The 72,089-nt window shown below is 36.5% G+C and overlaps 1 long non-coding RNA gene across 1 annotated transcript; it reads right to left on the reverse strand.

The window, feature by feature from the left end:
* Nucleotides 1-38,444: 38,444 nt before the first annotated feature.
* LOC132597592 (uncharacterized) lies at nt 38,445-41,747 on the reverse strand. The gene is made up of 3 exons (XR_009564548.1): nt 40,774-41,747; nt 39,335-40,402; nt 38,445-38,573 (listed from the first exon to the last, which is right to left on the reverse strand). It is a non-coding gene; the product is annotated as an uncharacterized lncRNA (long non-coding RNA).
* Nucleotides 41,748-72,089: the final 30,342 nt, after the last annotated feature.

Genomic DNA, 72,089 nt, shown 5'->3' on the forward strand with positions numbered 1-72,089 from the left:
TTCTTCCCAAGATACATAGATGTTTACACGTCTCTTAACAGAAATTCAAGCAAGAGTGTCCCTTTGCAGTTTGTTCTGTTGGTCCATCACTCCCATGAGTTAGAGCTCTCAGAAGTAATAAGTAATTGGAGCCTGTGCTTTAAGAGTAGTGTTTTGGAGAGATGCTGTTGGAGGTCAGGGTGCCTAACATGGAGAGCTAGTGGAAAAGTTATATAATTTAACTCTTCATCTACCTTCTACCTTCACTGGTCCACTGACCTGACTTGAAAAATAAATTTGAATACCTACAGATACTATCTAACTCAGCCTTGAAGAAGCTAAAGGAAGCCTCTTATTATTTTGTTCTTTCCCCCACCGTAGTCTACTTCTAATTGTATACAGTGGCCTGAGGGGTGGGTACAGGGGTGGGGGGGTAAGGGGTTCGTAGTTCTACCAGACAGATTGAACAGATGAATTGAACAAGTTAGCATCTTTCACCCTCATCTCCTTGTTTATCCTAATCTTTTCCTTCACCATAAATTAAATGTTTTACTTTTATGAGAATTTGTTCCAGAGCTCGAACAACTAGACACCTAGTTTGGAAGGTTTGGTATCAGAGGATCTAAATTTCAGGATGGATGTGAAAAGTCACATTGGAACTCTCAGGTTCAAGGAAATGTCTTGAAAGTCCTTCTTTATCGTGTCCTCACCTGTTGCTTCTCTCCACCCTGGGAAAGTGTCAACCTCAACCCAACTCCTGTCTTCTTTCACTTCCTAATCTCACCTTTAGTCTGTAGTTTCCTGAAATATGACGATGAATCTTCCACAGCCCCTGAGTTCCTGTGTCTCAAAATATTCAGCTACTAGTAGATCAGCTAAGACCAAATGGCTGCATGCAAGATCGGTGCTCCAGGTGGATTATAAACAGGCAGACCAGGCACCTGGTTAGGGGCATGGGAAAAGCTGGGTCCCTCAAACATCAGACGAAGTGTAAAAATTCCTAATAATAGCTAATGCTTATTCAAGGCTTACCATGTGCCTGGTACCACTCTAAGCACTTGATATATAGGTTAACTCTTTTAACCTTCCCAGAAGTCCTATAAACATATACTATTGTTACCCTCAGGAAACAAAGGCACCGAGAGGTTTTTTTCTTGTCCAAGTCACGGAATGAGTAAGTGGAAGCAGCAGAGCAGGAATTTAGACTCAAGCATCTGAATCCAAAGTCCAGACTCAATCTCACCTCCCAGATGAAAGAATTTGATATTTAAGGGAAAAAAATCATCTTGAAAACGTAAGATTTTTTTGAACGAACACTTATTTTATAGCCTAGAATTTTAATTTTCAGCGTATCATGGATGTGTATAGGGAAAGCACTAAAATCTGTTTTGTGTTAGGGCTCTAGAGTTTTTACTATGACTTTGGGCCACTTATAGACTGTGAGGCTTTGGGCAGTGTATGTCTCTGAGCCTCAGTTTCTTGTTTTATATAATTAAGATATAATAGGCGTGTCCTATAGTCGTATCTGGAAAGACAAATTTAAATTATAATGTACATTATAAGTACTCAACAAATGGTAACAATACCTGTCATTTAATGAGTGATTATTAGGAGACAGGCAATTCCTACCTACACATTATCTCAGATAATCAAATGGAGGGACACTAGCTACTGCAAAACACTATCAAGTTAAAAAAGTTTAAATCCCTCTAATAGGACTCAAATGTGAATGTTCCTTTCTTTTTCCTGGTTGTCTGTTTGTGGTTGGTTGTTTGGTTTGTTTTTGTGTTTATTTTTTTGGCAAGGCTTATTACAAGTACAAGACTTTTGAGTATCACAAAAGTTTATAACTTAATATCGTTCTTAGGAAGAATTATACCTACGTTGCTGACCCTTAAGAAAACAGAAGAGAATACCATCTGTATGTCAGCATTAAAGATTAAAAACTTTGTACTAGGGGCTTCCCTGGTGGCGCAGTGGTTGAGAGTCCGCCTGCCGATGCAGGGGACACGGGTTCGTGCCCCGGTCCGGGAAGATCCCACATGCTGCGGAGCGGCTGGGCCCGTGAGCCATGGCCGCTGAGCCTGCGCGTCCGGAGCCTGTGCTCCACAACGGGAGAGGCCACAACAGTGAGAGGCCCATGTACCGCAAAAAAAAAACCCAAAAAACTTTGTACTAGGCAGTACAAGTGGGTAATTTAATTCTCTCAGAATGTTTATGTCTGGTTTTCTTATTGCCCAATTTCAAAAGGATGCTGTGTTTTAAAAATGAATATATAGAAGTTTCTTGATTTCCCTTTACAGTAAGATGAACATTTGATGAAAAGAAATGGGATTTTCTGAAGTACATCTGACACAATTTGCTTCCAACTGGTAGGTATAAATTAATGTAACAAAAGGCAATAGTTTTTTAAGTCTTACCTAAAATTGAGGTATCTAACCTTGTTTCTTTTTAGAGACTGAGAGAACATCTACTGAAGGTAATGAAAACAGAGTTACTGTGTTCCCTCGCGGCATCATTCTTGGAGCCTTGACATTTGAATTCCCAAGTTAGCTTTTATTTTTAACAGTTGTTGAAAATATACATTTTTAAATGCCAACAACTTAGAAGTAGTTTCCCTTTCCCTAGCAATATACTAGTGGCATTCAGTCACATGGTTCTTCCTTCCTGTTAACCTAACATGATTGGAAATGTTGTATATTGGGAAAAAAGAATTCCATGGTTTCTAATGGGTTAGGCCACTAAATGATTCAATCAAGAATATGTGTGCGGGCTTCCCTGGTGGCGCAGTGGTTGAGAGTCTGCCTGCTGTTGCAGGGGACATGGGTTTGTGCCCCGGTCCAGGAGGATCCCACATGCCGCGGAGCGGCTGGGCCCATGAGCCATGGCCGCTGAGCCTGCGCATCCGGAGCCTGTGCTCCACAACGGGAGAGGCCACAGCAGTGAGAGGCCCGCGTACCGCAGAAAAAGAAACAAGGTACTTTAAGGACATAGGTACTTTAAGGAAACTAATTTATTGTTCAGTCTCTGAGGAGGAAGGTATAAAAGTGAAAAGCTTTCACTGTGAGCTTGCTGAGAATTCAGATGTAAATTATTTCACATGACAGAGGTTCATAAAACTGTAGATGGTATAGAACAAAAATCAGTGAAGAAAAAAATTGAATTAAATGAAGACCAGTGGCAGCACATTAAATTGTATTACGATTAACAAGAGGGTTTTCCTATGGTTTAATAAAGTACTTTCCAAGTTTCTATGACCTCCTGGTTGTACTTGTACAGTAAGTGCAGAACAGGCATGGGAATGTGACAGTCCTTCATATTTGCATTAATGCCAAAGACTCTTAGAAGTTAATGAGAAGGAAATGTTTGAAAAGATTTCAAGGTTATTCTCATATATTTATGAGAATATTTATGTATAAGGTTATTTATTTAGCATGGGACTGTATCTTAACAACCACAAGACAAGAATACAGATTACCTTGATTGATTTTTTTTCACTTGATTTTTTTTCACTTTTCAGGCTTCCATTAGTCTTTCTTTTTATTTGTACCATGTCAGAGTTTCCATGAATACAGCATCTTTTTTTACCCCATAGTTTTATTTTCTTTTAAGTTGGAAGTAAATGGAAATATATATTTTTTTCCTCTCTGAGTTTCCACTAGGTGACAAAACCTTGGATAATGAGGATAAAAATGAACAAATACTATAATTGTCCTTAAGAACAATATGAGACATGGAAAAGAATGTTCATGGCAGGACTGTTGGTAATATAAAAACTGGAAACAGCCCCAATACTCATTAATATGTGAATGAATAAATAAATAGTGGTATATTCATTTTACTATATAAAAGTGAAAACCACTTAATACACAGCAACTTTGTACATCAATCTTAGTATCATTAGGTTGAGTCCTAAAGCAAGTACCAGAAGGTTCCCTTTTTCAGAAGCCACTTTTTAAGGATTGTAAAAACTTTAAAGAGCCGAGATTCCTGATGCCATCATTTAGCTGCTACGCTAGCCCTAGATACCTAGGTAAGACCTTCTGATTGTGAGATAAATAACACCCTCCTTTTTCTATAGTCCCTATACTTACTATTATTAATTTTTGGTATTTACAAGTAAACACATTCCTATTTGATACTTTTTTTATAGTTTTCTTTCAATGTTATGAATTTTTCAATTTGATTAAATAATGATTTTTATTTATTTATTTATTTTTGGCCAATGGTCTTTGTTGCTGCACGTGGGCTTTCTGTAGTTGCAGTGAGCAGGTGCCACTCTTCATTGTGGTGCGTGGGCTTTGCATTGTTGTGGAGAACAGGCTCTAGGGGCACGGGCCACAGTAGTTGTGGCTCGCGGGCTCTAGAGCACAGGCTCAGTAGCTGTGGTGCACGGGCTTAGTTGCTCCATAGCATGTGGGATCTTCCCAGACCAGGGCTTGAGCCCGTGGCCCCCTGCATTGGCAGGCGGATTCTCAACCACTGTGCCACCAGGGAAGCCCCTAAATAATGATTTTTAAATTGTCAAAAGTAAACTATGTCCTGTCAGTATAGACCAGGGCCAGTGAGAATGGTCTGCAGGGCCAGCTAGTGTCCCTGGGGACACTCATTTGAGAAACTCAACAATAACCAAGTGTACGTACAGAGCAGAGGAGGTTCAATGAACTATAATGGATTGTTATAGTATCTCCATTGAACTGAGAGCCTCTAAAGTCATAAACTCTATTAAAGCCACCCAAAGAGGGTTTCTAAACTGTTCATCTCTCCTAAAATTCCAACACAAGTAGACCTCTTAAGTCAGTGACCATACTACTACCCTGGAGGCCTATCAGAATGAGGCCCCTCTGTGCTTTAGAATTTGATTTGTTCACTATGGTCAAACAGAATAAATTGAACTCTTTTTGTATAATTCCAAGGATGCACCTTTAGATCTTTTCCAGAGATCTTAGGGTACATATTAAAACTACTTGCTACCCAGCTCCCCTTTCCAAATTAAACATTTATTCTCAGCTGGATGCTTGGGTTTCCTTATTATATTTGATTTTGTTTAAATATCTACAAAGACAGGCATTTTTGGAATTCTTTAACATCAGTGGATTAATTGCTTGCTGTATTGTTTCCTTTGTAATTCTTTTTTTTTTTTTTTTTTTTTTTTTTGCGGTACGCGGGCCTCTCACTGCTGTGGCCTCTCCTGTTGCGGAGTACAGGGGCTCCGGATGCGCAGGCTCAGCGGCCATGGCTCACGGGCCCAGCCGCTCCGCGGTATGTGGGATCTTCCCGGACCGGGGCACGAACCCGTGTCCCCTGCATCGGCAGGCGGACTCTCAACCACTGCACCACCAGGGAAGCCCTCTTTTTTTTTTATGGTATTTAATAATGAAGTGTTTTACTTCATATTTCCTGCGTATCAGATCTCTATAGCTCCCTTCCCTCAAGTTGCAATTTAAAAAAAAAAAAAAATTCAGGGCAAAGGCTGATTCTGTGATTACAGATATCCTGGAAAGAAAAAAGAGAGGAAATTTAAAAAGGGATGATCAAAATTGATATAGAATAATAAGATGATTTCTTCCTGGAACAAGATTTTTATTAAAAAATTGAAAATATCTTGCTGTCATATAGTATCAGTCCTGATAGTTAATTTCTGGCTGGAAGAATTCTGGTTCTCATTGTGGTGCTTCCACATTGTTTCACATTGTTTTGTGTCATCTGATTACCTTATCAGTGAAAACTACCATTTAGGTAACTCAGGGAATCTGAACAAGATGAGTGATGGGAAGATTCACAAAGGCCTACTGTCTTTTATTATTTTCTTTCTTCTTTCTTCCCCTCGTTACCCCAGATCTCTTCAAGTTCAAATTTTATGATGAATTAGACACTCTGAAGCCAGAGTTTACATCTCCTTAATCATGAAAAAGTCATGAAAGTTCTTGTTTGTTGACAAAATTTAAACCATGTGTAATTTGTTGAACTGTATGAACTCCAGCTACCATTTAGTGATGCTCGTTGTGTGTCAGACACTGTGCTTAGCACGTTACCTATACTGTCTCTCATAGTTTTATATACACCTTTGTGAGGTCAATACTGTTCTCTCCATCAGTAAAGATAGGACACTGGTGCTTAAGAATGTTATGTAACTCGATCAAAATCAAACAGCTGGCAGTGGATAGACTGCCTAAGATTTGGATCCAGGTTACCTTAACCTAATTCCTTTGCTTAAAATAATTAAACACTTAACTCCTTTTACTCCATTTGTAGAATTAGAATCTTCAAATGGGAAGAAACCTTAAAGACTTTCTTATTTAACCTAATGCATAACTTCTCTGCATATCTCTTAGCTCTTCTTGAACCCACTAAATGATGGGAACCTCATTCCATCCTGAGGCAGCTTCTTCCATTTTCAGAAAGTTCTACAGAGAATTACAGTTATTTAAAACTTGCCTCTTTCTGTACTGCTGTGGATAGGGCCCTGGTTCTCCTCACATGTGTCGTATGTAATCACTCAGTCCCTTGTAGAGAGGTAGCGTGGTGTAGTAGCTAAGCCTCATCTGTAGAATGAGGATGACAGTCATAATAGTGCAAGTGACCTTAAAATGGTGGTGTGGGTTAAATGAAGTAATACATGTAAAATGCCTGGTAATCAGTAACTTATAAAAAGTGTTGAGTTTATTCCATCAAAGCCCAAGCATTCCTTTAAGACCTTGGGGATTTCCCTCACCACCTCTTTCTGAAACCATAAAAATCAAATTTCAGCAAAGTGATAATTGGTTCTAAATATCGAGCCGATTTTAAGCCAGGCCTCCACCTCTGTCTTAACTTTAAACTTTGACCTCATTTGAGCTCCAACATTTGTGTTCAATTTATTCTTACTTGTAGTCTATTCAGATTAACGCCTTGTTTGAATGGCCACCAGCACTGGTCCAAGCTTTGACAAGTTTTGATTTGTCTCCGTCAGCTCTAAGTGCTGCAGTCTTAAAACAAGTGTTTCCAGAATCTGAGGGCCCTAATAGTGTACTCGGACCTCACTTCCCTGGGGTACCTGTTGTGGGGCCGGAGAGGCTGGACACCTTTCAGATGATGGCCTCACAAATGTTTGAGGATAGTTATTATACCCCCTCTTTAGACTAAATGGCACTAGTCCCATCAATCAGTTCTTACATGACATAATCCGTCAACCATGTGTATTTTGTCAATGTCTGCCCAAATTTTGGAGTCCAGAACTAGGCAAAATATTCCAAGTGTGGTCTGATCTTGGTGAAGTACTGCTCTTACCATCTGTGTTTAAGCAACCTAATCTTTTGAATTAAAGTGAAAGAAAGGTTGGACTATTCACAATCATTTTTTAGTAAAACTTTAAAATAGTGTGATGTGTGAGTGTGTGTTTGCGTGGATAGTTATGTGTATGTGTGTTTGTGTTTGCACCCAAGCAGAATGTAAAATAGAGTGGTTAATTCTTTCAGGTAATTCATTTTTCTCCTGTTGTAGAACTTCAGAAAAAAAGTTGTTTTGATTCAGTAACCCTTAACTATTCTTTGATGTTGTTTGAAGAAACCATGGTTGAAGGGATTTTTTTAGTGTATTCTGTTTTGTCTGTTCTTATTTATAGATGTGCCTTTACTTGAACTAAAACGCCACAAGATAAGGCTAAGAGGAAACAGTTTGGTTTTAAAATTTATCTTTCCATTTAAATGAAAATTTAAACTAGAAGTGTGGATTAAGAAGTCATTAAACAAGTTAACTAAATTGAGGGAAGTAAATATCAGTTTACTATCATGAAGATCAATTCAACTAATTCATTTTCAGTGTCACCACAGTTCCTGATCATTTTCTCATGCTCTCCATCTGGTGTGTATGTGTGAGGAATTTTAGACCTTAACACAAATGTTGTCACTTAGTCTCTTAGGATTCCTTTTCCCAAATGCTAGTATTAAAGAATGCAGCCTCTCTGTTTTTCTTCTCTTGGCTGCTTCTAAAAACAATTCATTTGTTAAATTTTTGGCAGTGCAAGGAGCCAACACAAGTTAGCTTATGTGGAAAAAATAGGGGGACAGACTTGAGGGAGAGGAGAGGTCACAGAAAGGATAGGAACCAGGGCATCTCCTAGAATCTCAGCAGTAGAAAATTGTAGCTTTTCCTCCAGAGTTAAGTTTCCCAACCATTGATTGAACCAGTTCATGGTAAAATAAATCTCAGAAACTCTAGAATTAAAAAAAAGTTCAAATTATTTTTGCACTTTATATGATAAGCAAATGGTTTAAGTAAGAAGTATTTTATTTTGAGGTCAGTGTATTAGTTGTCATAGTCTCAGTGACTATGAAGAAATCTTTAAAATTCAGTAAGTGTATGTCTCTCATATGTGATAGTCTGAGCCAAGCATTCTAATAAGCAGCCGTGCTCTGCTCCACAGTCATTCTATTTTTACTCCTCCACCCCCTAACGCTTTATTATTTTCTATAAGTTACAACATCAAAAATAGACAAAAATAGCATTCGTGATTGATATTTTAAAATCTGAAATTTTGTTTTAGAACATAAATAGATCCTTATTTTTCTTGAGATTTGATTTTAAATAATAAAATAAAAACGGTTTTTAAATGTGGATAGCTGTTCTTCCCAATAAATAAAAGCTACACATAATCATTCTTATATTATCTCATTACATTAAGTTTCTAGAGTTCTAGAAACATTTGCATATGCTAGGTAAGAGTCTGAATCAGATAAATGTAACATAATTGAGTTGCCACTTATGTGGTTCCCACTTCCTTACCCCTCCTTCACTATTCAGCCTCTATCATTCATAAACCTTGCTCTCACAGGGGTTATCAAGGATTTCAGTGTTGCAAAAATCTAATGGACGTTAAATTTTTCGTATAACTAAATGTCTTAGCAGAGTTGACTACTCCATCCTTTTTAAATCACTGTCTGTCTTCGCATCCTTGATGTTGCACAATCCAGGATGTTGCCTCCCTACTTGGGTACTCCTCGTCAGTCTTCTTTATAAACTCCTCTTTCTTTGCCCATCCTCTAAATATTGGACTTTTTCAAGGCTCAATCTAGAGTCCTCTGCTTTTCTCATTGTGTGTGCTCACTGGCTTTAAATACCATCATTATATCTGTGACTCCCAAAACTCATACCTTGGATTCTGATCTCTTTTCTTAGCTCCAGATATATTTCTAATGGTCCACTCTGAATTCTCACAGACATATCAAACTCATTGTCTGTCAAAAAACTTCTCCAGTGTTTTTCATTTTAGTAAATAACACCTGCATTGATTTAGTTGTACAGGACAAGAACTTCATACATTCATTCAACAAATAATTTTTAAGCATTTTGTGCCAGGTATTATTCTAGGTGTTGGACATTCAACGAAAGATAAACTTTACCTCTTCATTTTTCTTATCCTCCATTTGCAAAATCCATCATTAAATCCTGTTCAGTCCACTGCCAAAACTTTCTCAAATATATCCAGTTCTCTCTATCCCCACTGACCCCACCATAGTCCAAGTCACTCTGTGGACTTGCCTATTGCACTTACCAAAGTAAATTCTTCCCTGGAATACAGCAGTAGCCTCCTATGTGTTATTCATCCTTCCATCCTTGCCACTCCATTAGCCAGTTCTACATAGAAGTTATAATAATCATTGACAATGCAAATCACATCATTCCACTGCTTAATGGTTCCAAGTATACTCAGAATAAAAGTTCATTTACTTACTAGGGACAATAAAGATCTTCTACTGCCTAACTCTCTAAGTGCAAGTTTCATCTGGATACCACACTCTAGCCCCAGTGGTATTGTTTTGTTACCCAGTTGTGCCAGCCTCTTTTCCATTTCCTTTTTCCAGAGCCTCCAAATTTCCATCATTCTCATTTCATCTTAAATATTTATTTTTTTCAGAGATATCTTACTTGCAATTTATTTTTTATTTTATTATTTAATTAATTTATTTAAACATCTTTATTGGAGTATAATTGCTTTACAATGGTGTGTTAGTTTCTGCTTTATAACAAAGTGAATCAGCTATACATAGAGGAAATCAAAATATACCTAGAAACAAATGACAATGAAAACATGACGACCCAAAACCTATGGGATGCAGCAAAAGCAGTTCTAAGAGGGAAGTTTATAGCAATACAATCCTACCTCAAGAAACATCTCAGATAAACAACCTAACCTTACACCTAAAGCAATTAGAGAAAGAAGAACAAAAAATCCCCCAAAGTTAGCAAAAGGAAAGAAATCATAAAGATCAAATCAGAAACAAATGAAAAAGAAATGAAGGAAACAATAGCAAAGATCAATAAAACTAAAAGCTGGTTCTTTGAGAAGATAAACAAAATTGATAAACTATTAGCCAGACTCATCAAGAGATATCTTTTTTTTTTTTTTTGCGGTACGCGGGCCTCTCACTCTGCGGCCTCTCCCTTTGCGGAGCACAGGCTCCGGACGTGCAGACTCAGCGGCCATGGCTCACGGACCTAGCCGCTCCGCGGCATGTGGGATCTTCCTGGACTGGGGCATGAACCCGTGTCCCTTGCATCGGCAGGCGTACTCTCAACCACTGCACCACCAGGGAAGCCCTGAGACATCTTATTTGACTTCCAATTTAGGTTATGTTCTTATTGTACCTTACTCATTTTCTTCATAGTGCTTATAAGAGTTTATAATTACATATTTATTCCTTTTTTTTCTTCCTCACCAACTAAACTATAAAATCCATGAGAGTATCTTTGTTTTGTTCATTTTAGGCCCCAAATTTACCACAATACTTGATATATAGAAGTCATTCACTCTGTTGATAAATGGATGAATTATCTTAAGTAGATGGGCAAAAATACCAAATTTTCTACAACCTTCAAAAAAGAGGTTGTGTTTCAACATTCATGTTTCCTGTTTTTAATACACAATCCATCATGAATATGTTAATTAATATATGGCTAAGAATAAAAACAATTCAAAAAGCATAAAATGGTCAATATGACCATGGCAAGGAACTAATGAACTGACCAGGTGAAGATCTGTGGACATGGTATCAGACCTCCACATAAGCCACACAGGCTCACTTGACAATTATTGAACTTTTTTTCAGTTACTACAGCAGGTATGTGAGTCCTAACTCCCTTTCCGTTTTCCATCCATAGAAGTTTTTAAGTTGATTTGCTTGCATTTTTCAGTTATATAATTATGTGTTCTGAAATAATTTTTCTTTCTTTCCAATTTTTATAATTCTCCATTACCGCACCCATAATTTCCGATTCATGAGAGTATTGACTTTCTTGAACAGCTGAACTTGAAGTCTTTAGAGATTCTATGGTTAAACCAATTCCTTTAGGACATACTTCAGAACCAGTTTTTCAACTACTTAATTAGAATTTTTAATATAAAATCACATTGACCAAGTTTCCACTCTTTCTTTAGTATATGTTGACACTAGTACAGTATAAAACTAGTAGGAAAGCACAATTTCTGTTTAGAAATTATGCTTTATGTAGATTCAATTTTTGATTTTCAGATGGTCCATCTGAGTTTCATTGGCATTTTATATTTATACTTTGCTTACAAACACAAAGATAGTTTCTTGGTGGAAGGGAGAGAAGTGGCAAAGAAAACTAACTTGTGAATCTTCAGGTAAAATTTTTTTCCATTCTGGAAAAAGAAAAAAAAGAAAGTAAATGGGAGCAAACGTACAGTAACTGACTGTATGTCTTTAAATTAGAGGTTAAGAAAATCTCTCTTGGATAATGAGAACAGGAATGGAAGTATTTAAGGAAGACTGTCAATTTTTAAGAATTCTCTCTCTCTCTCTCTCTCTCTCTCTCACACACACACACACACACACACACACACACACACACACACACACACTTTGTGCTCAGGTGTCATGTTTCTTGATGTAGGTGTGGCTGAAGTGATAAGTCAACAGCTCTAGCTTCCATTACTGCTTAACTAAATGGGCAATCTTTTCAGGTATCAATCTGCTATTAGCAGAACTTTTCTTTTCATGAAGGAAACATGTGCTTGAAATGATTAACCCTGTGTTTAAGTACTGTTTGCCAATGTGATCTAAGTGCCATTGTAGTTTCCTAGCTGTTCACAGTTCTGTCATTTTAGACCTGGCCTTACACTTACTTCCACGTACCTGGCACTTCTGCAAAACCATGAACATAGTTTTCATATTTACCTTTTTATTAAACTATAAAAACTTAAGGGTAGTGATCATGTTAATCTCATTTTTTTTGTATCCTCTACAAAGGCTTCACATGATGTCTTGTATGCAGTACAAACACAATAACATTTTTTATTTGCATTTTTATGTATGTGTCTTGTCTCTGGAACTTTGTGGCAGCAAGGGCAGTGACTTATGTCTGTTAGAAATTTATCTAATTGGATTGTTCATTTTTTTTTGATATTGAGCTCCATGAGCTATTTGTATATTTTGGAGATTAATTCTTTGTCCATTGTTTCATTTGCAAATATTTTCTCCCATTCTGAGGGTTGTCTTTTTGTCTTGTTTATGGTTTCCTTTGCTGTACAAAAGATTTTAAGTTTCATTAGGTCCCATTTGTTTGTTTTTATTTTCATTACTCTAGGAGGTGGGTCAAAAAATATCTTGCTGTGGTTTATGTCAAAGAGTGTTTTTCCCATGTTTTCCTCTAAGAGTTTCATAGTGTCTGGCCTTCCATTTAGGTCTTTAATCCATTTGTAGTTTATTTTTGTATATGGTGTTAGGTAGTGTTCTAATTTCATTCTTTTACATGTAGCTGTCCAGTTTCCCCAGCACCACTTATTGAAGAGGCTCTCTTCTCTCCATTGTATGTTCTTGCCTCCTTTGTTGTAAATTATGTGATGATAGGTGCGTGGGTCTATCTCTAGGCTTTCTATCCTGTACCATTGATCTATATTTCTGTTTTTGTGCCAGTACCATACTGTCTTGATTACTGTAGCTTTGTAGTATAGTTTGAAGTTGGGGAGCCTGATTCCTCCAGCTCCATTTTTCTTTTTCAAGATTGACTTGGCTATTCACAGTCTTTTGTGTTTCTGTATGAATTGTAAAATTTTTTGTTCTAATTCTGTGAAGAATGACATTGCTAGTTTGATAGAGATTGCATTGAATCTGTAGATTGCTTTGGGTAGTGTAGTCATTTTCACAACATTGATTCTTCCAATTCAAGAACATGGTATAGTTCTCCATCTGTTTATGTCATCTTTGATTTCTTTCACCAGTGTTTTATAGTTTTCTGAGTACAGATCTTTTGCCTCCTTAGGTTGGTTTATTCCTAGGTATTTTATTCTTTTTGTTGCGATGGTGAATGGGATTGTTTCCTTAATTTCTCTTTCTGATTTTTCATTGTTACTGTAGAGAAATGCCAGAGATTTCTGTGCATTAATTTTGTATCCTGCAACCTTACCAAATTCATTGATTAGTTCTATTAGTTTTCTGGTGGCATCTTTAGGATTTTCTATGTATAGTATCATGTCATCTGCAAACAGTGACAGTTTTACTTCTTTTCCAATTTGGATTCCTTTTATTTCTTTTTCTTCTCTGATTGCCATGGCTAGGACTTCAGAAACTATGTTGAATAAGAGTGGCAAAAGTGGACATTCTTGTCTTGTTCCTGATCCTAGTGGAAATGCTTTCAGTTTTTCACCATTGAGTATGATGTTTGCTGTGGGTTTGTCATATATGGCCTTTATTATGTTTAGGTAGATTCCCTCTGTGCCCATTTTCTGAAGAGTTTTTATCTTAAATGGTGTTGGATTTTGTCAGAAGCTTTTTCTGCATCTATTGAGATGATCATATGGTTTTTATTCCTTAATATGTTAATGTGGTATATCACATTGATGGATTTGCGTATATTGAAGCATCCTTGCATTGGGCAGAAGACCTAAATAGACATTTCACCAAAGAAGACATACAGATGGCCAAGAGGCACATGAAAAGATGCTCAACATCACTAATTATTAAAGAAATGCAAATAAAAACTACAATAAGGTATCACCTCACACCAGTCAGAATGGCCATCATCAAAAAATCTAGAAACAATAAATGCTGGAAAGGGTGTGGTGAAAAGGGAACCTTCCTGCTCTGTTGGTGGGAATGTAAATTCATATAACCACTATGGAAAACAGTATGGAGGTTCCTTACAAAACTAAAAATATAACTACCATATGACCCAGCAATCCCACTACTGCACATATACCCTGAGAAAACCATAATTCAAAAAGAGTCATGTACCACAGTGTTCGTTGCAGCACTATTTACAATAGCCAGGACATGGAAGCAACCTAAATGTCCATTGACAGATGAATGGATAAAGAAGGTGTGACACATATATACATGGAATTTTACTCAGCCATAAAAAGAAACTAAATTGAGTTATTTGTAGTGAGGTGGATGGACCTAGAGTCTGTAATACAGAGTGAAGTAAGTCAGAAAGAGAAAAACAAATACCGTATGCTAACGCATAGTAGCAGCAACATATATACACTACCGAATGTGAAATAGTTAGCTAGTGGGAAGCAGCCGCATAGCACAGGGAGATCAGCTCGGTGCTTTGTGACCACCTAGAGAGGTGGGATAGGGAGGGTGGGAGGGAGGCTTAAGAGGGAGGGATATGGGGATATACGTATGCATAGGCTGATTATGTATGAATAGGCTGATTCACTTTGTTGTACAACACAAACTAACAAAGTATTGTTAAGCAATTATACTCCAATTAAGATCTATAAAAAAAATTAAAAATAAATTTAAAAAATTAAAAAGTAAATTAAAAAAATAAAAAAGGATGTTCTCTGAGCTCAAAAAAAAAAAAAAAAGAAATTTATCTTAAGGTCCCGTTCACCTTTACAAAGTGGTTCCTTTAAGACAAGGAGGGCTTCCATTGTGTATAGTTATTCCCCACTAAAAATACTGTCGTGAATGTTTCTTAACCTCAGGCCTTGCTGCAGAAACTTACTTCCTCTATTTACTGTTGCCCTGGATCTGACCCACTGCAGAAGCTCTCATTCCTTGGCCAGCTGTGCTCTCCTAATTTGCACTTTACCGTCACAGTCCACTTGACCGGGTATTTATCTTTCTCAGCCCAGGCTAGCTTGACTTGTCATGCCTGAGCTGGAACACTCTGGCACCATTTCCATGGCTTTCTCAGTCTTCCCTCCTTGTCAGGGCTTTCCAGGCTGAGAGCTAATTTAGTCTGACTCAGCCCCTGAGTCAACTGCCCCATGTATGCTGGCTGCTAGGGCGTCAATATCCTTGCCTGACTCTGCTTGGTAAAAGGTATTCTCGGTGCTCCCGTTTTCCTTCCAGCCTCACATCACCTTTTGTGATACATTCTAACAATTGTTTATATCAGTGCTATATGTGTAGGAGGCACCCAATACATTTTAGAGACAACAAATGTTTATAGTAATAGTGTAGATGGTGTTAGGGAAACACCCCCCCTTCAGTTTTCACCACCGAACTGCTTATGATTTCAGTCATTCACCTGTTCTTGAAACCCCTGCATGTTTATGAGATACTTAATCCAGGTGATTTGAGACAAAAGTTTTCTCCTTCCAAACTAACTTACTTGGGTGGAGTTCTAAGTTCAGTGCTAAATTAAACATTAGCTTAATCCTCTAGTAAATAAAATTTTCAGAGGAGTATTTATTTCACATAAGTAATATTTCCTTAACTTGGTATTCTTCTTGATTTATCATTTTCTTGGGCATATATTTTCCATTAGCTAATCTTTTGCTTTTTTTTTTTTTTTTCTTTTTTGCGGTACGCGGGCCTCTCACTGTTGTGGCCTCTCCCATTGCGGAGCACAGGCTCCGGACGTGCAGGCCCAGCAGCCATGGCTCACCGGCCCAGCCGCTCCACGGCATGTGGGATCTTCCTGGACCGGGGCACAAACCCACGTCCCCTACATCAGCAGGCGGACTCTCAACCACTGCACCACCAGGGAAGCCCAATCTTTTGCTTTTTTAATGTTCACCATATCCACTGAGATGCCACTGAGTTTGAGATATTATTTCCTTTGGTTTGGTATCTGTTTATGGCACTGTAGTAGGTATTTGTTACACGATTTTCCATTGCTTCAGTTTTCTTTACCTGAAGCTCATTTTCTGTGTTTACTTAAGGGCAGTCGTTCTTCATATGTGCAAGAGAAGTTGTTCACGTGGAGGGAGACGACACCTAATTTGATTTTGAAGATCCTTTAGGAAGTATGTCCATTGATTTTTTTGGGAACCTACTAAACCAATTAATGCTAATCATACATTGCAGTTATAAAGATGTTAAAGTTTTTCATTTTAAGGAATTTATAACCGAGGGGCAATGACTTATTTAGAGATCTATAATAGGGACTTCCCTGGTGGCGCACTGGTTAAGAATCCACCTGCCAATGCAGGGGTCATGGGTTTGAGCCCTGGTCTGGGAAGATCTCACATGCCATGGAACAACAAAGTCCATGAGCCACAGCTACTGAGCCTGCACTCTATAACCTGCGAGCCAAAACTACTGAGGCCCATGCGCTCTAGGGCCCTCATGCTGCAACTACTGAGCCTGCGTGCTGCACCTACTGAAACCAGCCATGTGCCTAGAGCCTGTGCTCTGCAACAAGAGAAGCCACTGCAGTGAGAAGCCATGCACCACAATGAAGACCTGCAGCCAAAAATAAATAAAATTATATAAAAAAAGATATCTGTAATATATACCATATTAAAATTTTCAGTTTTTTCCAGTATTTTTTTTTTTCTGTTCTTGTCCCTTGGAGACAATGCAGTCCTTTAAAAAACATCTTCCTTGACAGTTCTTTGAGGAATATTATATGGAAGTTAATTTGCATCAATGAAAGACTCTAAGCTGAATTACTATTAATGATTTTACCTGCATTTAATTTTTAATTTCCTGTAATAGACTTCACTGTTTTCCAGAATTATCAGTCATTAGTATATTCTAAAATTTATAGTAGGATACATAATCCCTATATGTTTTCTCATATGTGTCACTCTGGTAGGGAAAATTTGGGATTTAAAAACCAGCTCTTTTGACTCAAAATCAGCTCATTCCACTTCATCATGAATACTTTGCAATGCCATATTATGCCCTAAAGTAATGTTCCTTAATAATTTTTAGTAATACTTCCTTTCTTAATGCTATGCCAGTTGTGGGCTTTTCTCCCATAAAGATGTACATGTGAACATACACTTAAAACTTTGTATACAATTTTAGGCACATTTTTGGACACTCTGAAGCCCATCCACGAACTCTCCCAGGAGCTCTGCTCTGAATTCATGTAATTAGGATCTTGAGAGCATAAGGTTGAGTGTGACATTAGAAAACTCACTGAGTATTACTAGAATCACAATTCTTCCATGTCAGTGCCAAAGAAATGATGCTAAAGGATTGGAGATGGTATTAATTTGAGATTTATAAAACAGGAAAAAAGAAAGGGAATAGTCAAAAGCCACTGTTGATTTATTTGTAAAGAAATGTGACATGGGATATGTTCTAGAGATGATAAAGAACAGAGAATAAAAATTGTTTTTAAGAAGAAAGATTTATAATGCAGTTTTTACTCTGTCAGCAATTCAGTATCCAATGTAGATATTAGTAATAGAAGATTGAGTAAAGTGAAAAGAAAGGTTTTAGATCACAAAAAAGGGCACGTAAAGCCTTCTGAATCAATGAATCATTGAAACCTTTTAGAAGAGAGAGACACAATTAGCAGAGCAATAAAATTTCACTCTTATCAAAACTTCCTTTTTTTTAAACATTTAATGTTCATTATGTATTATGATTTGAAGGATCACTGGATTTAAGAAATAGGTACCACTGATTCAGAACTTACTCCACTACTATATAGATAGTAAGGACCCACAGGTTTCATCATTACACACCCAAATTTCAAATATTAATCAGGCAAAACAATTCACAAGTTACCAGTAGCTTTTAAAAGATCACAATAAGTCATAACTTCCACTGCTTTATATATTCCATATCAACCATATCACTTTTTGACTCTGTAGAATGGTAAAAATCCGCATGTTCTAAGCTGCTATCAGATTTGATTACTTTTAGTTTGGAAGTTTGAAGTGAATCTGAAGTGTAAAAATTTACAGAAATTTGTCAAATGTTCCTGATTTTAACCAAAGTATATGCAGATCTTCCATACAGAAATGACACTTAAACCGAGTTTTATAGGTTGTCATGGCAACATGAGTAGTGTTCCATGAGGAAGGATTTGAGCTTTATCATGTCTGCAGTTGTCCTAGCAACATGACAATCTGACTTCATGAATGAAGTGTCATTTTGCCAGTTAAACTGGTTTGAAAATAATTGGACTTCTACTGGAATCTGTATCTATATATATATCGTAGAAAATTGAACACTGTTTCAAAAACAGAAACAAAAGAAATAATATTAGAGACTGAGAAAGGGGACAAATATCAATACATATCAGAGTAGGAAAGAGATATGTGAGGATGAGGTCGGGACATGGAAGACACGGAAGGAGGGAAGAGTAAAAGGAAAAAAAGCCAATAAAATAAGGAAAAGGAGGATGACTAATAAATCAACAAATTTCACAGTATCATTAGTGGGTGGGGAAGGTTGAACATGGAAACAGCAGAGAAAGTTACCATGGAAACATTAGGGCACTTTGAACAAACAGGAGTGCCTTAGTGTTTTGTAACTAAGTTGTTCCTGTTGTAATTCTTATCAGGAATATCAGTTGGAGTATCAGTCTGAATCACACTAGAAGCATTTTCAGTATCTGACAAAGGAGTTTTGAAGGAAACAGCGTCAAACTAAATGGATTTGGTACAACAGAGAACAGTGCTTTATACAATATCACTTTCATACATGGACAACTACAAATGAATCTCACATCAATCAGAGCAGCTGTGAATATAAACTTTACTGTAATTGTTAATAGTTACTGCTTCCAAACTATTTAGATATACAAGTTGAACCATGAATTGAGTGGTTTTACATTTGTCAAGGGTTAATTTTGCATTACTGAAGAAGTAGAAGTTCGTGAAAATGAAAGTAACATACTGTAGATTTCTGGTGTGTGTGTGTGTGTGTGTGTGTGTGTGTGTGTAAAACTCTTTCTGTTGTCTTCATTTGTCTTTATGTATACCATGCCATACTTTTAAATCAGAACTTCTTACACTGGTTCCATGGTTCTGAGGCTTTTGAGGTTCACTGAAACCCCTGAAATCAAATGCCAAATTTTTGTGAATGTATATGAATATGTGCATTTTCAAAGGATATGACCCCAAATTTTAATCAGAGGAATAATGACCTTCAAAACGTTAAGAATCACCAACTAATGAAAAATGGTGATTTGGTAGATAAAATCATGAAGAAAAGAAAAAAGAGATAAATGGCCAAGAATTTTCACTGTGTGAAAGGCAAGCATGGGAAAGGACTTTTGACTCTGGATAATACCAGGTACCCTGAAGTTATTGGTGTGATGTGAATCATCCTTGAAACTGCCAGGAACAAGGAGACTAATAGAGAAGGCTCAGAGCAGTTATTTAAGAAATAAGTCACTAAAGCATAGAATAAAAGTATCACCAGTGATCATCGATGAACAAAACTAAGATTCCTGCTTTCCTGGAATTTACATTCTAGCAGGAAGGAAAAGAACTACAGATAAAAGCACAAAATGTGGTGAATTTTAACTATATATAAATTTTCAGGGTTTTCTCAGTTCCTGCCACAGAGTAGATACTTAACTATTTTAGAAAAAAGGAAGGAAGGAAGGGAGGGAGGAAGGGAGGAAGGAAGGAAGGGATGAAGGAGGGAGAGGGGAAGGAGCAAATAGAGCTTAGACAATTAAACAGTGTTCTTGTTTTGCACATTCTAATATACGTCATACGTTCTTGTAGTGCATATCTGTGGGATACGTTTTTACAGATGTAATATTTGGATAGAACTGAGTAGGAAGTTAATCTGACAGACTAACATAGATTTTGTAGATCTGGTCACATTATATCAAATACATTTTCAACAGGAAGTTGAGCATGATAATTTTCCAAAATGAAAACTAAAGTAAACTGTAGGCAGCATAGAATGAAAGAAACCCTCAAATCTGCTATTTAACTCCTTCCTTTTATGGAGGAGAATACTGAGTCCCAAATATCTGAAATATTTTCCCAAAGTCATAGAGCCAACTAGCAGCAGAACTGAAATGAAAAACCGAATTTCTAACTCCGAGCTTAATTTCATTCATGCTTGAATCTTCTAGGGAATATAACTGGTAGTCAGGAGATGCCAGTTTTATTGACTTCAAATAAGACAAAAGCCTCATCAATTCATTCATTTTGTTCAATATTTAGCGGGATGTAGAAGTTTGTGTTTGAATTATGAAAATGACCATTTCCCCAAAACTCCTAGCAAATTATTTCCATGCTGACTGGAAACATGTTGAGAGGTTAGACCACTTCTAGTATTTTCTATAACATGTTTTTAAAAATTGGGGAATCAAACATCATACAAAGGGCCGCCCTCAAATGTACAATGTAATTGCAAAACTCTCATCTTTATGTTTTTAGGATTCAAATGATCAGCATAACACAATTGTAAGATCATAGATTTCTTCTGTGTAATTCTGATGCCTTAGTATTGAGTAACTGTGTATTGGTAAAAATTTGCAACAGTTGTGTAGTTATAATACAATATATGTAAGTAAAATATAACCAAAGTTTAAAATTTATTTGATTCAAAAACTCAGGCAAAGCATAAGACTTATGTTTGGCTCTCAGACCTGTATGATCTTGAGCAAGTTCTGTGATATTTCTGGGTCTCATTTTCTTCCTCTATAAAATACAGGGAACAGTGCCTATTTTTCAGTACTGTTTTGTGGATTAAATGAGATAAGGTAATTGAGTGTAAACATACAATACATGCTCAATAAAATTTCTCTTCCTTTCTGAATAAGAAAAACAAGTTTCTAGATTAGAGTACATTATCAATTTTCAAAATAAACTCAATAATTAGGGAAATTCTAAATCTGGAGCAGTTTACTAAAGCCACTTAAATAATTTAAGAGTACATGTAAAACAACATCTACCAAGGAGTCATTGCCAGAGAAGCCAATATAAACATATTTTGTTTTGTTATCACATTAAAGTTAAAATGTACTTCCTTTGTGATCTGTGGATGTACCAGTTGAAATGTACTTGTTTATCTTCTTAGAGGATACATAATGTGATTATAAGCACAAACTTTAGGTTCAAACTCTGATTCATCCCTTTACTTAGCTCGGGCACATAACTTAATCCCATCTGTGCCCCAGTTTTTTCATCCATAAAATGGAGATAATAGGAGTCTTTACTTCATAGGGTTTTGTGGGGATTAGGAGAGTTCATGTATCTATAGTGCTTAAAACAATACCTATTACTTGGTAATTAAATATCATATATATTAACAAATACTATTATTTATATTTACTAGTGACTATGTAAATATTGGTTTCAAATAGTTATCACCTTTAAATTAAAAGAAGGTCTATTTTAACTTTCTCACATTTTTCTGATCATGTACATTTTATTTAGCGACAAACCTAAATTTATATTTAGCAAAATTTTGGCATCTAGATGAATTACACTAAAAAAGGTAGTAGTCGAGGGGTTTACTTATTTATGTAGGTACCTGAAATACATTATCTTGATTTACTAAACAAGTGAGAATTCTGCTCAAAATCTAATCATACAGTTAGGCATTGGGAAAATCCTGCTGGAAAATAATCTTTCAGACAAAGATTATTCTTTTCATGTGATAGTGCAGAAAGTTGGGTCTTGAACAGGCTCCAACTTACTTTCTGCGGAAAGTTTTGAGCCTGTTTTGGAGGGGCTTCTTAAAGTACCCATTAATTTAGAAAACACTGATTTTTTTCTGATGGTTAATTTTAAAAAAATTTAAATTTTATATTGGAGTATAGTTGATTAACAGTGAGGTGTTAGTTACAGGTGTACAGCAAAGTGATTCAGTTATACTCATACAAGTGTCTATTCTTTTTCAAATTCTTTTTCCGTTTAGGTTATTACAGAATATTGAGCCGAGTTCCCTGGGCTAGACAGTAAGTCCTTGTTGGTTATCTATTTTCATTATAGTAGTGTGTATATGTTAATACCAAACTCCCAACATTGATTTTTTGCCTTTGCTTCCAGAATATGAGCTCTATGAGGGAACTTTACTTCATTCCCTGCTGTATCCTCAGTGCCTGGAGCAGTGCCTAGAACTTAGTACACACTTAGTAATTGTTTGATCAATGAATAAATGGATAAGATCTAAATGCCAGTATTAGGTGTTGGGTATACAACAACCAAGACACTCTTAAGGTGTAAGCAAAAATTATTCACACCAAGATCACCATCTACTTTCTTATTGTCTAAAGTAAGTAGGTCTTTAAAAAAACAAAACCCATAAAACAAAATATTTGCCTTATAGCTCCATGACATTCTAAGATAGTTATTGTCTGCCATCCAGCGCCTCCTTAATCTGTCTAGATTTGTCAATATTAGAGAGATGTCCAGTGTTCCCATTAGGATTTTCCCCTTTCTACTTAACCAAACCATCCAAAAGCTGCATTTCCAGACAATGTTACCATGGCCAGCTCTGAACTGTCTGGTTGAACCTCTGGTTAACAAAGTCTCACTGAAGGGATAGTTGGAATTTGCGCAGTCATATGTGGGAATAGGGTGTCTCTTCCTATCACTTGCATCCATGAATGTCAGGGAATCAGAGCTTAGTCGATTTCAGTTGTAGTGGCATGAATACATGTTAGGATGAATCGTTACCATCTGCTTTATTGTCTAGTATGTTTCAGGAATGTTACATGCACAAATATTACTGAATCCTTACAATACCTTTTTCTGATATGTATCATCATCTTCATTTTACAAATGAAAGAAAAACAGAAACAGAGACAAAGCTTCAGAGGAAAAGTAAGTTATCCCTGGTGACACAGAAACTAAGAGACAGACAAGGAATTCAAACACAGGCCTGCTGTCGCTGAAGTCTGTGTACAGTACGCTTTTGTAGGATACCTGTGAAAGCTCTGTGATTTCATCCAGTTATTGAGCTCGTTGGTGTATTTCTCTCTCAAAATTCTGTCATCTCATTCCACTATGCTTTATACCCACCCATGCCTTGTCTAAGACCATGCCTGTGTAGACAGCAAAATCTCAGGCTGGAGCTGAGCTGTTTTCCATGGTAACCGGCTGTATCTGAGACTGGGTTCAGTTCAGATGTCAAATCACACCAGAAACACCCTGGAGAGACTTGGGAATTATTCATAATTACCACCAATTGAAAGTGATGAGAAAATTGGTGCTGTTTCCCTATCAATCTCTAGAAAGATATTTTTAAAAATTCTTACTGTGAAAATTTGTCCCACAAGCTTCAACATTAATTCTCAATCTTTGTTTTGCAACACTCCAGTATGCCTCCAGTTATTTCAAAGATTGCATTAAAGTTCTTAATTCCCAAACAAAATTAAATGTGATTAAAGTTGGTTTTCACTTTTTCTTGTGGAAAATTTCAAACATATTCAGTAGTAAGAAAAGAGCAACGAACCTCTATGGACCCATTGATCCAGGTTCAACAGTTATCAATAAATGTCAAATCTTATTTCATTTATATCCTCCCATTTCTGCTCCATGCCCACCACAGGAGTATTTTGTAGCAAATCAGATATTGTGTCAGATCATCCTGGTCTTTTTTAAACTTTATTTTATGTTAGAATGTCATAAAAACAGTTAGACCAAAAAAAAAAAAAAAAAAAGAGGAACACAGGAATAATATGAAACAAAGCCCAGCAAAATGCAGTGAAAAGTCCTCATTTTTGTTTTACTCAAAGAAGACAAAAAACATGTCTCTTTTATTCATTTTGTACAGAAATCAATATTTAATATATCTTTACGATGATTATGTTGACGATGACTTCCCTACAATGTGTGGCAAATAATTCCTGAGTGGGCATCAGACACTGAAGGAGATAGACTAGGTTGTAGCAGTCCCCAGATGGTAAGAAATTGGGAATCATTGATGATGTTGTGATATCAAGCACTATTTTGTTTTTTTCATTACTGACCAAATACAGGGGGCATTTCCTTACAGTGCACCGTGGGAGGTGCTCTTGGCAGAACTCTTTTGTATGCTGTATATTATGTTCAAGATAATCTATGTAGTAGCCAAATAACTCCCACATTGAAACCACTTTATTGAGATTGATAAAACGGGTATTTTAGATTCATATACTTTTGTGTTTCTCATCAGTAACTACTGATAATAGAGCTGCACCTTTATTATGCCTTTAAGTGTCAAGCTATTGAAATAAAGATTCTTTTCAACATGCATTTCAATGGTAATAAAAATGTCTTATTTACTTTACAGTTCTTTTTATGTTGTAGAATGTGCCTAATTATCTTTAAAAGTGTTTTTGTTCTTAAGCATATTGATGGCATTGAAAACACATATAAATTGGTTAGTAATTTAGCATAACAAAAGGTCAAATAATAGAAGGAAATGTTCAGTATCATCATTTTTTAAAATAAATTCATTTCAATTCCAATATAAAATATCAGTGTAAAATCTGGGCAAATGTATGCCTCATTAACATCCAGAATTAATTCCAATATTGTGATCTAATGTGAAGCAACAGCTGTCAGTTCTTAAAAATGCAATAAGGAAATTAGGCTGTACATCAGTTAACACATATAGAAAAAATGTTTTTACATTTTATAAGATTTTGGAATGCCTCAAACTCAAATCATAGTAGTTATAATAGCTTTGGTTGAAAAGTAGTATCGTTGGTGTTCTATTAAATATTTTGACTTTATAATTTAAAGAAAGTGGGCGGCTCTAGATATTAACATACTCTAAAAAGAAAGTTTGTGTTCATCTTGTAGCATTTTTATTATAAAAGAATACTTTTATAAATCAAATATACACAGTTAAGTTGTGTAAAGGTAAATTGAGTAAGGACATACGGTAGCTAGTGGATTCTGACTTTTAGCTCTCATAAGAATCCCCTGGAGGGCTTTTAAAAACACAGATTGCTGGACCCCACCCCACAGTTTCAAATTCAGAAGATCTAGGGAAGACCTCAGTATTTTCATTTCTAACCAGTTTCCAGGTGATGTTGATGTGCTGGTCCAGGGTTCTCACTTTGAGAACCACTGCAGTAGCCTAATATGTTCTAAGAATGCAGGATTTAAAATTGTAATAATTATGAAAATGTCTTTTTTAAATTGGATAGTGCATGGGAAATAAATCAAGAAGGTAGATGTTGCCACTAATTCTACTTCTTTCCCTAATCACTTCACTCCCTCTCTAGGACTTCTGTTTCTCATCAACTATTACACATGTTTTCTCTTCTCAAACTTTGAAAACCTCACCTCTTCTTCTACCCCTTAGATGATGACAATACTTTAAATTTTCCTGAATGCATTAATGAAATCAGAAGAGAACATTATCCTTCTGCCACCATATTTACCTCATACATTTTAACGTTCATCGTCATACAATGGACGCACTCCCCTGTTCCAATCTATAGCCATCCCCTCCACTTATGTACTGCATCTCATTCCTACCTCCTTAAGCATTTGCTCCCACAATGATTCCTTTCCCTCTCCTGGTTTTCTTCTTATCTCACTTGCATCACCTTCATAGTTGGCTTTGCTGGATTCCCCAACGTTTATCTACCTTAAAGATAAGACTAGTTCCTAGATCCTTATAAAGTATGTGTCAAGAGAGTTCACCTGGGGAAAGAAAGAGAGAAGCATTTATCCATTGGATCCCATCCCCATTGGTCGAGCGCTGCCCCATAAATCGTCATCTCGTCTGCATTCCAAGATGCGAGTGCATGCGTAAGAAGTGGGTTCCCTCAGGTGTCCCACAACGTGGTATCAAAGAAACCCCTGGCTGGATGAAAGCTAAAGAACCCCCCCATCTAAGCCTGATGTAAGATGTGGTCGGGTTGCCCCTCTGTTACACACCTGGTTTCTGTGGCAGTGGCTAAAATAAGACGTGAAGCTAAGAAGATTTGCTTTGATGCACGAGGGGAGTCCATTCCATGTTCCTACATCATACATACTTGCTGACTTTAATGAGAAAGGAAATTCTTCAGAATTGAGCTGGAGCCCGAGGCAGGGGCTTGATGGTAACTGATATAGATCAACAGCCTAGTTTATGCCGTGCCTTGATAAACTGTAAAAGCCCATTGTCCTCTTCAGGAATCTCTAGGTAACATCAGGCTTATTGTCACCCATATGTAGCTATGAGTTAATTATTAGTCTTTGTTGTACAAGCAAGACAGCTGTAATAGTTCACTTCTGTACAACCTGGAAATTAAATGTATTAAAGACCATTCACATGGTCATGCAAGCCCTTTGAGGTTGTTAGGGGAATTGAGGTACTCTTCACAACTAAATTTTCATTCCTTTCTTCAGGTTCTCATTTAGTCAACATCCCCTAAGACTTGGAGTTCAGAGACTATGACCATCTCTCTCCTCTACCCGGAACCATTCGTAGTGCTCACATAATGAAACAACAGGAGAAGCATAATATCCTGATGTGCCATCCCATGTAACTACTCTATAGAAGTACTTAATACATTGCTTAGGTAAGTGTCGTGCTGGACTTCACTAACAGCCAAGGGAATGCAAAGTAAAACAACAATGAGATACCCTTTCATTTCCAACAGAATGGAAAATTTAATAATAATAACCATATTAGTCAAGATGGGGGGAAACAGGAACCCTTAGCTTTGCTGTTAGAGTATCAATTACAAACCCTTTTGAGAGCAATTTTAGAATACCAAGTATAAGAAGATGTTCATACACTTAAATCCAGCATTTAATGATACTTAATATAGGGGGATATTCATTTACTTCAACCCAGCAGTTTCTCTTCTGGTGTCTGTCTTCAACCAATTTATTCATGGGTTCAGGGATGTTTACTATGACATTGTTTATAAGAGTAAAAATGTGGAACTAACATTATTGTCCATAAGAAGTAGAATGCCAAACCTGGCACCCCTTCTCAAAAAGGAATGAGCGAACACAGGGTGATTTGTTCATAAGGTGGAATATTATACTACAGCAGTTAGAATGAATGAATTCGATAGAAATGTGTTCCTCTCTGTGTTAGTTCAAGCTGCTGTAACAAAATACTAGTGGTGGCTGAAACAACAACATTTATCTCTCACAGTTCTAAAGGTTGGGAAGTCTAAGATCAAGGTGCCGGCAAATTTGGGGTCTGATGAGAACTTTCCTCCTAGTTTGGAGATAGCTGCCTTCCTGCTGTATTCTCACATGATGAAGAGAGAGGACAAGCTCCCTGGTCTCTCCTTATAAATGCACTAATCCTGCAATGGGGGCTCCACTCTCATGACCTCATATAAATCCAATTAACTCTCAAAGGCTATGCCTCCAAATACTATCACACTGCGGACTATAGGACTTTGACATACAAATTTGCGGGGACATAAACATTCAGTCCATAGCACTTTTATATATTTCTATAATATGTGTACGTGTATCTCAAAAATAATATGTTAAGTTGCAAAAGGATACATACAATCTGATATAATTGATCATATTTGAAAAACACACGAAACAATAGGTCGAATTGTTTATGGAGTAATCCATAAGTAGTAAATGAACAAAAACATAACAGAGGAATAATGGATAACAACCTTGGGGTGGAGGAGACTATTTCTGAGTATGGAAAATGGAAACAGAGGGAAAGAGGATGGCCATATTTGCAAGGAGAGAGAAGAAGACTTTATTTATTTATTTTTTTTAAGATTTTTTTTTTTTATGTGGACCATTTTTAAAGTCTTTATTGAATTTGTTACAATATTCTGTTTCATGTTTTGGTTTTTTGGCCGGGAGGCATATGGGATCTTAGCTCCCCGACCAGGGATCGAATCTGCAACCCCCTGCATTGGAAGGTGAAGTCTTAACCACTGGACCACCAGGGAAGTCCCAGGATTCAATTTTAGGGAGAGGAAAAAGAGAGGAGAGAAAGGGTAGTAGGGTTCGGGGGAGAGAAAGAGAGGGAGAATGAGAGGGAGATAAAGGAGCACAAAAAGGTCACGTCAGTCCCGATAGTGGATGCCTACGTGCCTACTATATGATTTTCTATTGTTTCTATACATTGTTTTGTTTTATCATAAAAAATATTTTATAAAAACTAGCATAGGTTTACTTTTGTAAAATGGAAAAGGCTTCATTAGGACTAGCTTTGTTCTGCAGGGGTACAGAGGCTTCTCATAAAAGGTGAAGGAGACCACCACTGCAACTATGTATACAAGGTAGTTGGGGCCTTAATTCTTTTATCTTATATGTGTGTTTGCTTTTAGTGTTTGCCTTTTAAATTCAGGGTAAATTTCCACTGTTTTGCTGTCAGATATTGCAACAGGGCAGGCGGTTGGGGGGTGGTGAGAGTCACTGCTGGGGTTCCAGGGTATATCTCTCTGTTACATAGTTTTTCTTTAGGCCTGAAATAATGCACTGATTAGAGCACATCTTTTTCGGCTACAATTATATCATACTCTCTGATGAGACTTAACCCACTGTGATTGGAGTACATAGAACCCTGCACTCATATGTTTAGTTAGTCTCATCCATAATGAGCAGAACATCCGTCCAATTTTTGGAAGAACATCTAATTTCAAAGTAGCTTTCGAGGGGAGGTGTGGTGAGCTGACTCACTGTCATTACAATGTACTTACGTATCTCACTCAACTTGAGAATACTTACATAAATCTTTATATTCAGAACCGTAATTAAAGGTCGAGAAGGCATATGTAATTTTTATTCAGTAGTTTCAGAGTCACTCCCCCACTTGCTGAGAAAATCTAGACATTGCAATTATCTTTCAAAACATGAAATTTGAGAAGGGACTTAAAGTATACAAGAAGGAAAAGGAGAGAGAAAGCAAACTGCCACTGTTAGGATCGAATAATCACAGAAAAAGGTGATTTTGGTAGGTGATGTAGAACAGGCAATGAGTTTTTAGTCCGGTTAAGAAGTTCCAACCATCAGGATTAGGAAAAAAAAGAAAGTAACTCACCTAGAAAAATTATCTGTGTCAAGAATGCAGATAAATGGAATATTTTAGTTTGGTTCACTGTTGAATTTCACCTGGAAATCAATCAAAATTAAAGTTTTTGTGGTACGCGGGCCTCTCACTGTTGTGGCCTCTCCCGTTGCGGAGCACAGGCTTCAGACGCGCAGGCTCAGTGGCCATGGCTCACGGGCCCAGCCGCTCCGCGGCATGTGGGATCCTCCCGGACCGCGGGGCACGAAGCCGCGTCCCCTGCATCGGCAGGCGGACTCTCAACCACTGCGCCACCAGGGAAGCCCAAAATGTAAAGTTTTGATTTCAGTTTCTAGCAGCGTGAGGCTGTTACATATGTATTTTAAACTCACCAACACCAGTCACTAGGAGACAAAAAGCAATGATCATGGTTGGGTTTCTCTGGATAAAGCAGTTATTTTTTGGGTTTGTTTCTTTTGTTTGCTTGTTTCTCCTGAGAGCTTGACTAGGCCCTCAGGAGAAAGACTTTATTGCCATGTTTAGTTAGCATGAGTTTCTGACTTTCTCAAGGCCTTTTCTGGCACAGAATTCAAGTTATCTTTCAGCTCTCTAGGCAATACTCCAAGTTCACTTCAACCACACCAGGAGTTTTAAACCGTTGCCCAATCTCCTTTTCACTCTCCATCATACCATCCCAACCTCATTTCATTGTGTCAGGTTCTAAGATCAGTCATAGAAATCACCCTCAGCTCCCTTGCTTCTTTCTCCTGAAGTTCTTGCCCCAAACCTGATGAAATCCATCTTTCTGCCTGTTCTCCACCTGTACCTGAGCAGCTCTGTGTAGCTAGAGAATAATCCATGGCCATACTGACTGGTTACAGTTTAAAATGATCACAGATTTGAGGTGGTTCCTCAGTGTTGTTCAGTAACCTTCCTGCTTCTACCAGTTCAGTTCCCCAGGCAGTCATTTTATACCTTCTCTTTGATCCTCAAACTTCCCCCTTGTAAGGAGATCTTCCTTGGCTACCCCATCGAAAAATGTACCTTGACTCCATCATTCTATCTCTCCCCTCTTTTTTTTCTTCATAGCATTTTCAGGCATTTTGTATATTTAGAATGCAAATTCTATGAAGGCATAAACTTTGTTTTTTAATAGATCTTGAAATAATTAGTAGATATCCAGTGTTATTTATTAAATAAAGAAATGAGATGCTCTATTAAGTCCTTGGAAGATCTACTCGATTTGATTTTTAGTGACCCAGGAAGAAGGATGTAGTATGAGAATTAGGAAGGTCTCTTTTGCAATGTGCGTCAGAACTTTGCTGATCCGAGATGTTCCACTGGTTCTTTAATGAATATATTTTTCCCTTCACAGGCTAGTTTATATTCACTTTATTCCCACACTTGCCACAATATTCTGTTGTTATAGTTGATAGATAATTTCCTGTTATGTAAGAGCTGCACTCCATACACGCACATGTAATTTCACGATTGCTGAGCAAGCTTGACAGCATTTTTTGGTGTTGATTTTGTCTTTGATGATTCTATGAAGGAAGCGCATTTAAATGTTAACATAATACAGGGAACACCCTTATGTTAAGAGTCTTTTCAGGGTAATGATGACTTATACCTTGTTCATCAATGAAGTAGGATGAATATTAACCAAGGGAACTTGTTTATTTGGCTGATAAATTGATGTTTCTGATAATTGGACAAAAATATTCCAAAGAGAACATGAAATATTTCAGCCCAAGATTATTGCCCTAAAGAGGTGTTTCATCCTTAATGGAGCAAAGAAGATAGAAGATAAAAGGCACTCATGCTGCATAGACTTCCAAAAGTGTTATTTTCCCACCCATTTATTGTCTTTCTTTCCATTTTAAATCCAGTGAGGACCCAGAATTTAGTGCTAAGGAAATCATGGAGCACAGGATGAATTACTTAATATGGGTAATTACTTAAAGTCTTGAAAATGACCCTGGGGTATGAAAGCAGAATCTCATCAAACATCTAGATAGTGTACCAGATAGCCAAAAGTCAAATAGTAGTCATGTACCTCTATAGGCTACGGAGATATCAAAGGCAATATAGCATCTACAAGCAAATGCCAGAGATTGTCTCTGATTTCATGTTATTGCTACATATATATTTGGGTGTAATTAAGACTCATTTCTACAGGAAAACAAAACAAATATGTAACTTTAAAAATACTATTTTGGAAAAAAGACACCTTATTCAAGTGTTTCTGATGAAGTTTTCTTCAGAACAAATTAAGAGCTAGGCTTTAGAACTTTAGCCTGATTTGGAAGTGGTATTATTTTTTTTCAGGGTAGCTGGGATTGGCATCGTCCAGTGGATCTCAATTCAGTACATTTGGCTTCCAGTCCCTGTGCTGCCACTCAAGGCAGCAGGACAACACCTAGGCTGGCCAGAGTCTTTGGGCCAGTGACCTTTTGCTTTAAGTAGCCTGCTCCATTTACCCAAGAGTGCCATACAAAATGATCTTTTCCCATGTATTCTATAATGTGAAAAAAGTTGGGAAACAGTGGGCTAGATTGGTTGATATATTTATACAAAAATATGCTTTGAATGCCTACTATGGGAACTTGGGAATACATTCTGGGAATATAGAGATGAATAAAAATTTTACCTCAATAGTCTCTAAGTGACATATCATTTCTAAAATTCTATCATTTATTTCTATTACTTCAAAATGGCCAATTTTAAGCAGAAAGATAATTATACCAATGGAGAGAGAGAGTAGAGATGACTGAGCAGAATATTGGGGCTTATAAAATAATATATTGGAGTTCATACTGCAACTGACTATAATCTTTTATCTCTTAAGGACACATTTCTACTTCTGCTTTCCTTTCATTGGATATGTTTCAAGCTATGTTTCTTCATATTACTTTCATAAGAGTTTTAAATAAAAATGTTATCTGTACAGAAAAGAAAAATATCTGATTTTTAGTTATTAAAAATAATCAGAAATTAATTCAAATATAGATGGCTCAAAACTTAACCACTGTTCCTTAATATCAGTATTGTTAAATATTACAAATAGATTAAATATCACAAAATACTTCTTGAGGTATTCACAAATAAGTGAATGGAGTTATAACCTAAATAATAAATGGTCCTTAGCATCTCCACAAAAATAGAAAACTACTGTAATGTGGTTGCATCCTCAGAGACCCTGTTTAGCTTCTTCATTTTTCTTAGCACTGTATGGTTCTCTCTAAGAGAGTATCTGTTTATTGATATGATGCTTGGCAATCACAGCAGATACAAAAGAATAATAAAATTTGGCAACAGATTGGAAGTCTTAAATGAAAATGTGGCAGCTCTGCATGAATACAAACTCTTTCCAGACAATTAAAAGAGCACATGTGTTTGTATTTTATACACATCTATCAAAAAATATTGAAAACAGTTTAAAACATTTCTGACAAAGTAAAACTTTTTAACAATCAAAAATAGGTTTTAAATATGTATATTTGATTTAAAATAGTGATATTGTAATTCTGAGTATGAACTTCTTTTAATGACAGTTCTGGTAGATAAGTATTTTATTATACTGTGTTTAACAGCAACATTCTCAAAAATATATAGTGATAAAGGATCTGGTTTCTCTTTCTTATCATGGTTTATTATAAGATTCTTTACATATTTTGATCCCCTACTAAGTGGCAGTTATGTTGGATATATAGTCATCACCTGCTTGGTGTCAGTGACAAAATCATGAAAATCTGATACTCTGTACAATAGTACTGACTGGTAGACTATTCCCCTTTCTTTAAAAATGTGAAATATTTTAAGGTGTTTCTTTTCCACTCATAGCCCCCATTCAGTTTCTTAAAAGGTAAAGAAGACAAAGTAAACTGCCTATGTGTGAGTTACACACACCATGTTAAGAAGCAAAATAATTAAACTGTCAATTATTGATCATCAATCAATATATTGTTTCCCATACAGTTGTTTATGTGTTTGGAAGCATACTATATATTTCCTTTGTTGACACCTTGTTTTCAAAAGGTCTCAATGTGATTTTGATGGTCTAACAATTGTATTTGGAAGGTAATTAGAGATATTTCCTACACATTATTTTGTTAAAAGTGTAGTGAGTTTTGAGCATTACATTGTTTCTTTGTAAACATCAGCCAAAAGCATTATCTTGAGAAATACGTACATTCCATGAAATTTGTGTACTCTAAACCAAAAGGCATTCTACAAAGAAAGTGTTAGCTGGAAGATATTCTGGAGGATGTGCATATATTCGCTCCTATACTTTTCACGGGTTCCAGCAATTAGCCATTATTTTCCCCTTTCACAGAAAGGAAAGTTGAGATTCAGAGAGCTTAAGTGACTTGCAGAAGGTCTCTTACATGCTGAAATTGTCCATAAAAATTTTTACTGAACTTTACTTAAATTTATTTATTGAGGTAGTTTGTTTTGATAATTTCAGGAATCTAGAGCCAGCTGGATTATTCCCTTTCATAAAGAATCTTCTTTCTCCAAAGTCCCTTCTAACATTTCATTTCCTGTGAATACTGAATAAATATTTGCTGACTCCTATGGGTTCAGCTCCTGGGATTTCTTTCATTTCAAAAGGAGATAAGATGGTAACTCTGGTTTGCCCAATTAAGAGAAAGAATAGTAACTCTGCCTTCCAGATATAGTGTTGTACTTCCTGTATCTAAATTATACTATTGCATTTAAATCTATATAATTTCCATGTATTCACATTCAATTCCCTATCTTTTAAAATTATTTTCTAAAAGTACGCTATTGATATTTTACATTCAACATTTTTTTCTCTTTTTCTTGTACCTTATCATCCTTATTTTTGTACTATTATCACAAATAAATATTAACTTATATTGTGGCAAATGAATTTTTTTTTTCAATTTCTTAGCTTGGGTGCAATTCAGTAATTTCCATCAAAATGGTTACCTGGAAAGTCATTCCTGTCAACATTATCTATCTGAACGAAAGACATCATTCTATTATTCTATTTTCAGAAACTCAATTTCCTAGATTTGTGTTGAAAACCCATGATTACATAGTGGAAGGCCAACATGAGTCTTCCAATTAGTACTGCATTTCACCAGATAACCAGGGAAAAATGTCTTAGATTAGTAAATTTGATGACTTTAAACACATTTCTCTTTCTAAGTACCTGGAATACTCAAAACAAATGGTTGATTTATGCTGACCTGCTAGCAGCTAACTATATAATGTATTAAAATAGCGTTCTTGCATTCTCTAGAAATACAGGGGTTCAAGTTGGTTTTCACTTCAACCATTTTTTTTCATACATAAAGCTGAGAAGTTCCTGAAGGTATTTTCAATATGCTAATTTATGGAGAAATACAATATCTTTCCCTTTGCCAAAATTTCTGGAATTTTTACTTTTTCAGATGACTGTAAAATCTAATCCTTACTCATACAGAGAATAGTGTTTTTAGTGACTTTTTTTAGTGCTTCTCAATATCAAACTCTCACTAAGAACTGACAGTTTATTTATTAAAAAATTTTTTTGAACTATAGTTGATATGTAATATTATATGTGACTGGTATAAAATATAGTGACTCACAATTTTAAAGGTTATATTCCATTTATAGTTATTGTAAGATATTTGCTATATTCCCCATGTTGTACAATATAGCTCATTTTATACCTAATAGTTTGTGCCTCTTAATGCTTATTTTATACCTAATAGTTTGTACCTCTTGATCCCCTACCCTTGTCTTGCCCCTCCCTGCTTTCCTCTCCTGACTGGTAACCACTAGTTTGAAGAACTGACAGTTTACTTTTAAGTTCAGAAACAACTGCAGTTTAGACATACTTTTTCCTTCAGGAAATTTCACCAGTGCTTTTCTACAAATGTCCATAATATTTCTTTTTTTCTATTTACTCAAGAAATCTGTCGTTTGATTCTCTGGCTTATGTTCTGTGACTTTTGGGTCTGTGCACGTGTCTGTCCCCCTTTCAGTGTTAAATATTCTCAATGACTGCATCAGCTTTGTGGTCTGATGACCAGGTGAAATTCTTTAGAATCATTTTCCTTAGGCTTTCTAGGCATGAATCATCTTCACTCTTCTGAATGGAAAATTTCATTAAAATGCATAGGTTTACTTTAAAGAAAATTGTTTAAATTGATTAGTTAAGAATTTTGACAATCACAATGAATCAATGCATATGGACTCTGTATTAATATAATTTCCCTGTTTGCTTGGACGTTTATTTTCCTTTATTCAACTGAACAAATATTTTTCAGTGCTAATTCAAAAACTTGTGCTAGACAGTGTAGGAGACAAAAAATGAAGCATAAATCCTACCCTCTGGGAGCTCTTTGCTTAGAGGAAGATTAGGCATATATAAGGTAACTATTCTATTAAAGTGCTGTCCCAGAAGTGTAGATAAAAGTCTAGGTGGAATAATGATACTCTTTTTAAAGAGTACTTACTTTCAACAAAGTAGTTGTGTTAGCTAAGGTAATGCTAGCTGCTATAACAGATAGCTGCAGAAACCTCTGTGTCTCAACGTAGCAGATGTTTCTCACTCACAAAGAGTCCAGTCAGCATAAGGATGAGGTGGCATTTGGGGTTCTGCTCTATACATCACTCAAGGTGCCAGGCTTCTTCAGTATGTGGATTTCAAGGTCCCTAGAGCTTGATATCTAAGAGGAAGGCATGGGAAAGAGAGCATATATAATATGGGTGTTTTTATGGGCCCAACCTGGGAGTGGTATACATCACACTACATTTTGTCGTCAGTGTTATTGGTTGAATCGTGTCCCCCTAAAATTCACATGGTGAATCTTAACCTGCACTATCTCTGAATGTGACCTTATTTGGAAATAGGGTCATTGTAGACATAGTTAACTAATCCAATATGACTGACGTCCTTATGAAAAGGGGGGATTTGGAGACAGATATACAACGAGGGGGAATACTATGTCAACATGAATTCAGACATCAGAGATCAGAGTAATGCCTCTACAAGTCAAGGAATGCCAAAGATTGTCCCAATCAGCAGAAGCTAGGAGAGAGGCATGGAATAGCTTCTCCCTCCCAGCCCTCAGAAGGAACCAACCCTGTTAACACCTTGGTCTTAGACTTCTAGCCTCTAGAACTGGGAGACAATAAATTACTCTTGGTTAAGCCACCCAGTTTGAGCCAGAGCCATCATGTGACCACACCTAAAAGCAAAGTCTCTGGAAACTGTAATTTAGCTATTTACCTAGGAGGAAAGGGGAACAAGTTTGGTGAACAGCTAAATGGTCTCTGCCACAGTCTGCCCTTCTGTCCACCTAACACCCATTTCACACTTCCTGCCACATTTGAAGCTTACACACTCTCCAAGAGAGACAACAGAAAGTTCTTTCCAATCACTGCAGCAGGCTGGTAGCCCAGGGTCTCTAGATGATGCAGTGTTCTTCATTAAGTCTGGGTGGGGCATTTCATGGTCAGGTGACCTATGAACTGTAAGACAAATTGTTACCTTCCCCACTTTACTGCCTCCCCCCCACACCTGCCACAAACAGGATGCAATCAGGAGTCAGAGATCACATCAGCTATTTTAAAAGAGGATTTAATACAAAGTGTTAATAACTGGTCCTTGAAAAACGGAGTCAAAATAAGAATTCTAAGAGGTCACAGAAAGTTGTAGCTACCACCACTAGGACATAGGGAGTAAAGGGAAGAGGTTTGAATTATTAACATTTAGAAGCTTGGAGAAGAGACTCTGTGAAGCTGAAATGTAGAATTCATAAAAGAGTTGCTGATCAACCACTGCTGGTATCTCTAAATTTGGAGGAAGGTGCTCTATAGGGCTGGGACCCCAACCTCTGAGGAAGGGACATTGCTCCACTGGTGTTGATGCCTCTGAGGAGCTGCAATGAAGCTGGTTCTGTGGGGATTGGAGAAAACTGCAAAGTGGATTCAACTGCTGCTACTGAAATGAACTGCCACTTCCAGTGCGGCTGGTGTGGCACAGACACAAACAAGAACAAACGGGAAGTATAGTGTCTCTTCTTTCTTTTCCAGCCTTCTGGGCTGCCACAAGTATCCCCTTTGGGCATAGCATTGACAGGGGACAAGCTGGCAAAGCAGAAATGTGGTTTTCAGAGCCTCAGGACGACATCACAAAGAAGATACTATATAGGAGGGTGGGTTAGAGGCTGATAGACAAGACACCTATACAGTTCTCCATGGTGGAGCAGACACAAGACAACTACAGTAAAATTGCCCATTCAGAAAGGAGAAGAATGGGAGACACATAGCAGTCACTGGTCCATAACCAGGGAGGTGATTCAGTCAGCTGGGTAGGACGCATGAAGACTCTGTACCTTAGGAATGAGGGAAATTTCTTAATTAGGCCCCTGTTACACAATCTGGGAGGAACTTGATTTCCCATTTGTGTTGGCAATTTCCAAGACTCCTCAGCTTAGATGACTTACTAGGAGGATTAATGGGACTCAGGATATAGTCATACTCATGGCTATGATTTACTACAGCAAAAGGGTACAAAGCCAAATCAGGGAAGAAAAAAGGCATATGGTGTAAAGTCTGGAGGAAACCAGGTAAAGCTTCCAAGAGCCCTGTTCCAGTGGATTCACATAGGATGTGCTTAACTCCCTCAGCAAGCTGTGATAATCCATGTGAAACGTTGTCTAGCAGGGAAGCTCATTAGCAACTAATTGCCTAGGATTTTCACTGGGAACTGGTCATGTAAGCACCTTCTGCCTAGCACGTACCAAAGTTTCAGTCTCCCAGAAGGAAAGCAGGTATTTAGCATAAACCATATTGCTTCACAAATATTTTAGGCACAGCAAGCCATTCTTATGGTGAGAAGGACCCTCCTTGAAATCTAAGTTTTCAGACACCAGCCTGGGGCCAACTTTGCAAGCAGGCTTTTCTAAGGGTAGCAATCTTTGTTCTGCTGTTTTAACTCTTTTCTGCACACCATTGTTCTCTAGATTCATGGTCTTCTCTATGGAGGTGTTCAGTGGGTACACCTTCCAAATTATCTCATGTGACAGTTTACCCAAATATTTTTTCTATTGCATATCCGTATTTGCAGGCTCTCTGATAATTTCTTCACCTCCTATTACCCATCCAACAAGCAGTGCTACATATTTTTAGTTATTGTTTGGCAGTGGCCCTCTCCCTTTTTAAGCCAAATTTTGTGTCTGTTCATATCGGGTCAGGAAAACAGAAACAACTTGAAGTGTTTCAAGCAAGAACGTATATTTGTAGAGCAGTATTTATTAACAGTAAATTAGGTGCTTGCTTATAAATCCATAGGAAAGGTAGGAGGATTTAAAGTCAGAAATCCTGCTTCTAAATCTGTGTTCATTTCTCGCAGTCCAGAGATTGCAGGATCCATAGGAAATACCAGTGATGGTCACAGCTGCTCAACTTGGAGAAACAATAGTTTTGTGTTTTGTTTCTCTTTTACCTTCAGAATCCCATGCAAGAGACTCTCACTGATGGATTCTAATGGCAGGGATACTTGGAAATTTAGCTCCAATTTTTTAGCTCCTGCAGTACAGACCATAGAAGGGAGAAAATGACAAATTACCAAAGACAATTTAAACGGTAGTTTTTATTTTTAAGTATATGTGCAGTCACTATATTTTTATCAGCACACTTCATAGAATGAGACTTCTATAGTAACAAAACTAAGGAATAAACTTTGAGGAGGAATTGAAGCTGTCAGTGAGTCAAACGATACTTAACAGGTTGACAAATAAAATGGATAAAAGTCTGGTGATTATAAAGCAAATAGAAAGGTTTTATATCATACAATGTAAAATTAAAATAGATCAATGTACTTCACAAAAATGAATTTTGTGAATGGAAAACATTATAAGCAACATATTAGTGGAACTGTAATTGTGAAATTAGCCATAAAATATTCATATAATATTAATGGGAATGGTATTTTTGTAGAAGTGCAAAAATGGTAAGCAATTCATAGAAGAAAGTTTCAAAATCTATTTCCAGTATAAAATTTTTAAAAGATTTATTCATTTGACTTCCAATTGATCATATTTTACCTATTTCTATAATCTATTAACATAATAAAATATGTATTTTTTGTGTATATAAAATTTTTCTAGAGACTAAATACACAATTCCCAATGAAGTCAGTGTTCATTTGCATATGTCAAGGAAACATGATTCTAATTTGCTTTATTCATTAGTATAGGAATTGCTGTGACATCTGCTTCTTACCACATTTAGTGGAGTGAGTGATTTGTACCTGTGCTTGATGTTTTCCATTTTTCAATTCAGTTTACCTTCTTTCTTCTCCTGGCTGTCCTGTGCCCTGGGAGGTGGACCTCCATGGACTACTTCCATGGGTTCTCTTGCCCCTGGCTTCCAGTTGGATTTAGTCAGGGTATTTATATCTTCAGGCAATTTGCTGCAACTCCTGACAAGTGGCCTTCACCATAGAATTATTTTCTCCAGGTTTCAGTAACTGCTCCATCCTCAGATCCTTTAGGCCCAGGCTGGGGGTGGGGGTGTGGTGGAGGAAAGTGTGGGGATAGCTCCCCTGGGAGACTGCACTATCACTTGCTGTATCTCTTCCTGTAAACCCTATCCACACCTTCAAATTAATCCTTTTTATTAAACTCTCTTCAATTAGCAAGTTTCAATATGTTTTCTTCCAGGACTTTGATTAACATAATGCCCTTTGCAAGCTATGCTCTAGAAAGAATTGCTGTGACTAATAAAAAAAGAAAAAGATACTTATGCTCTAATAAAGCTAGTCTTCTGCAGTTTTCTAGATTAATGATTTAGGGTCTCTCTGAGCACATCTGGCCTTCAAGCCAAGTCTACAGTATAGCTGGTATTTAAACTACAAGTAATTCGTCTCTTGTTTAATCTATCAACAAATAACTTCCAAACTCTTACTATGTATGTTGCCCTGTGTTTGATGCAGATAACAGTATAGCAGTATAAAACATGGCAACTACCTTTAAGATGCTTTCACATTCCCTCTTATCTGAGTCTTTCAGACCCTTGTTTTTAATCCCTATTTGTCACTAGTCTAATGAGCCATACCATATGTATAATATATATATATATATACCCACACACATATATAATATATATGGTGTAGATATAATAAAATTTAATGTACTAATTAAATAATATACCTTATTCTAAATATCCCTATATAGTAAAATAGTAAATGAATTATTAATCTGCACAATAATCCTGCTTATCATTCCTTAGCCAACCTGTCCATTTTGGAAGAGAGAAAATTATAGAGAGGGGAGAATATATGATATTTTATTATTTAAAGATTAACTGTATTGTGCCATTTCTTCACCTCCTTCCAAGGCCAAGTGGAGCACAAACTGGGGAAAAAAAGAGTTAAATTATTTCTGCATGGTCCTTTCATAGTGATCCCCTCCAAGTTTTATTTATTTATTTTTTAAACACCTCATGGTAAATCTATCAGTCCTTTCTATTATGTAAACTTAACTGGTTTAACTATGAAATTCATGTTTTATTGGGTAATTTTTTGTTAGGCATAAATTTGACTGGTTGAGTTGTAAAATTCAACTACCCTTGAATGGATAGTTTTTCAGTAGATTTCTACACCAAGGCCTATTTTCATAAGAAAAGAGTTCCAAAAGTGCAGGCTAAGAACCTTGCAGTATCTGTTTTCCTCCCTTCGTCCCCAACCCTAAGTGCTACATCCCCTCTACCACACCCAGTCACTCACCTAAGTCTTGCAGATACTATCTTCACGATATTACACTCCTTAATCCAACAAATGTTTACTGAGTGCTGTACTCTTCTAGGTGCTCAGGATACATCCATGAATCAAATGCAGAGCTCTGCTCTCATAGAACAAACATTCCAGCAGGGAGAGATGATAAACAATGGATATAACAAATCATTATACAGGATGATAGAAGGTGAAAAGTGCCATGAAAAATGACAAAGTAGAATAAGGTGAGGGAGGATTTCTGAGGTATTGGGTGTCCACAGGAGGTCTTACGAGGTGGTGGCATTTGAACAAAGCTCTGAAGGAGGCAAGGATAATCTGTGGATAATGCCCTCCAGGCACATGGAAGAGCCTGCAATGATCCAAAAGTGAGAGTGTACTTGGCACATTCTAGGGATAGAAAGAATGGCTGAAATGTGGAAAGGTTCAGAGGTTGAACAAAGTGGAGAGGAGTGGGAAGTGAGGTCAGAGAGATAACAGGGAATAAGCTCATTTAGGGCCTTGGAGCTCATTTAAAGGGTTGTGGTCTTTACTGAGTGCAATGCAGAATCATTGAAGGGTTCTGAGCAAGGAATGATTTCATTTATGTGTTTTACAGAAAACTTGGCTGTGATATTGGGAGCAGAATTTGGTGGAGGAAAGGTAAAGTGGAGAGAGTATTTGGGAGGCTACTGCAGTAATGCAGGCAAAAGCTTTGATGGCTCAGGTGAAGGTGGTAGCAGTGGAGGTGGTAGGAAATGGTTGGGTTCTGAATATGTTTCAGAGTGACAGCGGACAGAATTTACTGGTAGGTTGGATGTGGAACTTAAGAGAGGAGATCATGTTGACTGCAGGGATTTTGCCTGAATAACTAGAAGAATGGACTAGTCATCCATTGAGATGGGGAAACTGTAAATGCAAGATGATTGGAAACAAAAGACAAGAGCTCAGTTTGACATGATTACTTTCCTGCTCCTTCTGTTGGCTTCCCAAGGATCTACAAAATGAAGTAATGAGAACCAACATTAATTGAATATTTTACATATTTTATTTCATTCCCTCTTAAAAGCAACATGATAAAGATGTTATCATCCCCATTTTGCAGGTAGAGAAACTGAGGAATGCCATCTAGCACTTTGCATCATATATCCTGTCCTCTAGCTGTAGACATCTTCAAAAACCTCAAAGCACAATTATTCCTTCTTCCATGGACTAGATTATAGTGCTATTCATTTATTTGTGGTCTCTCCCTATGGGAAGAGTACCTCCCTGTTCCATTGATATCAGGTTTGGTAAATTACTTGCTGTGGCCAAAGAAGTATGTGTGAAAGTGATATGGACCAATTATGAGCAGAAGCTTCAACGAGCTGTGCTTTTCCCCCTTCCATGAGACCTGCAGTATACTAGTCCAGGGCTACTCTTTCAGTGTGAATCCTAGAATAAAGACAATATTGAACCTAACTGAAGCTTATTCTGATGAACATGTGGTATGATCAAGTACTGACCTTTTTGGTTTGTGAGCCATTGAAAAAGTGAGGTAGTTTGTTAGGACATCATAACTTAGCCTAAACTGTCTGACACATTCTCCTAATTCCTTGCATTACTTCTATTAATGTGTATGTAATGTGTATATACATATATATATATATATATGTGTGTGTGTATATTTAGCAAGGATATAAGGTGGTTTACAAAGACATATAAAATAAATAAAGCAGCCCCAATTAAAGTCTAGGCAAATTAATGAAAACAAAGATGGGAATAATAGAGTAGGATGAAAGATGAAGCAAAAAATACATACCCACCATAGTGGGCCACATATATGGCTCTAAGTTTTCCAAAAGCTAAAAGCTAAAAGAGGGAAAATTTGATTAATTCTGAAGTTTACAATATTTTTGAGATTAAAAACTTGCCAATCACTAATGGAATGGATAAGTTTTCTGGATATTAGGACAAGACAGGATTTTTTTCTCCAGGAATTCTTTATAAGATAACAACATGTGTTCTATGGCTAATTTTAAAAGACATATAAGTTAACTGTATCATATTGAAGCACATTATTTAGGGATGAAATGAGGGTTGTATTGTGCCACTTACTTGAAACCTACCATATGTTATACCATATTATTTTCTAACTTGTAAAGCCTATTCCTTTAAAATCAGTAAGAATACTCTGGGGCAGGAAATGGGGATCTGATGCAGGATTTTCTATCTCTTACTAATTGTAACACCTTTTACAGAGCCATGGATACAGAAGTATTCAGTATTGATTTATTGATAATGAGAATATTAAAGGTAGAGAAATGAAAAAAATCTATTCACGACGCATGAATACATCTATTCATGACTACAAATTATTCTATCACGTAGATATATCTTAATTAATTCAGGAATTTGCCTTGTTTGATTTTTAGATTTTCTCTACTTTTTTTATTGTATATATTACAGTGATGAGTATCTTTGGGTGTAAATTGTCTGCATGTCTACTCTTGCAGAGTAGATTCCTGGAAGTAAAATTACTAAGTCAAAAGGTGATTATCATATGTTTCCAAACTTTCTTCTTGAAAAGATGTGACAATTTATTCCTTCTGGTAGTATTAAGGGTATCATTTTTATCATATCAATACTCTCATCTATGTATTCAATAATGTTATACCCTAGAGGCTGGAGTATCCTAGAGGTTGGGACTTTTGTCCAGTTGAAAAGAAAGAGCTTCCTTGCAGCCATTAGCAAAAATTATAGTAACAAATGAGTCAAATTGGATTATTTACTGTTGTTGATTTAGTAACTTAATGAGGGTTACTGTAGTAAAAGTAAACATCATTAGGTTTGTGGATCACTTGTTACTATAATCTCTGTAAAACTACGTATACAAGCCTTGCAGATATTAGTATGTGTAACAGTAAATATATTCTAATAATAATAATTACAGCCAGCATTTATTGAGTGCTTACTATGTTCTAGTCACTATTCTAGATGCTTTACATTTAATTCACACTCCAAATCAATGATATTGTTAATAATATTGCCCTGGAATTGATGCATAGGAAGCTCAAGTAATTTATCTAAGGTCACATAGTAAGTAACTGGTGGGACCAGGATGCTATTTTAGTAACTCAACTCTAGAGCTTGCCATCATATTGCCTATAACATTACTTAATTACATGGAAAAAAAGTCTCAAACTCAATATCCATATTCTATCATAAGATTAATTCTAAATTAATAGTTACATTGATAATTTGATGCTTACATTTTAACTTTTTCATTGTGAAGAATAACAAAGTTTTTTAGCATATCAACCATCTCAAAGTTTCCATCTAACTTCCACTTCATTTATGTATAAATAAATATTAATGTAGTTTCTTGCTGTTTTATTTTAATCATTTGGCCAAATTAATAGCTTTCATGTATTTCTTGATAAACAAAATTGTTATTCCTTGATTAACATTATCATGATGAAAACCTCAGCAGATAATTAATAAAGCTTTTGTGGTAACACTGTGAGGCTGAAAGAAACCAGCTGGGGAAACTACCACCATCTTCATTCAGCCATTCAAAATGAAATTATAATTTTAATGAGCCTTAAAATTATCCATTTGGCTATAAAAGAAATAAACCATACCTCACTTGGTATTCCTTTATGGCTGAGGAACTCAGTATTATATAGGCAAGAAAGAGTATATCATTTGTCTTTGGTATGTAGACTGAAGCATGTAGATTTCAAGGAGAATTTCAATAAATTTAAACTGTTCAAATGTATCAGTAAAACTGAAAAGAGAATCTTTTCTGATGTGTGACCTTTTTGACCTTTTGGTGATACTTCTAATCCTTCATAACACAAAATACACACACAAACACACAAACATGCACAATAAACAAAAATCAATCAAAGCAAAAACACAATTTCTGAAGATCTGAATTATTACTTTTTTTAAATAGAAGAAATTTTAGCCTTAGGGGCAATATTCTACATTGAAAATAATCTGCGTTTCAGATTTAATTAATAAACTATAATGCTTAATCTTATTCACTCCACTGACTCACTGTTTGACTTTGGGCAAGTTACACAAACTCTTTGGGCCTTAGCTTGCCCCATCTGTAAAATGAAAACATTAGATCAGATGATTTCTAAGATCCTTACTACTTTGGGGTCAGCCTACCACAACACATACTGTGGGGTTTTTTTGTGGAATAATAAAAATGGCCCAGTTTTATTATTCCACTGTGGTGTAGAGTATCTTTATTGGCATAGCTGAGATCACGCTATCAGCCGGCAATTGCTGTAGTAATGTTATCAAGTATTTTTTTATTTGTCCCTTAGTTTGTGGTCTTCTCACTGAAAATTGAAAACTAAAGTAAGCATTTTATCATAACTTTTAAAGAGTGGTACTGTGAGAACAAGATAAATATTTATAAAGTGCCTAGTGCTGTCTATGATGTAGGTTTTCACTAAATGGTACCTATTATTGCCATTAAAAAGGACTACTTTGAGGAGCTTCCCTGGTGGCGCAGTGGTTGAGAGTCCGCCTGCTGATGCACGGGACACGGGTTCGTGCCCCGGTCCGGGAAGATCCCACATGCCGCGGAGCGGCTGGGCCTGTGAGCCATGGCTGCTGAGCCTGCGCGTCTGGAGCCTGTGCTCCGCAACGGGAGAGGCCACAACAGTGAGAGGCCCGCGTACCACAAAAAAAAAAAAAAAAAAGACTACTTTGAGTGCTGAGGAAATTCTTCAGACGCTGACAAAGAAGAGGTGAGTCATTTCTTTACAAGTTAACTATTTGATATATTCAAATGGTTGAATGTGCTCCTTAGTGTGCTCTTGAAAACTTTCTTGCATGTATTTCCTTTGCCATACTTTCCTTCCTAATAACCCACTCACCAGCTGTTCATAAGCAACATTTGTTTAGGTCAGAAAAAAAAGATCGCAATATGGTATTTGAACTCCAAGTTTTTCTGGATTTGTTTGATGTGTTCCATATGTTTATGTAACATGAACATATTCATGTGGATGTTGTGGATGCACATATTGAACCATTTTGTATGTCAAATTTATGCCATAGGTTAGTGCTCTAGTGCCTGTGTAAATTAAGCCATAAGATTATAGGCAGGAAACACCAATTAGTTCTGCTTATTCTTTCCTACTGCTTAGAACAGTTGTTTAAAATGATTTCACAATTCGTTTTAAAACTTTGAAACTGCACCTCCATTTCTTGTTTTGAAAGATATAAATCTCGTCTGTCTCATTGAGTTGATCTAAATTGTATTCCTCATAGGCTACCCCACCAGATAATCCTACCTGGTCCATCAGGGATTTTCTTTTTTCTTTCTTTTTAAAATATATATATATATGTGTATATATATATATATATATTTATTTATTTATTTATCTAGGCTGTGTAAGGTATTCGTGCGGCATGCACGATCTTTGTTGCGCCATGTGGGATCTTCATTGCAGGATGCGAGATCTTTGTTGTGGCATGCAAACTCTTAGTTGCAGCATGCATGCAGGATCTAGTTCCCTGACCAGGGATCGAACCTGGGTCCCCTGCACTGGGAGCTCAGAGTCTTACCCACTGGTCCACAGGGAAGTCCCCATCAGGGACTTTCTGATGTGGTTGAATTTATACACAGATAAAGAATTTACTTATGGTGGGAAGAATGGAGTCCTATAGAGGAATGTAGTGGGTACATTCTCAAGGACCACAGAGATTTTAACTATCTTCTCCCCGAATACTCCTGGCCATTCTTTTCTGGCCTTGATATTTGCTTGTGACCAAGTGTCCTGACCCATAGCAGAGTCCCTATAATTCCAGAGATAGACAGGAGCAATTTGGGCCAAGTAAGGAGTCCAGTAAAAAGAACTCATCAGAGATCAGTGGGTTCAATAGCATTGGGTTCAATAGCATTGATTGAAAGGTGGAGAGGAAGAGTAATTGAGGAACTAAGGAACCCTATATGAGGAAATGTATATGACATAATCCCAAAATGAAACACACATTTTTAATTCCTTCTTCATACCACAATCAATGATTGATCATTGTATTTCGAATTTTCACTAGAAAGTTTTAAATATTGATTCTAAATGTAGCTTGGGCATGAGAAGGTAAGTCACCATCATGTTCCTTATCTCCCATAGAATCCATTCTAAGGCTAAACTTCATTTCCCAAGAGGTGGATTTTTTTAAACTCTTTTAACTCAATCTTTTTCTAATGATTTTGAGTTTTATGCATGAAAAGTTGTGATAAATAAATAAATAAATAAATTTCTGTCTTTTGAATAAATTGATCATAGACAAGCATCAAGGGTTTTTAGAAGCATGAACAGGAAATTGGATTTTAAGAGATTCTGTGTCATTATCTTAAAAAGATTAGAACAAAACAGTGTAAACAAGGTACCTGAGAAAACAGAACTGTTTAGTTGGCTGTATTCGTCTTGACAAAGGCACACAAATACATCAAATGCATACATCCACTGGCAGAACATATAAAAGTCTTCAGCATTACCTTATATTTAATTTTAAAAATAAGTATTGGCCTTGCCCTTTCAGGAAATTTTTATGATTTTCTTCTTTGGCTGAGAATCTATATGACCTTTGTACCACCCGTGCTAAGGAATACCATAACATTGTTAACATTGATCTTTTTCTGCAAATGTTCCATCAACTTCTCTCTAAGGCCTTATCTTCCTTGTGGGCAGAGTTAGTACAGGCTACTGTACCTGAAAATCCATACTTAGCTTTCTATCTGTAGCAATTAATAAATGATTTTCTTTATCAGCCATTAGTCCCTATGCCATTAATCAAAAAAGGCCATTTGGTCTGGTCTTCAGTATGGCAGAACAGATGATGAATACACATAAAAACAGAAAAGACAGGACTTCCCTGGTGGCGCAGTGGTTGAGAGTCCGCCTGCCGATGCAGGGGACACGGGTTCGTGCCCCGGTCCGGGAAGATCCCACATGCCGCGGAGTGGCTGGGCCCGTGAGCCATGGCCGCTGAACCTGCGCGTCCGGAGCCATTGCTCCGCAGTGGGAGCGGCCACAACAGTGAGAGGTCCGCGTACCGCAAAAAAAAAAAAAAAAAAAAAAAAAAAAAAACAGAAAAGACAAATTTCATTTGAGAGGATAAGAGAAACAGTATAGACTTAAAGACCATTTCAAAATGATTCCTGGCCCTAGACTTTAATACCTGTTTCAACACAGTTTATATGCTCTAACACACATACAACAAGTTAACATTTTTCCACTCAGGCCCTGTGTAAGAGTTAAGAACCTTAGGTACTTTATCCCATTTCATTGTCAGCTAACCCACATCGACCAGCAGGGAAAATCATAGGTAAATTATCAGATAAGTAAGTATGTGTTTTATACCCTTTGATCTTCTCTCTTTGTGTTTCCTGCCTCTTTTGGGTGTCTCCACTCCAGGACACACAGTGTTTTATCCACCTTTTTTTTTCTTTATCATAGTTTTAGAGGTCCATTTGGCACACATAGTTTGACCCGATTTCCCTTGAAGTCCTGGATGCATTTTGTTCACATAAATTTAAAGCTACTTTACAGTAAGTGACCTGAAAGCGTAGTCATACATAGTCATACAATCCCCGAATGAAGTTAAGGTTAGGGAAGTGTCCGTCAATGAAAAGCAAAATAATGGATTCATTATTTCCTTTCAGATGTGCATTTTTCAGCCTATCAGACACATTTCTTAACTAGGGAATGTGCTCTTGGAGGGCAGGAATAGTGTGTGTTTTCCCTTCGGATATATCATATTGCAGAAAATAGAGTCTCAATAAATATTGTATGTTCATTAATTGATGCATAATTAAAACAAATTAAACATTCATTTCAAAGTCATAAAAATGTTAATTTTGGAATATGGGCTGTTTGAAGTACTTCTGTTCTTCTTAATTGGTAACTATAAGTTACCAAGTTATCTTAATTAAGTTATCTTAATTGGTTGACTATATTCGCTAAGCTCCTTTTTTGCAGGCTTGTGCTTAGTATGAGAGATACACTGAGGTATTAGAGATACACCAGTGTACAAGATAGATGTGATTCCTAGCCTCTGGAATATATCCACATTTTTAAAAAGATTTGAAATAAGGCAACCCTGAACAGTACCCACTCCAATAATCAACTAGACAGTAACACTTAAAGTTTAATGCCTTTGACTTCCACTCTTTCTCTCCTTTTTTAATCTCTATATTTCTAAATTAGTATGCACATAAGATTTAAAATTATTTTTCCTTTCTGAGACCATTAATATTACTTTACTGTAGAGATTAATATCACATTTATACAGCATAGGGAGATCTCAGGGCTGCAGGGCATTATAAATTCTGTTTTGAATTCTGTTTTGAATTCTGTCTTGCAGTCTTTATTTGAACATGTATTGTAGGTATCTTTTTCCTTGAAAAAATCAATTTTCGTTGGGTAAGGACACCTTACTTTTTGATGTAAAGAACACATAGCCAGTCTTTGCACTGTGCTAGTATTTTCTTCTCCAGAATGATCCTCTTGCATAGAAAGAAGGACTTGTGTTTGTTGATGTAACTCTACCATTGTTTTCTTTTCTAAACATTATCTGCTGTCCCTTCTCCCCCAAAGACCTGTGGTCATAAAGTGTAAAAGATAATGTACCAGAAAGTACTTTTAAGCTATGAAGTCCTATAGGTTTGCTGGCTACTATTCACTTCAAATTAAGCCTTCCATAAGTCTGGACTAAGTGGAAAAATTGTGAAAGATCACATTTTTGTGAAATATTCATATATTACAGAGAGAGAAAGAGCAGGAAAAAGAGATTGTGAGGCCAAGGGAAAGCAATGATTTAACAGTTGTTATTCCTTGGTGGTCAAATTAGAAAAGACTTTTATTTTCTTCTTTATATTTTTGTATTTTCTAATATTTTTAAACCAAAACAGTATGAAAAGGAAAAGAAATGAGCCTCCAGACGCTTCTGTCTTTGCAGTCTCTTCAGACTCAAATAGCTGCACCTGTTCACATAGGCGGACACATGCCTTATGTTAATTGAGGACAGGTAGGAATGAACCCCGTGCAAAAAAAAAAAAATCACCCAAATATAATATTGTATACTTATCTCTCTGTCAGTAGTTTAAAATGCAGATTCTCTAGGCAAGTGTCATTATAGCACAAGTACCTTTCAGTGCATCAGATTTTCAGGTCGTGTTTTTCAGTAATATAAAACTATTGATTGGAAATTTTTGTGAAATAAGGCACTTATATGCTTCTAGTTATGAATTAGCTGTGGCCTTGGAAAAATCTAAAATTCTGAGCATTGGTTCCTTTCACATATGTATAAGATCAATAAGATTCTCTCAAGCTCCAAAAATTAGTAAGTCTATGACTGTCTCCAGGTGCTTAATGTGTGGGTGTTTTTCATGCTCCCTTCACTTTTAGTCATCTATTTCCAGGTATCCACATCTGAGGCCTCCAGAACAGGTTCCTTGGAGTGGGTTAGGAGTGAGGGGAGAGACAGAAAAGAGGACATGAGATTGCATTTCTACCGTACTCCTTGCAAGGAACTTTACATCTACTTCACAGCCACCCTTAGAAGCAGCATTATTTTTCTGTTTGAAAAAACAAAACTGAGAATTATACTAAATTATCAAAGTTAATACATCTAACAAATAGCTGAGTTAGGAATAGAAAACCTATAGGTAAAATCTGTGACCTTTCTACCATACCAGGTCATCTCTCAGAAAGAAATCATAACATCTAGGATTGGGGCAGGAAACTGCTTCTAAACTAATTTTCTTTCTTTGCTGCTGGGCCCTTTGTCAATTCTAAAATGCCAACCTGCATTCCTGCAGCTTCTGGGGATGCTTTGGTAACTGACTATATTGCCAGTAGTTTAAAAAATTCTAGTCTTTCAGTTACTTCATATTTCTCATGGAAATACCAACTAGGGTGTCCAAAGAGTGATGTCCAAAAACTAGAACCTTAGAGGTTGAGGATAATTAAGTACCTGAACACTTCTAGAAGAAAAGGATGCTAGAGTTCAGAATTGCAGTCTTTAGGTACATAAAATATTTCTTTTTTGAGAACCATTTCCTTTGTATTTCTCCCAGTCCTTAGAGGTTCAGTAAGCATGAATTTGACAAGACAGAGCTGGTAGTTTAATACCAGCACAATATTTGCATTGTTCTGCATGCTGTGAATTTAGGTTTTTGTTTTGTTTTGTGTGATTGCAGGCAACAGAAACTGACCCTGGCTGCCATAAAGAAAAGGATATTTATTGTAGTGTTATTATGTGTGTGGGTCTGTATGTGTTTGTATGTGTGTCTTGGGGTTGTGGTGGTATTGGGGTGGGAGTCTCATGGAGTCAACCAGAAGCTGGAGAGCCAGGCTTGGGAACACCCAGGAGTCACGGGGACACTAGAGCGATCGGCCACAGGAAGTGCAGAGACAGCCTTTAGTGGGAACAGTCAGTCTGGTCAGTATCAGGATAGCACCCCCATGGCTTCTAAAGAAATACCTCCAACAATCCCATATCCTTGCATCACTCAAGAGTCAGAAGTTCCAGTGTCCCGTTGATCAAACTTGAGTCAGCAGACAGCGAACAGATTAGTCCTTTAGGCTGTTTTTAGTGTGAGACTGACTATACTTTCATGGTAAGCCCAAAGAGGAATTTCAAAAAGGAGGTCAAATGTCCAACTGTGGGATGCTGAACAGATAAAAGAAAATTATATAGGATTCTCTATAGGTAGGTTTATAATCAAATCAAATATGGACTCATTGTGAAGAAATGATGTTAGTTTTGTTTTATTTTGTTTTTATAGAAATTAGCAAAGCCATTTTCTACTAGTAGAAAATTTCCTATTCTTCAATGGTATAAATTCTTTATTTCCCTGTTGAATTAAAAACATTTTAACAATTTTGTTGTATTTGTTCTTTACAAAAAAGGAAGACTTTAAGAAAATGTCAAAGAGAACTTCAGAGCTGGTTTTTCTTCAGACTGCAGTAGGTACTAATCCCTAGGTTTATTTTGAAATTATCTGGACCAAGTAAAGCAGACTCAGATCTACATAGAGGTAGATGTAATTATTAGGTAGATGCAATTGTGGCTTCAGAATGACTAGATTTTATTTTGCTTAGGTGGAACAGTGACATCTAGTGCCTGAAAAATTATGTCACTGGGTTGAAAGATAAGAATAGACATGGCTTTAGTTTGATTGAAGATGAATGAGGGATCATTTATTAGTTATATATGCAGAGATTCGTCTCTTACACTGCGTTTTCTCCATTCCCATGGTTACCACATTAGTGATTACACCTCCTTCCTAGCTGTTCTCCTCAATTCTGGGCTTACCACATGCCAATATATTATTCCCCTATTTACAGTTCTTCAAGGAATTCCTATATTGTTTCCCCCTTTTTCCTACCAATCTTATTTCCTATTATTTCCCAAAACATATGCTTGTTTTTTGGTCAGATTTGATTTCTTCACTTTCAATGAACAAATCAGGTTTTTTCTGCTTCCACAACTTGATTTATACCCTCTGCCTGGAAGGTTCGTCTCACTGTCTTTTGTCAAGTTTTATTTATCTTTCAGGTTTCATTTTCTTGACATGTCTTCCCTTTTTTTTGTTTTTCCAAAGCACTTATCTGAATCTCTATAGCATTTAGAGTCTATATAACTCCTGATATTTAGTTATAGTCTGTCTTGAATTAATTGCTACTTCTCTTATAGGATGGTTTGGTTTCATCAATTAGACTGCAAATTCCTTGAGTTCAGGGAATTTCTACACTTCTAAACACCCTTTTCAAATTGTTTGAGGATGTCAGTCAATGATCAATAAAAATATTTGACAGGATTTTTGAAGTTTTGGTTTTCTGTAATTTTTGATAATTTATTTTGGTAAATTTTTATAGTTTTTTGTAATTTGATTTTTGTATTTTGATAGTTTATTGAAATGTTTGTTTCTGCATTACAATAAACTGAGCATTCCATGAGGTAAAAAAAGAGCTGTATGACCTGATGTCTACTTAAAAATATCACTTAGATAAAAAGAAATTCTAATAACTTACTTAATATTTCATCTGATGTAAGTGTATCTAATATTCATATAAAACATTAGATCATAAGTTGATTGCCCACCAGAAGTTATTGAAGATAATTAACACAAGTCTACAATTCTTAAATTTACTGGTGAGGACATGCAGGCTTAGATCAATTGAATTTTATATATATATATATATATATATATATATATATATATATAATATATATATTCACACACATGTACTGAGTACACACACATGTACTGAGAGTCTATTCAAGAAAAATAAATCAGGTTGCTTATAAAACTGTATACAATACAAAATAAATTTTTTTGTTCATGAGATAATAATGAAATATTTTATATTTATGCATAATTTACAGATTTAAAAATGATTGCATTTGATTACTTTTTTGATTGCTATAATCACCTTGTAAAGTAAATGATTTTATCCCCATTTTTAAATTTATTGTTTAAATATATACTTATTAAAATCCTTTTTGTGCCTGGCACTCTGTTAGATGCTGGGGAAACAAAGGTGGGTATCGCTTGGCTTCCTGGCTTTGAAGGTTTTTCCGTTTGATCTAGTAGATGAAACTGAAGCTGAAGAACTTAAATGATCAGCCAAGATTATACAATAATAGACAGAGATCCAGCCTCAAGGAAATCTCTGGTCTCAAAGTTCAGAGTTATTTCCTCATTATTTTGCTACCTTTGCTTGAAATTATTTTGGAAAGGAGGTTATCTGATGACAACACATATAGACTTACAAAGAAAGAACAGCTTTCATTCATCAGAAAATTATTTTGCTATTCAATTCGCTGAAACAGAATAGTCACAGAAAGTAACTTAGTTTTATCATTCTTAAATTTAAACTAATATATCAATGTTTATTGGAAAATAGGTTATCATTTCCCTCCAAGAAATAGAATTTGTAGTCTAGTCAACAAATTGACTAGAGTCTAGTCAACTCTAGTTGTTGACCAGAGAGGTTTGTACTTTCTAGGGTAACTCTTTTATTCCTCTGCACCCCACTCCCCATTCCCCCATATTACCATTCCTTCCCAAGATTATTTGTCTCTTTCCCAAGATTATCTGGCTTGAAACAACAAAAAACAAGCAGTTGTTTTGGTATACGCTACTATTGTTTTTCCTTAATTATTTCCTTTTATTTCTCTTTGTTTATGTTATACCCTTTATATTGTACCACTCAATGCTACTCAGTGTTTTATGTTCTGTGTACTTGGGCACCTAAAACATCAAGCAGAGAAAAATTTGCGAAAGTAAAGATTCGAAAGGGAGCTAACTACTTTAATAACTGCAACAGTTTGAGATCCCTAAATTTTCTTCTGCTATAGATGTTAAAAAGCTGCTACTTAAAAGAGATGTGGTTTCACGGTTTAAAGGTCCAGTAACTTTCATGAAAAATAATGGATGGTTATGCAATCAAAGTTCTTTGCTATAACTAAAATGGGAAGATTTCTCTTCTAGATCACTCATTGCTACTGGATTAGAATTGTACAGCGTGAAATTTTGAAGGCACAACAGCAAATTTAACTAGCGAGGATATGAAGAGAATGCCTGACTCAGCATAAAGGCAGAAACTACAAAGTTCACGGTCATGTTGAGAGATAAGATGCACTTGAGATGAGCCAGGTTTCATAAAGGATGTCAGGTTTCTTTCAACCAGGTGTGGCTGAGGAAGCAACTGAACCTTTTGGTTGGTTTACTGGTTGGTTCTCGTCTGAGAAAATCTACAGCAACTATGTCAGAGGAAAAGTTGTGGGGTTTTGGCAGGTGTCTTAACTTTCATGTGGAAATCAACATAAGTAAAACCTCTGGATAGAGAGGGCAACAAGTTAATTATTTCACCAACTTTCAGCTACTTCTTGCAGCCATTTTATCTTCTTGACTCAGTCCAAGAGTCCTATAGGAACTATAATTCTTTATGGCTAAAATTGCTAATTATAACACTGAACATCTGTTCTTAAACTTTTCTAGAGTTGTCTTCTCTATTATATAGGACAAAATCCAGGCAATTGATTTACCCCTCTGTCTGTCCAAGTTGCCTGACTCTCTTGGATATAGAAGACACCTAAGAGATGCAAATTAAATGAAATGAAAAAACTAGTAGGATTTCCCTATTCCAAATCGAAGCTATTGAGTTGCAAATCCCCATGAGGGCATACCTGAAGGTACATAGCAAACAACCATGACGCCTTAGTCATGGCTCAGGCCACCTGAAGGGAGGAGGAAGTTAGATGCTTCAGATTTAAAAGATAATAAAAAGAGTTAGATGAGAGAATACAGCTTTTCTTGTCTCACCCTCACTTATGTTTCTGAATAAGGTCACTTTAATGGGGAGGGGTTACTTAGAATATCAGAAATTAATTGTATCATAACACACATTTATTAAGTGGTAGTAATGAAAACATGCCCTACTTGGTACTATGAAATCAACAAAATGAAAAAAAAAACTTAGATGTTAGAACAGTAGCTATAGCTTATCTATAGTATATTTATAGTGTGTGTATATAAACATATTTACTAGAGAATATGTCTGTATTTCTCTACCAATATCAGGACCAAAAGTTAGCTGTAAACAGTTACAAGGGCAATGAAGACAGAGTAACTCTCACCAAAGGGTTGTTCCAACAAATAATTGTTCCACCAAAGGTTTGGTGGAAATCCTCTCTCCTCTGCAAAATATCTCTGATACGGTGTAAACAATTGGCACTATGTAATTTGACGTCTTACTTTTCATGGAGCAGTCATGAAGAGGGAGGTGAATAGGATTGGCAAGGGAAGTCAGTGGGGGAAATTCTGTATATAAAAAATAAGTGATTATGTACTCCAATGGTTAGTATTATTTTAAATAGTTGAACGTTTATTTTAATTGCTACTGTGTACCAGGGAATATATATATATGAAGGGGCTAGCCTGCTTTTCAAAAAATGAATTTTCAAATGAAATTACATTATGTTAGGAAGAAAGAGTTAGCGTGAGCAGCATCCTGTGAACTTTGCATGTGTTTCTACATTCTAACCACCATCTCTGCCTTATTCTCCATTGTCACTTCTATCACCCTGATCACTTTCTTATTGATCCATTGCAACAGTCTCCTAATCGACTTCTTCCCTTTCAGTTCAGCCTTCCAATCCAATCTACCTACTGCTGCTAAACTTGGCTTTCTTAAGCATTGTTTTAGCCATTTCATTTCATGTCTCTTTTAATAACCCCTCAATTATCCCCATTTCCTACTCTCTTAAGGATAAAATCCTAAATGCTGCAAAGATTTCCACATTCTGATTCCAAATCCTGTTCTGCTTCTTCTAATGATATTTCTGAATATAGTGCCTCTGCTGTCTTAAAGTTGCACACTGATTTTTTAAAAATAAATTTCAACATTGTAGAAGGATATTACACATAGAAATTCAGATTTCCAGCCCTCATGTAAAATTAGATGATCAGACTTGAGGCTGGAGCCAATGTCATTCGAGGTTCATGCTGCTGCTGAATCCTGCTCTCTCCTTGCCTTCAGCAGATGCCCTTGCTTCCTCCTTTGATCTCTTACTGACTGGCAAGTTATAAGCGTCTCTCTTATGGTATTTACCATGGTCTATCTTTAGATAGTCACTTACTTATCTTACTACTGGATTGTAATCTTGTTTTTAAATGGAGGGTAGGTTATATTTTTCAGTGTTTACCTTATAGCACCATGAACACCAAGGTTTGCTCATAGAAAGTGTTAAAAAATACTTATTGAATACTATTGTCTCTGGGGTCCTGGAAGACTTGGTTTGCAATAATGGTTGTTAAATATTTAATCTCATTCCACGTCCCGTGTTCAGCAAAAGTCCAGAACATCTGAGCATTAGTGGCTCTCATTCCCTTTGCAGTTTGGTGTTATTGATCATGGACTTCAGAATATGATATATTACTCTAGTCACTGTCCTACTTCCTCTGAGCACCCGAAACATAGTTCAATGAGTGCCACCCAAGTGATGGATTATTTATGATATTATCATGGTCAAATATGGTATTGAATAAATATTTTTATGTGGAAAAATAGGGGGGAAATAGAGAAAGGTAAGGGAGAAGAAATTTTATTTATAGGAAGGACCTTCATGAGACAAATATACGGAACACTTGGGGTTTGCCAGTACTTAGTGTATTATTTGGCAAATAGTACCACAGTAACCATTTAAAATATATGAAATGATATGATAAAAGTTAGTAGCTCTAAGTTAAAAATAGATTTAGGGTCTTGGGAAAAACACCAAAGCCTTTTTTATTCAGTGGAATTTGAAGACATTAAAATGAAATATTCACACAGGGATTTTGAAATGGACAAGAAAAGAAGCTATTGCTTTAAGAGGCACAATATAACAAGAAAATATTACCCTGAACTTGCTTTCTGCTCTTGAAGCTTAAATCTATTTTATAGATTTGAGTAAGAAGAGTGAAGACAATTTACAACAATGTACAGATATAGGTAAGATAAAGAAATTGAAACAGGTCAGAAAATACTTTGGCCTTACAAGGTATGTCTCTGAAATTAAGTTAATTAATGACATTAAATCTTTCACTCCATCAATAAATCCTTCCTTCTTTCCTTCCTTCCTCACTTTCTTGCTTCCTTCCTTAATTTTCTACCTCCCTAAATTATTCCACAGTAAACTATGAGAGGAATCCTAAAAGAAAACCATGAAGCATATTAATTTAGACTGACACCATGTGCGAAATCATCAGTTTGCCATTTGTGAAAGAGCAGTGGCTTTGATCATCTGACATGTCATAGCTCATATTTTTTGTTGAATCCTTATTAAGTGTCACATAATGTTCTCCGTACTTTATATGTATTAACTGAAAACACACTCACCTAATTTGGAGATTGGATGAGCACGAACCTTTGTTTATATTCTCAACAAGCCTGCAAAAGTTGGGAGAAAGGAAATTCCCCCAAAGACAATATGGGTTGTTACCAAGTGAAGATGGAGGTGATGATGGGCAGCCAAAAATCAAGTATCCATCAAACATCCTTAATATTGAAGGATTTGGGGGTCATGCTTAAATATATTATAACAATCCCTACAATGGCATTATGTTGGAAACAATAAAGGATTATTCAGTAACATAGAAAGGTATACTATTCAGGGGACAGGGAAAAATACAGTTTGAGGGAACAGGAGCCCATTTAAGTAAATTATATCAACTATGCCAAAATGTTAACAGAGGTCATATTTGGGTGATGGAATTAGGGAGATTTTTATTTTATTTCCCTTTAAACCTGTATCTGTCATCTTTTCTGCAACTAGCATTACTTTATTTGCCCAAATAAAAAATGTAAAACAAATCCCATATGTCACTCACTCTTATTAAGCATCTTTGTCTCCACGTGGTAAATAGCATCTGAAAATTTTAAAGCCCAAAACACTGCTTTTAATCACAGCACATATTCATTTGTGGTTATAAATACTTTAAAACTTTAATTATTGCTATAAGTCCTGAGGTCTTATCACCACAGTATTCTCTGTTTCTCAGCTTCTGAGTAGAATGTTGCCCAGGTAAATTTTGGAATTTATAAGCTATAGAAAACCAAGCCTTTTTCATATCAGTGAGACTGGGTTTGTCATGGCAAAAAAGGATCCTTTTGTGATTCTATTAATGGTTAATAATTACCTGCATGTTAAAATAACAGTAATTAATCCACTGAAGAAAGGGAAGTCTTAGGTAACTTTGTACATTCAACAACGTGTTGTTGCAGAGCTCAAAGATACTTGTTGAATTAGATGGATTTCTAAAAGAAATACAGAATTTTGTAATTTTCAACTGTGGGAGAAACAGCACTCATCCAACAGGTCATGTGGTCCTCCACATTTCTCAGACTCCCTTTCAGTTATGTGGGGGCCATGTCACTAGTTCTGACTACTGAACTATGAGCAGAAGTGGCTTGTGTTGCATCTGAGCTGAAACAGTTAAAAAGCCAGTTTTTGTTTTTTTCCCCCAGCCAAAGAAAGACAATATGAACTTTAATTAAACAAGTATAAGATTTAAAACAATCACAACTACTCAGAGAATTAATACATTTACTGTCTGTACCATTTAATACCTTAAACATCTCAGGATCCTCCCTTTGCACACTTAAACTTCTGAATAAGGACCCCACGGATAGGTAATAACAGGCCTTGGTACATCAGCTTTCTCTGAAGGGATGTTCCCAGGATCCCTTCTCTGATGGGTGTTCTGGCATCCCTCTGAGGGTGTTGCAGGGATCCCTTCCTCTGGCAATATGTCCCCAGAATCTCTCTCTGACTTCATGTTACCAGCATCTCTCTCTCTCAATCTCTGATAATGTTCCCAGAATCCCTCTCTCTTACATTGTGATCCCAACATCCGTCTCTCAGACGTCATGTTCCCCCTCCACTGTTTTCTTATCTTGTAATAGCAACCTTGGAAGTAACTTGTATAAGATGGCAGAGTTATAAGATGTAACTATGTTCCTGATGTTGTAGAGTAACTGCAGCCCCTCAGCAACGTTACGTAAGTAAGAACTAAACCTTAGAGAGACCTTCAAGATGGCAGAGCAGTAAGACGTGGAGATCACCTTCCTCCCCACAAATACATCAGAAATACATCTACATGTGGAACAACTCCTACAGAAGACCTACTGAACGCTGGCAGAAGACCTCAGACCTCCCAAAAGGCAAGAAACTCCCCACGTACCTGGGTAGGGCAAAAGAAAAAAGGAAAAACAGAGGCAAAAGAATAGGGACGGGACCTGCACCAGTGGGAGGGAGCTGTGAAGGAGGAAAGGTTTCCACACACTAGGAAGCCCCTTCACTGGTGGAGACAGGGGTGGGCGGGGGGAGAAGCTTCGGAGCCACGGAAAAGAGAGCAGCAACAGTAGTGCGGAGGGCAAAGCGGAGAGATTCCTGCACAAAGGATCATTGCCAACCAGCACTCAACCAGCCTGGAGGCTTGTCTGCTCACCTGCCGGTGTGGGTGGGGTCTGGGAGCTGAGGCTCGAGCTTCAGAGGTCAGATCCCAGGGAGAGGACTGGGGTTGGCTACGTGAACACAGCCTGAAGGGGACTAGTGTGCAACAGCTAACTGGGAGGAGTCCAGGAAAAAGTCTGGACCTGCCTAAGAGACAAGAGACCATGGTTTCAGGGTGCGAGGAGAGGGGATTGAAAGCACTGCCTAAACGAGCTCCAGAGACGGGCGCGAGCTGTGACTATCAGTGTGGACACCAGAGATGGGCATGAAACGCTAAGGATGCTCCTGCAGCCACCAAGAAGCCTGTGTGCAAGCGCAGGTCACTATCCACACCTCCCCTCCCAAGACCCTCTGCAGCCCACCACTGCCAGGGTCCCATGATACAGGGACAACTTCCCCAGGAGAACGCACGGCACGCCTCAGGCTGTTGCAACGTCACACCAGCCTCTGCCGCCACAGGCTCGCCCCACATTCCATACCCCTCCCTCCCCTCGCCCTGAGTGAGCCAGAGCCCCCTAATCAGTTGCTCCTTTAACCCTGTCCTGTCTGAGTTGAGAACAGATGCTCTCAGATGATCTACAGACAGAGGTGGGGCCAAATCCGAAGCTGAACCCCAGGAGCTGTGAGAACAAAGAAGAGAAAGGGAAATCTCTCCCAGCAGCCTCAGGAGCAGCAGATTAAATCTCCACAGTCAACTTGATGTAGCCAGCATCTCTGGAATACCTGAATAGACAATGAATCATCCCCAAATTGAGGAAGTGGACATTGGGAGCAACTGTAGACTTGGGGCTTGCTTTCTGCATCTAATATGTTTCTGGTTTTATGTTTATCTTAGTTTAGTATTTAGAGTTTCTTATCATTGGTAGATTTGTTTACTGATTTGGTTGCTCTGTTCCTTTTTCTTTTTATATATATATATATATATATTTTTTTTTTTTTCCCCTTTTCTCTTTTTGTGGGTGTGTATGTGTATGCTTTTCTCTGTATAGCTTTGCTTTTACCATTTGTCCTAGGGTACTGTCTGTCCATTTTTTTTTTCTTTTTTCTTTTTTTTTTTAGTATAGTTTTTAGCACTTGTTATTATTAGTGGATTTTTTTTGTTTGGTTGCTCTCTTCTTTCTTTTTTTTTCTTTTTTTCTTTCTATTTTTTTTATTAAAATTTTAAAAAAAATTTATTTTAATAAATTTATTTTATTCTTTTCTTTTTCTTTCTTTCTTTCTTTTTTTTTTCTCCCTTATCTTCTGAGCCATGTGGCTGACAGTGTCTTTGTGCTCCATGCAGGTGTCAGGCCTGTGCCTCTGAGGTGGGACAGATGAGTTCAGGATATTGAATCCACCAGAGACCTCCCAGCTCCATGTAATATCAAACGGTGTAAGCTCTCCCAGAGATCTCCATCTCAGTGCTAACACCCACCTCCATTAAACAACCAGCAAGCTACAGTGCTGGACACCTTATGCCAAACAACTGGCAAGACAGGAACACAACCCCACCCATTGGCAGAGAGGCTGCCTAGAATCATAATAATGTCACAGACACCCCCAAAACACACGACCGGACGTGGTCCTGCCCAACAGAAACACAAGATACAACCTCAACCACCCGAACACAGGCAGCAGTCCCCTCCACCAGGAAACCTACACAACCCACTGAACCAACCTTAGCCACTGGGGGAAAACACCAAACACAACAGGAACTACAGAACTGCAGCATGCAAAAAGGAGACCCCAAAGACAGTAAGTTAGGCAAAATGAGAAGACAGAGAAACACACAGCAGATGAAGGAGCAAGGTAAAAACCCACCAGAACAAAAAAATGAAGAGGAAATAGGCAGTCTGCCTGAAAAAGAATTCAGAGTAATGATAGTAAAGATGATGCAAAATCTTGGAAATAGAATGGAGAAAAATACAAGAAATGTGTAACAAGGACCTAGAAGAACTAAAGAGCAAACAGTGATGAACAACAAAATAAATGAAATTAAAAATTCTCAGGGGGCTTCCTTGGTGGCGCAGTGGTTGAGAGTCTGCTTGCTGATGCAGGGGACGTGGGTTCATGCCCCAGTCTGGGAGGATCCCACGTGCTGTGGAGGGCTGGGCCCATGGGCCATGGCTGCTGAGCCTGCGCATCCGGAGCCTGTGCTCCACAATGGGAGAGGACACGGCAGTGAGAGGCCTGGGTACCACAAAAAAAAAAAAAAAAAAAAAAAAATTCTCAGGAAGGAATCAATAGCAGAATAACTGAGACAGAAGAACGCATAAGTGACCTTGAAGATAGAAGAGTAGAAATAACTACTGCAGAGCAGAATAAAGAAAAAAGAATGAAAAGATTTGAGGGCAGTCTCAGAGGCCTCTGGGACAACATTAAGGGCACCAACATTCAAATTATAGGGGCCCCAGGGAAGAAGAGAAAAAGAAAGGGACTGAGAAAATATTTGAAGAGATTATAGTTGAAAACTTCCCTAATATGGGAAAGGAAATAGTCAAGTCCAGGAAGCACAGACAGTCCCATACAGGATAAATCCAAGGAGAAGCATACCAAGACACATATTAATCAAACTATTAAAAATTAAATACAAAGAAAAAATATTAAAAGCAGCAGGGAAAACAACAAATAATATACAAGGGAATCCCTATAAGGTTAACAGCTGATCTTTCAGCAGAAACTCTGCACGCCAAAAGGGAGTGTCAGGATATATTTAAAGTGATGAAAGAGAAAAACCTACAACTAAGATTACCCTGCAAGGATCTCATTCAGATTCAATGGAGAAATTAAGACCTTTACAGACAAGCAAAAGCTAAGAGATTCAGCACCACCAAACCAGCTTTACAACAAATGCTAAAGGAACTTCTTTCTCTAGGCAGGAAAAACAAGAGAAGGAAAAGACCTACAATAACAAACTCAAAACAGTTAAGAAAATGGTAATAGGAACACACATATCAACAACTGCCTTAAATGTAAATGGATTAAATGCTCCAACCAAAAGACATAGACTAGCTGAGTGGATACAAAAACAAGACCCGTATATATGCTGTCTACAAGAGACACACTTCAGACCTAGGGACACATACAGACTGAAAATGAGGGGATGGAAAAAGATACTCCATGCAAATGCAAATCAAAAGAAAGCTGGAGTAGCAATTCTCATATAAGACAAGCTAGACTTTAAAATAAAGACTATTACAAGAGACAAAGAAGGACACTACATAATGATCAAGGGAACAATCCAAGAAGAAGATACAACAATTGTAAATATTTATGCACCCAACATAGGAGCACCTCAATACATAAGGCAAATGCTAACAACCATAAAAGGGAAACTTGACAGTAACACAATCATAGTAGGGGACGTTAACACCCCATTTTCACCAATGGACAGATCATCCAAAATGAAAATAAATAAGGAGACACAAGCTTTAAATGATACATTATACAAGATGGACTTAATTGATATTTATAGGACATTTCATCCAAAAACAACAGAATACACTTTCTTTTCAAGTGCTCATGGAACATTCTCCAGGACAGATCATATCTTGGGTCACAAATCAAGCCTTTGTAAATTTAAGAAAATTGAAATCATATCAAGTATCTTTTCCAACCACAACGCTATGAGACTAGATATCAGTTACAGGAAAAAAATCTGTAAAAAATACAAATACATGGAGGCTAAACAGTACACTACTAAATAACCAAGAGATCACTGAAGAAATCAAAGAGGAAAGCAAAAAATACCTAGAAACAAATGACAATGAAAACACGATGACCCCAAACCTATGGGATGCAGCAAAAGCAGTTCTAGGGCTTCCCTGGTGGTGCAGTGTTTAGGAGTCTGCCTGCCGATGCGGGAGACACGGGTTTGTGCCCCGGTCCAGGAGGATCCCACATGCAGCGGAGTGGCTGGGCTCGTGGGCCATGGCCACTGGGCCTGTGTGTCCGGAGTCTGTGCTCCACAATGGGAGAGGCCATGGCAGTGAGAGGCCCACGTACCACAAAAAAAAAAAAAAAAAAAAGCAGTTTTAAGAGGGAACTTTATAGTACTACAATCCTACCTCAAGAAACAAGACAGATCTCAAATAAACAACCTAACCTTACACCTAAAGCAATTAGAGAAAGAAGAACAAAAAAAAAACCCAAAGTTAGCAGAAGGAAAGAAATCATAAGATCCGATCAGAAATAAATGAAAATGAAATGAAGGAAACAGTAGCTAAGATCAATAAAACTAAAAGCTGGTTATTTGAGAAGATAAACAAAATTGATAAACCACTAGTCAGACTCATCAAGAGAAAAAGGGAGAAGACACAAATCAACAGAAATAGAAAGGAAAAAGGAGAAATAACAGCTGGCACTGCAGAAATACAAAGGATCATGAGAGATTACTACAAGCAACTATATGCCAATAAAATGGACATCCTGGAAGAAATGGACAAATTCTTAGAAAAGCACAACCTCCCAAGACTGAACCAGGACAAAATAGAAAATGTAAACAGACCAGTAACAAGCACTGAAATTGAAACTGTGATTAAAAGTCTTCCAACAAACAAAAGCCCAGGACGAGATGGCTTCACAGGCGAATTTTATGAAACATTTAGTGAAGAGCTAACACCTATCCTTCTCAAACTCTTCCAAAATATAGCAGAGGGAGGAACACTCCCAAACTTATTCTGCGAGGCCACCATCATCCTGATACCAAAACCAGACAAAGATGTCACAAAAAAAGAAAACTACAGACCGATATCCCTGATGAACATAGATGCAAAAATCCTCAACAAAATACTAGCAAACAGAAACCAACAGCACATTAAAAGGATCATACACCATGATCAAGTGGGGTTTATCCCAGGAATGCAAGGATTCTTCAATATACACAAATCAATCCATGTGATAAACCATATTAACAAACTGAAGGAGAAAAACCATATGATCATCTCAATAGATGCAGAAAAAGCTTTCAACACAATTCAGCACCCATTTATGATAAAAACTCTCCAGAAGTAGGCACAGTGGGAATTTACCTCAACATAATAAAGGCCATATATGACAAACCCACAGCCAACATTGTTCTCAGTGGTGAAAAACTGAAACCATCTCCACTAAGATCAGGAACAAGACAAGGTTGCCCACTCACACCACTGTTATTCAACATAGTTTGGAAAGTTTTAGCCACAGCAATCAGAGACGAAAAATAAATAAATGGAATCCAAATTGGAAAAGAAGTAAAACTGTCACTGTTTGCAGATGTCATGATACTATACATAGAGAATCCCAAAGGTGCTACCATAAAACTACTAGTGCTAATCAATGAATTTGGAAAAGTAGCAGGATATAAAATTAATGCACAGAAATCTCTTGCATTCTTATACACTAATGATGAAAAATCTGAAAGAGAAATTAAGGAAACACTCCCATTTACCATTGCAACAAAAAGAATAAAATACCTAGGAATAAACCTACCTAAGGAGACAAAAGATCTGTATGCAGAAATGTATAAGACACTGATGAAAGAAATTAAAGGTGATACAAACAGATGGAGAGATAGACCATGTTCTTGGATTAGAAGAATCAACATTGTGAAAATGACTATACTACCCAAAGCAATCTACAGATTCAATGCAATCCCTATCAAACTATCAATGGCATTTTTCACAGAACTAGGATAAAAATTTTCACCATTTGTATGGAAACACAAAAGACACCAAACAGCCAAAGCAATATTGAGAAAGAAAAACAGAGCTGGAGGAATCAGGCTCCTGGGCCTCAGACTATACTACAAAGCTACAGTAATCAAGACGCTATGGTACTGGCACAAAAACAGAAATATAGATCAATGGAACAGGATAGAAAGCCCAGAGATAAACCCACGCACATATGGTCACCTTATCTTTGATAAAGGAGGCAGGAATGTACAGTGGAGAAAGGACAGCCTCTTCAATAAGTGGTGCTGGGAAAACTGGACAGGTACATGTAAAAGTATGAGATTAGATCACTCCCTAACACCATACACAAAAATAAACTCAAAGTGTATTAAAGACCTAAATGTAAGGCCAGACACTATAAAACTCTTAGAGGAAAACGTAGGCAGAATACTCTATGGCATACATCACAGCAAGATCGTTTTTAATCCACCTCCTAGAGAAATGGAAATAAAAACAAAAATAACCAAATGGAATCTAATGAAACTTAAAAGCCTTTGCACAGCAAAGGAGACCGTAAACAAGACGAAAAGACAACCCTCAGAATGGGAGAAAATATTTGCAAACGAAGCAACTGACAAAGGATTAATCTCCAAAATATATAGGCAGCTCATGCAGCTCAATATCAAAAAAACAAACAACCCAATCCAAAAATGGACAGAAGATCTAAATAGACATTTCTCCAAAGAGGATATACAGATTGCCAACAAACACATAAAAGAATGCTCAACATCACTAATTATTAGAGAAATGCAAATCAAAACTACAATGAGGTATCACCTCACACCAGTCAAATGGCCATCATCAAAAAATCTATGAACAGTAAATGCTGGAGAGGGTGTGGAGAAAAGGGAATTCTCTTGCACTGTTGGTGGGAATGTAAATTGATACAGCTAGTATGGAGAACTATATGGAGGTTTCTTAAAAAACTAAAAATAGAACTACCATATGACCCAGCAGTCCCACTACTGGGCATATACCCTGAGAAAACCATAATTCAAAAAGTGTCATGTTCCAAAATACTCATTGCAGCTCTATTTACAATAGCCAGGACATGGAAACAACCTACGTGTCCATTGGCAGATGAATGGATAAAGAAGATGTGGCATATATATACAGTGGAATATTACTCAGCCATAAAAAGAAACGAAATTGAGCTATTTGTCATGAGGTGGATGGACCTAGAGTTTGTCATACAGAGTGAAGTAAGTCAGAAAGAGAAAAACAAATACCGTATGCTAACACATATATATGGAATCTAAAAAAAAAAAAGATTCTAAAGAACTTAGTGGCAGTACAGAAATAAAGATACAGTCGTAGAGAATGGACTTGAGGACACTGCGAGGGGAAGGGTAAGCTGGGACAAAGTGAGAGAGTAGCATGGACATATATACCCTACCAAATGTAAAATAGCTAGTGGGAAGCAGCCACATAGCACAGGGAGATCAACTCGGTGCTTTGTGACCACCTAGAGGGGTGGGATGGGGGGGTGGGAGGGAGATGCAAGAAGAAGGAGATATGGGGACATATGTATATGTATAGCTGATTCACTTTGTTATAAAACAGAAACTAACACACCATTGTAAAGCAATTATACTCCCAATAAAGATATTTTTTAAAAAAGAAACCTTTATATATAAAGACACTTAGATTTCAGGATTCATTGTTACTATAGCTAAGCATAGACTATCTGGATGAATAACATATTTTTAAATGTAAAGTAAGAAATATACATGTTTCAATTAAATTATTACTGAAAAGGTGTATATCTCAATATTTTGTAATGACCATGGCAGAGGACAGGGCGTGAGAGTGATATCAAGGACAAGTGGAGAAAGTCAGAGAGTTGGGGAAGGAAGATCAAGATCAACACTGCAAAATCTCAAAGCCCAATCCTCTCTTTTCTGCCCTGTTCATGAATTTTCTTTTATTTAACAGCTAGCCTTCACAGAATCTTCAGGTCTTTAAGCATTTATCAATAATTATTTTAAAAAATTAAAATATTTTAAAGTATATAAAATTGAAATTGCCCAAGCATCCTACTCAACAAAATTGATGTTATTTATTTGTAAGAGAAATATGTATTTGAAAGGTTTTAATGTTTTATACAGGTAGTACTATTTTTCCCAGTTTGACACTGTCTTTTTGACCTTGCATTTAGTGTCTTTTCTTGTGCCTAAGTCTTAAAGGGCTTATTTTTCCAAGTCTGGCCTTCCTCTATTTTATGGTTTCTAAATTAGTAACATGATTAGAAAAGTTTTTCATTCTTAAGATGGAATTCTATGGTTTATTCTATAATTTTTTTTTTTTTTTTGCAGTACGCGGGCCTCTCACTGTTGTGGCCTCCCCCGTTGTGGAGCACAGGCTCCGGATGCACAGGCTCGGTGGCCATGGCTCACGGGCCCAGCCGCTCTGTGGCATGTTGGATCTTCCTGGACCGGGGCACAAACCTGTGTCCCCTGCATCGGCAGGCGGACTCTCAACCACTGCGCCACCAGGGAAGCCCTATTCTATAATTTTTAAGATTTATTACTTTTCCCCTTTTAAGATTTATTACTTTTCACCTTTTAATCCTTCTGGAATTTATTTTTGCGTATGTTGAAAGCTAGGGCTTTAACTAAATCTTTTTTATATATATAAATAGTCAATATCCCAATACCATATTTTGAGTAATTTGTACATTCACAATGATTTGATATGATGCCTTTATCATACATATGTGGGTCTATTTTTGACTCCCTCCTGTGTTTCTTTTATGTAGTTTTCTATTCCTGCACTAGTGATACTTTGTTTGAATAATTATATTTTTAGTATGTTGTAATACATTAGGACAAATGTCTTTGTAATGTTCACTATTATAATTTATTTATGTCTTCCTTACATATTCCAACAAAGCCGAAGAGGTTTCTTCACTTAGATTCTTTCATATTGCTTATTTGTTCTCAGACTTCATTTATTGCTTATTCATTGCTACCATGAATAGGGCCTTTATTTTTTATACTTTTTAACTTGCTTTTACTGCTGTTAGGAGAAATATACCCACACACATTATGTGTGTGTATGCATGTTTTTGACTGATTGATTCTGAACATCTTAACTAAACTTTTTATTGCTTCTTAAAGCTCTTCAGTTGATGTTTGTAATTAAAAAAATACACGTGTGGCAAACAATGACAGTTTTGTCCCATCCTTTATAAAACTTACCACTCCTAATTCTTTTCTTGCCATATTGTTTAGAATCTCCAAAATAATATGCATGTTTTGGCAACGCATGCTATCTTTTTCTTATTCCTTTCTTATTCCTTTAGTGAGAATGCCTTTAGTGCCATTATACTAACACTAATACTAAATACCATAATACTAATAAAACATTAGGATTATGTTTATTCTTATAAAGAAATAATAATTATTAATCACATTAAGGCAATTTCCTTCTATTCATACTTTACTACAAGCTTTAAAAAAAAATAAGAAAAGATTTTAAATTTTTTATTGCCATCCTAATAACTAAGAGAAGGAAAATGCTAGGTTGAAATGGATTGCCAAAGGAGATTTAAATTTTTAAAATTTCCTTTCCTTTTTAAAGATTATATTACTACCCAGACAAGAGTTGGCTGCTCCCAGTTTACCATGCACATAAATTCTCAGTATGCTAGCAACTGATACTTTGCTTTTACCTAGACAAGCACAGCAGGTTTGCCTAACGAGTTTTTGGAGTCGGCAGATTTTGTTTGGGGCTCTAAAGATTCCTACCTACAGCCCTCCCCTTTCTATTGAAGACACAGTATTTATTTATTTTTTGTAACCAGTTGAATAGCTGTGTAGCATCATCTTTCTTGTGGCTTATTTGGTGTAGGATTGAAGCCTTAAGGACTTGAACTCTCATTGATCAGTCTTATTCTCATCAGCAAACAAAAACAAGCGCAAACACTTTGGTTGGAGAAGATACATAGGTACATGTCCGCCTGTGACCAGGTATTAGGAGCATCATTTCTGATAGTTCTTAGTATCTTATAGTTAAAAATAAAACAAAAAATCTAAATGGCTCAAGTTTAGAAAAACACTCTTTCACCTTACTTCCTAGCTTTTTAAAGGCCTGTGTTAAATGGTTAGTAGTTGGGGAAACATGTTTAAGGGCCATCTCATAGTCATAATAGGTACACATTTTCAAATTTATTTTTTCCTCTTCAAAGGTATGTTTACAAACTCAAAGTTGTGCACGCATAGCTTTAGTGAGCAGCAGTCCATTTAATTTAGCTCATTATATTGTAAATGCAAAGATTTTTATAGGCTAAACTGTGCCATTTTGCTCACTAATTGTTTCATAGGTATTAATCATGCCAGCTAGATTTCCATTTATAAGCCTAATCCATCATGAGTACTCAATAAAAGTAGATTCTCTGAGACATCTAGGACTGCAGAGCACATAGGAATTGCTCAGTTATGAGAATTACAGGATTTTAAAGATCGACAAGGAATTACAGAGATCAACTCCATCCCTTCGTGTTATATATACAGATAGAGGACTTGACTGATTAATTGTTCTCTAAACAGGAAACAGGTTTCAATTGCCTTTTCCCAATAAAATGTTAATGTCAGTAACTAAAAAATGGCAAGGATTGTTTAACCCACATAACAGATTATTATGCCACCAGTGATTTACTGATGAACGATATTTCTAGGTACACGTCATGTAGACTATTGAAAAATTATTGCTTATAGATCAAATAGTAATCATTACTGAAGACCTCTCTTTGCTCTTCATGCATAGCTTTCTATGACAGTGACCCAGGTAAGAATTGCTTCACTATTTAGTGTACAATGTATTTTCTGTACAAACATTAAAAAAAAATGTTGCTCCTCTCAATGTGAAGATTCAGTGTACAGAAGGATATATTTAGTTCTGTTACAAAATGTATCAGGTTAGCCTTTTGAGCTATCAAAGAGATTTATTTACAAAATTAAACTGATATTGTCTAACAGTTTTTTAGAAATAAAATTTCAACCCATAAAAATAGAATAGCATTTTCCCTTAATCTAAAAAAAAAATCTGCATTTAGTATACTAGATTCATTTTTTTTACTCTCTTGTTACTGCTATATCTGATTTTCTAATAAACCTGAGATATGAAACACAGGTGAGCAAAAGCAAAGGAAATCATATTTGGGGTCCATAAATGCCAAGTTGGGAAGAAATCAGTATTTTCCTCTCACAATTAAATCTAAATTAGAAGGGAGACATATAAATGAGAATAGAACCCTATACAGACATCTCAGGAAAACAAATAAAGAAAAAATTTGTTAGAAAAATATTATGAAAGCACAAAAATACAGATAGAAGTTGTCTACAATTAACAGATGAAAAAACTTGACAGAGTGGGTGACTAGTGTCCCTAAGGCTGTTATCACCAGCAGTTATTGATTGTATAAACAGAGCTGTACATAAGGTTGTTTCATCTTATAAGGTCTTTCAACCTAGTTGGATAGAGAGAACTTACATATAAATAACAATAATGATAATAAAATAAAAAAAATAAATAAAAATAATGATTCCTGAGCCAAGCAAATGATCCTGTAGTCTTTCTTTTCTAAACTGTGTATTCTCCAAGCTAAATAATTTTTCTTTTATCTAACAGCAATATGAACATGTCAATTGAATTTTTTGAAGGCCTTTTTTCCTGAATACGTGGTGGCCAGCTGAGGTAAGTTTTCATCTGTCTTTCAAATTTTTGCTTATTTTACACTATGGTGCAAGGTATTAAATAATTTCAGAAAAATAGCTCATTTTTCAAAAGAAAAAATTAGAACCCAAAATACACATACTAAATTGGTTGGATCACAAGGCAGGAAATGCAATGTTTTATATATCTGAATTCTTGAGTATTTAGCTGTGCTTAGTTTTTCTGAGCAGTTGTCCTACTCTTGACAGAAACTCAGAAAGCAGCAGGGCAGTTTGAGATAATTGCATAGTACACTCAACTCTAATTCATATACAACCATCAAGTTTTTATAGATTTCTATTTATGATGTTGTCACTAAGGAGTTTCTTGCAGTTTTCAGGTTAAATTCCTATATTTTGGAGATTATAATTCAGTTATGAAAATTTTTCTCCTTGACTGAAACTTGGTATACAAAATCTTGGTTAGACTAAAAACATTATTTGAAATTTCTGTAAATGTCACTTACATCATTAAAAATTATTTTATAAAATAGTTAAACCATATTTTTAGAACTTATTCAGATGTTGTTACGTTTCATATTTTCTTGTCATTTTTTATATACATATGTGTTCATTTACTTTTAAAAATAACAGTTTTTTTATTGTACCATTCAGACTACATTGTAAAATAAATTTTAATATCTAAGCATTGACTTTTGATTGCAAATACTTAAGTATCAAACTATAACAGGTAATATGCACAGTTTAGTGCACAATTGAGTGTAAGGGATTAATACATTTTATATAACCAAATATGTTTTATAATATGTGTTATGTAAATATATTTATGTGTTGTTATAATTTAGTCAAAGTTTCCTTTTTTGCTATACCATTGTTATTACCTACATTGAGAAAACAAAATGTATTTTAACTCAATTTTCAAACTAATTAAGCGTTTTTGGCCTAGGTG

The sequence above is a fragment of the Globicephala melas genome, chromosome 7 (assembly GCF_963455315.2).
Source record: "Globicephala melas chromosome 7, mGloMel1.2, whole genome shotgun sequence".
NCBI classification, from domain to species: domain Eukaryota; kingdom Metazoa; phylum Chordata; class Mammalia; order Artiodactyla; family Delphinidae; genus Globicephala; species Globicephala melas.